This window comes from Heterocephalus glaber, unplaced genomic scaffold, assembly GCF_053883595.1.
Source record: "Heterocephalus glaber isolate CG9 unplaced genomic scaffold, H.glaber_assembly_v1.0 deba00000347, whole genome shotgun sequence".
Lineage (NCBI taxonomy): Eukaryota > Metazoa > Chordata > Mammalia > Rodentia > Bathyergidae > Heterocephalus > Heterocephalus glaber.
The window spans coordinates 24,577,120-24,649,208 of record NW_028258143.1 but is presented as its reverse complement, the minus strand read 5'-3'; positions in this window follow the sequence as shown (position 1 = coordinate 24,649,208).

Below are 72,089 nucleotides of genomic sequence, written 5' to 3'. Positions count from 1 at the left end.
ATTAGTATAATTCAGATATACATAATCCATTTGTCATATGGAATTTGTTTCTGTACAAGATATATCTTAATTCTTACTTTTTCTCATTTGCCTCCTCCCCTTTTAACTTTTCTTCTCATCTTATTTTCACAAGTTTTACTTCTATTTAATCTTTCTTTTCTCATTTTTTCCCTTTTCCCCTTCTCTTTTCCCACTCTCCCCTCCCTAATGCCCCTTTCATTTGAACTTTGTCTTTCTATTTCACATTATCTATTATATTTATTATTATATTATATTTTTGGCCCTTTTTTATACTTCCAATAATGTTGGTAACAACTTAAATGCCCATCAACTGATGAATGAATAAAGAAGACACATTTTTTATACAATGGATGAGTACTCAGGCATAAAGAGCAATATACTTGAGACACTTATAGCTAAATGGATGCACCTAGAGACCATAATGTAAAGTGAAATAAATGAGACATGCACGTGTAAATATCTCATTGTTTCTCTGGTGTGAGAAACTGTAGTTGAGTATTTTATTCTTTATCTCATTTAGATATCTGTTTAGATTTTAACATTTAATGCAGTTGTTAACATCATTATGCTTAAGTCTAACATTTTATTGTTGGTGCTATGTTTGTGCTTTCTGCTTCTCCTGTTTTCTTGTCTTGATTATGTGAATATGTTTTGGTATTGCACTTTACTTTCCATAGTAGGTTTGTCTACATTACTTTGTTATTATTTCAGAGATTGATTAGAGACATATCCTTCTACAACCTAATTAGTTTAATATTTTAGTACTTCAAACACATTAGATAATAGAATTCCCTAGGGAATGTTGATTCTGTTGTATAGTAGACAGTAAGTCCAGGTAAATATAGACTGAAAGTTTTACTCCATGTCCTGTGAACTACAGTCCAAATCTCATTTTATATGTTAAAGCCTTTGCTATGCTATTTTGGGTCTCCCATTTCTATACACAGTAGGATTACTAAGAGTTACATTCCAGTTCATTTGTCAAAGACTTTCTTATGATGCTTATACATGCATAGGTCTGGTGTGAACCTGGGGTTTGAATAGGTTCACAAAAAGAATTATAAAGTCCCTTTCTACCATAGACTCCACTAGAGTATCCTGATTACAAGGGTTCCTTTGGATCTCTCTGAGAAGTTACAGCATCCAAGTTATAGAGCTCCCCTCTTGGGTTTCACCATGGAATTGACAAATAGGAAGGAAAGAAAACAAATGCCAGTAATCTAGCCTCTTTGGAGGCATAGGAGTTCCTTTGCTTGGATTCTCTGCTTAGAAATACAGAATTTCAATTGGGGTTTCAGTGGCCAGTGTGGCTACTGCTATATATCTTGTCACTGGCATCTCCCTCCAGGCAAATCTGCAAGAGAAAATAAAGTGAGATTGACACTCACACGCAGGTAGTTTTTGTGAATTTTAACCCTTCTGACAAATTTACTTACAGTGGTCATCATGTAGTTGATTTTTTTTTCTTTTTTGTCTAAGTTTTTACCAGGAGATACAGTTTGAAGAGTTCATAGTTTGCTGAAAGAAAAATAATTCTGTTTTCTTTTTCTCTGGTGAGAAGGAGAGTTATGATGAAACACAAGCTGTGGAATAGGGTGCATCATATGTTATTTTTTGTATAAGTCCTTGGTTACCTTTATTTCTCTTATACATAGACCATGAAATCAGAGGCATTATAGACTAATATTTGGTCATAAGATTGAAATCATGTCGGGGCAGAGTCCAGTGAAAGCCCAGTAGGAACACCAGTGACCAGACTGGGGGTAACTGCTCACCTCCGGCCACACATGGTCACCCAGGCTCAAGAAATTCTGACCGCTGCCCATTTCCATTACTGTAGAACTATCTAAAGCCTCCAAGGGAACTGAAAATGTCAACCTGTCTCAAGCTGCCTGATAATAACAGGAAGTGGGTCAGTTCCTGGTCCTCTCTTGCTTTCATGGAGATGGAACAGAGTTGGAGAAAATAAATACAAATTCATTATTAAAATTTAATGCATCACATGATGAATACATTAAACTGTACTGTATAGGAAAATTGATTATTTTTTGTGAACTGACATATTAAAACCTAGATAAACTGAATATTATAGGGATCTATAGGAAATCTTTCTACTTGAACTTTATTTGTAAATTTTACTATTATGATATCACATATTTTAATTGGTTTTAAACTTATTTCAAACAATACACATGAGAAATGAAAGGAAATGTTTTAAGTGGGGTTTTCATTGATAGGAACTCTGGCTTTGCAATGTCATCCTAATTTTAAATCTTTAAATGATGCAAGAAATATGTAATGTAATTTCAGAGATACCAGGTTTAGGATGAAACTCTTGAAATCAAGAGATACAATATGTATAAATGCTTAACGTTGAAATAAAAAGCAACAACCTGTGTAAACCTTGTTTTAAACATCATTCAAAATAAAATAAAAACTTTACCTCTATGCTAGATTTATTAATCAGATTGAACACAAGATACTATTTTCAAATCAGATAACTATGTTTCTAGTACAGGAGGCTCAATAAATGGCATTAGATGCCCTTGCTATAGTTAGGGTGCAGTGTCAGCTGTTTGGGACAGGACCCACAGTGTAAGAACAATACCATTTCACCAAGGAACCAGTAGGAAAGCACTATAGTTGAAAATGGTTTGTAGCCACATTATAACCAGATTATTGATTTATTACAATAATTATAAAAATATTAATGTGACAATACAAGCACCGAACAGAATGATAATATTTATCTCCATATATTATATTTTTGATGTATAAAAGTGTTTTTTAATATATAAGAAAATAAGATGATTGGTGTAAGAATTAACAATGTCCAAAATATATCATTTATGAAATAACGAAGAAATATATTGGTCCATGAATGCTTCAGTTTGCAAACAATTTGGTTCCCAGACAAAAGCATTCAGCAAAATTGTGCTTCCATTTGAAAACTCCACACTGGGTGACACACACTACCATAGCCATCTTCCCCCACAGACACCAAAGCAGCCATCTTCCACCAAATCATAAAACAAATTAAGATCATAAATCCAGGTGCCACTGTACATAAATGATTACAAGATACATTATGTTCCATTTAAGAAAAGTCAAATATACAAAGATGCACACCGGTCTTACATTTAATTCTTCAATCCATTGTGCTTTGGTATTTGTAACAGGTGGAAGGCAGTGTCAAGTTTCATTCCTGTAATTTCTTGCCCACATACATTTATATTTTTAAAATTATTTTAAAAATTTAAAAAAATGTTTATCCATAAGGAAAGATACCTAGTTATTGGGGTAAGGTAATAAAAAGATTAGAAGTTCAATGTAAATCTTTCAAAATATTTTCCATTGATTGTATGTATTGTCTATTTAATACTTTAATAAAATATTTCAATATTGAAAGCACAATTAAAAATGGCATTAACAGGATATTTAATGTAAAATCCACTTAAGTTTATTGTGATATGTGATGTGGCAAAGAGTAAAAATAAAGGCTAAATAAAATTTAAAGCAACATAATTCATAGCCAATTTTGTTAAAGCTTTCCTTAGGAAGGTAAAGCCACCAAACAATCTTTATATTTCTTCACCTCCTCCTTCCAAATTTATCTGAAAATTTCCAGAGTCTTCCTTAGGGGGACTTCTGTAGGGTTTCAGAAGTATCCATTAACCTACGTACAACCCAGATGTAAGTACATGGCTTCCAAATTCCAGGCATTTCGAACATTCAATTTTCCCCTCACTTTCCTAAGCTCAGAATGACAACTTATGCCTCCGGTATGGCCATGCTGCCCTAGAATGGAGAGGGGATTTTCAGGGCTTAGAAGGCCAAGGCTTTTGCATCAGGGAGACTTCCACTGAGCATTTCCATCTTCCCATCTAGTTCAGGGGATTCCGACAGACACCAACACTGTCCTTCCTGAAGCCGCAAAAAGTATAAAGCATATGCCTCTTGTACATTTTCAAAATGTCAGTTTATTTTCCTCTACATTATAGTACAGCCTTCGTTTGTTTCACAGACACACACACACACATGCACACACACACACACACATATATATATCATATACACAGGCAAATATATATTCACATGCATGTATTATATACTCAAATTGTAATACCAGTCAATTCTGGTCTCCTAAAGAACTATTGCTGAAATAGGTTGTTAGAAGGAGTATGACAGACACAGCTGATTGCCTATAAAATATCCATCTTCTCTTTTCCCTCACTAAGATAACCTTCTGGTAAAAGCACATGTTCCTCTAGTTCTTCCATCTGGCAGCTAACTGTGGACAGTACCATTCCTTGGTTTGTTTAGAGCTCCAGGAAAATATTATTTGGGGTTTCTTTCCATATAAATAGTTTGATTTAAAACATACAATAGAGACTTTGGCTTCTAATGAGATGCTAGAGACCTACTTTTTCTTATCCTTCTTAGTAAATACAAATGAAAGCTGGGAAATTATATATAAAACAAACAGCATATGAAAGATGGAATAAAGATAACAATCTGTAGAGGAACTTCCAGAGCTGATGAATGACACAGTAGGAAGTTCCCCAGGTTATCTTCTTGCTTCACAGATGCCATACTACCTACTGGAGTAGCCAGCAGCCTAGAAATCAAGAAAACAGACAGAAAAAAGTTCCCACCAAAATTTTCTTAGTTATAGTGCCAGTAAAGGGCACCCTAGTAGGACAGAAACAATTTAGAAATATCCCAGTCAAATACCACACAAAAAAACGGTGCCCTACTCTCAACACCAGCAGGAAAGACTGACTGGAGAGCCTAGGCTCTGCCCTTGCTCTGAGGAAACAAGGAGTCACACTCAGTCTGTATGGGGAGTCAGCAGAATCATCAACAGGGAGCACACAGTAGCTCCCCTTTTCATAAGTGTAATGGATGCTATGGATTCTGTGTGCAAACTCTAGACTTCATTCCCATCTCCAGGTATGGTGAAACCCCTTTCCATGATATTCTGAGAAATGTCAGAGGAGTTCTACTAGAGTGCTCAACCTTCTAGGAATGCATAGCAGACATAAAGCCACCTCTTCCATGAGACCAGTGGAGGCATAATGGGGAGAAATAATGAACTCCCTGCTTTTTTCCAGAGTAGTATAGTGTCAACTTAGATGAGAACTTGGTCAAAATAAGAATCATAAAGAAATCCATTGTTTAGAAAACTGTTGGTATTATTAATGTAGTCCAGTGAGGCCCCAAGATATAAAATCAACACAACAAAGCCAATTGCATTTCTAAGTACTAGCAATGAATACAGTATCTCCAATAAAAACTTGAAAATGCAATATCATTCACAATCACTCAAAAAAGAAAAGAATTGAAGAGAATAGAAAGGAAAGAAACAAAAGGAAGGAAGGAAAGGAAAAAACTCTGGAAGATAAAAGAAGAAAAGCAAAGAAAATAACAAAAACAAAAAAGGAAAGAAATAGAGATTTGAATCTATCAAAATATTATTTTATGCCTTGTAGGTTGAAAACCATAAAATGCTGGTACAGAAAAAAAGTATCTAAAATCAATATATGTCATGGAGATATGACATAAACTAAAGAACTCAACATAATAGAAATGTTAATTCTCTGCAATTTAACTTATAATACAATTCATATCAAAATCTAAGCAAGATATGGTTTGTGTAGATAAAGACCATTTTTTCCTACAATTTTATGGAAAGTCAAAGCAACTTGAATAGCCAAAATTCACAAAAAAAATCAGAATAAAATATCCTGGATATCCATATCAAAAATTAAACTTCAATCCAAATTTCAAATGCTATGTAATAATTAATACAAAATGGATCCTAGATCTAAATGTCAAATGTAAAAGTATAAAAGTTTTACAAAAAAGTATGGGAAAGAGTTCCTAGATACAACTTCAAAAGCACAATCCATTAAATAAAAATGTACTTAAAGACTTTATCTTTATGAAAATTACTAATTTAATGCGATTAGAAAGTGGGAAAAATGTAGAGAGAGTTCATTGAAGACTTTTATGATGTTTAATTTTATGTGTCAGTTTGCCTGCTATAAGGGATTCCAGTGTAGCTGGTAAAATATTATTTTCTAGTGTGTCTGTGAGGATGTTATTGGAGAAATGACCATTTAAATCAGTAGTGTAAATAAAGAAACTGTGGCGTATCAGTGTGCACAGACAACATCCAATCTCTGGAGGGCATCAGTAGGATAAAATATGAGAGAAAAGATGATTCAATCTCCCGGTATGGACCAGATATATTCTTCTACCCATGGGTGTACGAACTCCTGGAGAGTGGACCTCAGGATTCTGGAATTTATAACATTGAATCACCAAGGTACTCAGACCATCAGCCTTCGATGGAGTCAGCTAATCAATAAATTAGACTGACTTTTTTAATAGTATTGACAGAGTTAAAATTGTTCTATATTGAGTCTCTGTCACGGTTTTTAATCTGAAATGTCCTCCTGGATTCTCATGTGTTTTGAAGGTGATCACTATAGTTGACTTGCTGTTCAGAAGTGGAGCCTGGTTGGAGTGGGTCACTAGGGGCATGACCTGGAAGGGTGTTGTTCTTTTCCCAGGCTCCTTCTCTTTCTGGTTACTGGGTGCCATGAATTGAGAGCCCTTTTTCCTGAATTGAAGCCAATAAACCATGGGCTAAATCTATGAGACGAATAAACCTCTCCATCTTCAAGTTTCAGGTGTTGGGTATTTTATCCCTACAATGAGATAGTGACCATGACAATCTCTGTAGAGGTTTCACGGAGTAAAGAGAAATCTAAATTAATTAAACTTCACATTGTTTTAACAATTCATTGATTCATTAGCTGTCATTATATATTTTTTCAATTTTCGGTACTGGAAATCGAACTCAGGACCTTACTCTTGCGAGGCAGGCACCTGAACCACTGAGCTAATTCCCCAGCCCTATTTTTTTCAATTTTCAAAGTAACTATTTATAGGGCTATAAATATTGTTTAAGCAATATCTTGAACACTTATAATTCATACAAATCTGAAGTGAGACAATATTCTAATCCTTGAGTTTGCGAGAAAAGAGCAGAGATGAAATAAAGTAAATAGACAGTGAGAAGAAATGGGGAGGAAGATGAAAAAAGAGGATCTGAAAGACAAGAGACAGAATAGTGGACACAGGGTGCAGTTCTAACCTCACCTGGGGCATCTCTAATAGATCTTGCACACTATGATGCCTGGCTACACCAACACAAGAGATGCCCTCATTTAGTACCTGAGGCAGCACAATGCAGATGAAGCAATGGTGGTTATTTTCCACATTTTTTAGAAAGTGCTCATTTTTCATTGTGCCCAACTATAATAGGCCTTCCAAGAGACAAGAAGGAAAGTGGAAAAAAGATGAATAAGAAATGAAGCTAATGAAAAATGAATGAATCCGTGAAATTTAATTTTCTTTTCTTTTTTGTTTTGTTTGTTTATTTGTCTTATGAGATAGGGCCTCCCTATGTAGTTCAGTGTATCCTTGAGTCTGTAACACACCCAGCCTCCTGAGCACTCCCTCAGCCTCCCCAGCATTGGGATTACAAGTAAGTGCCACCACACCCAGCTCTAAATTTTCTACATACTAAAATGAATGCCAGAAAAAACAAAGCAGTAATTAGAAGAAAACAGGAAAAACAGAAGAATCAAGAAGAAATTAATAAAAATTATTTTACTGAAGAGATTGTTGGAAAGGGTAGAAGAAAAATATAGACACAAAATTTCTGAAATTTTTAGTAGCTTAGAGACTTTTAAAGCATGAAAATTACTTATAACTTCACAGATAAAATTAATTCCTGAAGATAAGAAGACTGAATCTTTTTTGGAAGAAAAACAAGTGAAATGGGTATGTAAATTTGATAATATAATTAAAGAAAGAAACAAAGTAATTTGACAGAACCTGTTTCTAATCTTTTGAACATTTAACTTTGAAATAAATTGAAATTTATGGAAGACCGCAAAACTATTACCTCTGTCCCCTACAGAATTTCATCTAAATTTGCATCTCCCATAACAACCCTATGTTTATGAAAACTGTGAAATTAACACTGATATATACTCTTTTTTTTTTTTTTTTTTTTTGGTACTGGGGATCGAACTCTGGACCTTGCGCTTGCGAGGCAGGTGCTGGAACCACTGAGCTAAATCCCCAGCCCCAAACACTGATACATACTCTTAACAATTTAAATTTCACAAGACTTTCTACTAATGTGGTTTATTTTCATGCAATTAATGCTTTTACACACATTTGTATGCAATATTTATATGGAAAAAAACTCACTAAATTAAGTCTTCATGAATCCTTTTTCAGCATTAATATGTGACATTTAATTGATCTTTGACTGTTTTCAAAGGCATCTTCAGGATTTTTGTTTGTTTGTTTTATTTAACTACTTTGTTAGGGCATTTTTAAATTCATACAAAATTGAGAGAAAAGTACAGAGATATCTCCTGTTCCCACACATGCCCAGTACTTTTCACCAAAGTGGTACATTTGGTTCAACTGATAAATCTACTTTGACATCACTATTCCACAGAACTCTATATTTCTCACTAGAGCTCATTCTTGTGTTGTTGATTCTCTCTGGATAAATGTATAATGGCTTGTATCTACCATTATAGTATCACATAGAACCATTTCAGGGCCCAGAATCCTCTCTGCTCTCTTTATTCATCCCTTCTCCAATTTCTAACTTTGGAAGACATTGATCTGTTTACTGTCTTCATAAATTTATCATTTTCATAATGTCAAATAGCAGAAATAGTACAATATATAGCATTTTCAGATCAGTGTCTTTCTCTCACCAAATTCGCATTTAAGATTCTTCCATATCTTTTCATAGTTCCATAGCTCATTTATTCTTAGCGCTGAATAATACACATTTTGTTGATATGTCACAGGTGACCTGATCATTTCCATTCGATATTTTTTTTTTATTTCCAAGTTTTGTATTAGTGAATAAAGCTGCTATAAACACTTCTGTGCAGGTTTTTTTGTGAAAATGTAAGTTTTCATCTCATCTGGTAAAATACCAAGAAGCATGATTCCTGAGTTGTATGTCTTTCCTCCCAGATATAGATGATCATTTGCATTTATTTTTAATCTATTTGCAAGTAATAACCAAATAAATCGAAGTGCATAATGATTTTTTGATTCTACTCTAGTGATTCAGTGTTTGTTTACTTAGAACTTATTTCTATGTGCTGAGAAACTTGGCTCCCATATCTGAAATTTATTTCAGATATAATAGGCATGTGAAGCATTTTCAAACTTTCTAAGTCATATCACTTTGAAAATAAAGGAAATAATTCAAAAATTATGCACAGGTTTTTTGTGTGTGTTTTTTTTTGCCTTGAATCTTCAAACATTTTTTTTGTTTTTGGTACAGGGAATTGAACTTGGGACTTTGTGTTTATGAGGGTGACCACAGCACCACTGGGCTCACTGGCCCCCTTTTACCTTTAACCTTAAGAAATATAGTGAAAATATTGTTTTCTAAAGTGTTATGGTCAGCTTTTTCTTTATTTATCTCCTTTAGGATAAGCTATACATTTGCAAAACTGTTGGATTCATTTGTCACAGTTAACCTTTCATTCTGGAATTCAACAAATCCTCATTTTACAAAGTGGTATATAGTAAAGTTTATCTTTTATAATACTCAGCTCCGTGGATTTCCAAATGCAGATTATGTATCTGCCTTTATGGTATCTGAAAAACTGTCCAGTTACACTAAAATCTGATCTATGGACTTAGAGTTTCTTGTAGTATATTCTTATTATTTTTTTACTGTCTTGAGGGATTAGTAATGGTATCTCTTCTTTTATTTTGGATATTTGAAATCTGTATTTTTTTCTTGATCATTCTGGGTAGAGGTTCATACTTAGTATGGATTCTTTCAAGGAATCTGTTCTTTATTTCATCCAATTTATCTATTCATATGTTTGTATTTTTATTGTGTTCTTATTTTTTTATTTACCCCCTGGTTTGAGTTTTACTTGCTCTTTTTCTTTTTTACTAAGGCAAAACTTATTTTGTTAAAATTATTTTTCTTTTCAAATACAATAATTTTAGCCATGAGCAAAAAACCCCCAAAATCTACAGCTAGGCCAATAACAGTCAAGATTTCAGAAATCCAACGCAAGAACACAGTATTAAAAGCTGTTAGAGAAAAGAAACAAATCACCTATAAAGGAAAGCCCATCAGATTCACAGCAGATTTCTCAACACAAACCCTCAAGTCAAGAAGAGTCTGGAGTGAAGCATTTCAAGCTCTAAAAGAAAATAACCTCCAACCCAGATTGATGTACCCTGCAAAACCATCTTTCAAAATTGAAGGAGAAATAAGATACTTCCATGACAAAGAACACCTGAGGAAAGTCATGACGACCAAACCAGCATTCCATAATGTTTTGAAGGAAATTCTAGAAAGAGATAATAAGGACTACAACTCCATGAACCCCACAGAATGAATCTACCAGGGAAGGCAAGCAATTAAACAGAGAGCAAAAAAAGGAGCCCATAATTTAATCCTATTCTTTTTCCTCTAAGTGCTCCTTTACCTGAAGCTTCAAAAGTTTAATATTTTGTATTTTATTTTAATTAATTCAAACTAGATTTTAATTTCTCTTAGGATTTCTTCTTTGACCTGTGAATATTCCACAATGTGTAATTTAACTTACAACTCTTTGGGTATTTTCCAAATATATGTATATTATTGATTGCTATTTATTTTAGTTACTAAGCAAAAATTGATTATATTATGTAATCCTTTATATTTATTAAGGTTAGGGTTTCTACTAAATTCTAAGGCTATTGTTACTTTTTCTTTTCATTTCCAGAGCAAGGTTTTTGATTTATAGATAAAAGAGAAAAGATTGATCAGGACTATTATCCAGTAACAACTGCCATGAGAGAACATCAAACTTCTCAGTGATATTTTTTTTGAGTGCCTCCTAAGAAAAGCCTATGAAAGGGCTAGACTTCTCTATGTCTGAGATCTCCATGTGAGTCCACCATTGGCTTTAGTATTTCATTAAAAATTTCTAATATAATCTTACCAGTTCATATGGTGTGTGGCAGCACCTGCACTTGTAGGAAATACTCATGTCCTGTAGTTCCCCATAACAGCTGGTCTGGAGATTTCATGTGTGTTGTTTGGCCCCAACCTCAGTTTTCTGATGGATCACAGTGCAAATCAGTAACTCACTGACTTACACCTTTTCTGGATTTTTTTCTTTTTATGACAGTAAGAGTAGAATTGTTTTTTACATGCCTCTTCTCAAGTAAATCTTGAAAATCACAAAATAAATTGCAGAACCTTAGCATGCTGTTCTCTAAGTGCAAACATAAATAAATGTGAAACTTTACTCAGCATGTTTATTTTTAGAGTTAATGTATTTGTATTGGAATTCTGAATTATTTTATGAAAATTCTATATGAAATGAAGAAATATTGGTGGTGGCCAAGACTTTCACTATGAGGAAAATATATAGATATTTGTAAAAAACCAAAGAAAGAAAAAAACTTTCTATTGAATCTGGTTTATAAATATAAATATACACCCAACTATTTACATTTTCATAAATATAAGTAGATTTTTCTTCTAATTCTTGTATGATACATTCTAAATGCAGTCATCTAATTTATTTATATGTAAGCTCCATTCATCTTTAAAATAATTTAAGTATTTTAAGTATTACAACATAGCTTATTTCAAGTATGAGAGAAGAAAATAAAACATCAGCTTGAAGCAGGTTGTTTTTTCAGAAAATATGACTAGGGTTCTTTCAGTGTCATGGTGCCAAAGTGCAGAGCCTGAGCGCTAGTCTGTGGGTGGAGTGCTACCCATCACCTTCTGTGACTTCTACCAGCTGTGGCCGGCACAGGAGTGACCCGGGGAGACCCAGAAGCCACTCAATGACTTGTGTTCATTGATCTTACTTCCTACACAAAATCTTTATTGAGAGGAGAAGACTGGTTATTCCTAGAGATACAAATGAAAATAACACTGAGATTCCACCTCACCCCAGAAAGAATGGTTGCTATCATGAAATCAACCAATAACAAATGCTGGCTGGGCTGGGGGAAAGAGGAACACTGCTCCAATGCTGGTGGGAGTGTAGCCTGGGCCAACCACTGTGAAAATCAGTATGGAAATAGCTCAAAGAACTAGGATTGGAAGTCTTATTTCACCCAGCTATTCCCCTGCTGGGTATCTTCCCCATAGAATTAAAAGTATCATACCACAGTGATATATGTGCACCAATGTTCATAGCAGCACAATCTGTAATAGCTAAAATGTGGAAGCAGCCCACATGCCCATCAACTGGAGACTGGATCAAGAAAATGTGGGGTTTTTTTTATAAAATGGAATACTACTGACCCATAAAAAATGAGAAATTAGAGACATTTATAGCTAAATGGATGCACTTTGAGGCAACACTCTTAAATGAAATAAATAGGACACACATGTGTAAATACTGAATAGTTTCTCTAGTGTGAGAAACTGAAAGTGTAAATAAGGGCTAAAAGGTATAATAGATAATGGGAAATAGGAAGAAAAGGGGCAAAGGGGAAGGGGAAGAGGAAGGGGTAGAGGAAAGGAAAGAAGGGAATGGAATTAATATGAGAAAATGGAAAAATGTAAACAAAGCCTTTGTAAATTGGGAGGGATGGAGGGTTTGAACGGAGGGCAGGGGAATGGGGAAAAAATAAGAACCAATAAAGATTATGTAAATGTACAAATTTCCAATGATGAAATGTCATTATATTGTATACCTAACATGTATCAATAAAATTAATTTTTTTGTATTAAATTATTTTATTGGTACATTGTAGGTATACAACACAATTACATTTCTCATTGGGAGTTGTACCTTTACATAATGCATCCTGGTTCTTATTTTTTCCCCATTCCTAGCCCTCCCTTCACGCCCTCCACCCTTCCCTATTTACAAAGACTTTATTTCCATTTTTTTCCATTTCTCATCATTTTTCCTTTCCCTTCTTTCCTTTCCCCTGCCCCTCCCACTACCCCTACCCTTTTGGACCTTTTCTTCAAAGGTGCAAATTTCCAATGATGAATGTCATTATATTGTATACCTAAAATGTACCAATGATTAGAATGAGTAATCGATAATGTAAAATAAAATTAATTTTTTAAAAAGAAAACATGACTAAAAGAAAAATATGCTATAATTAGAAAAATCATTTTGGACCTACTTAACTAATACTTAAAAAAGAATTATGATGTATACCAAACTATTTAGAGAAGTCATTGGGAAATAGAACAGTTGCATCATCTCAAAATGTTACCCCTCAGATTACTTCAAGCTGTACTTAAAAAAGACCTGCATACCTCTAAAATGGATCCTTCTGGTGTTCACTAGATAAGGTAAACAATCAAACTTTGAAACACCATTTTTAGGACAATCGAAAATAATATTCCTCCAAATACAATACAGTGATTCCTTGTTTTGCCAACTTAATTTGTTGTTTGGTTTTGGGGGAAATAGGTGTATTTGTGTTTGTTTGGGGAAGATGGCCACAGTCATGTTTGTCACTTGATGTGAAGTTTTTCAACAGAAGCAAAATTTTGCCAACTGCTTTTGTTTGAGAAGTGAGTTGTTAGCAAACAGAAGCATTCTTGAACTGAGGTTTTACTGCATAACAAGAGTGGGCTTTAATCACCTGTATTTCTTTCTAGCAAAAAATATTCAAAATGAAATTTCTCATTAATAAATACTAGGGCAAATCCAGAATGTGCTGTCTTACACAAAATAATGAATTCAGACTTTAAAAAAAAATCATGAGAAGGAATGTAGAATGTCTTCTAGATTTAAAGGGGTTAAAATAGAAAATAAACACATCATAAGTTGTACTTGAATGATGAAAAAGACAAATAAATACAATTTTAAAACTATATTTGGTTGACCAACTTTTAAAAAGACCATGAATGTCACTTCAAAGATAACTGAAGAGATTCAAATGTAAATTTATAAGTGGTAACAGAGAATTGAATTGGAATGGTAGAAGATAGGAAGTTGTCCCTATTCTAAGAAAACATATGCTGAAGGATATGAAATAAAATATGATGCCTCACATTGCTTACCAAAAAAGAAAATAAAAGAAAAAGCAGCACACATACATGGGTACATGTATACACAGGTACACGTGTGCATGTCTGTGGGAACTGTAATGGATAGGAGATTAAACAAGATAACAGCTTAATGTTATTGAATACATTTTAAGGGTAAATAGTGACTCATTATTCTACACTTGGAACATTCTATAGAGATAAACATTTTCCAAAAATTTGAGAGGATAAAAATCTGCAAAACATGCATCAGTGAAATTAAAATGACAAGAAAACTGGTTAAATTTCAAATAAACATAGCATTTTTTCAAAAAGGAAGTGATCATGGATTCCCAAAAGTAGATGAAAAGTGGCATGATTGTTTATATATGTCCTAGATGTTTGGATGTTTCTTATTTTGTAGCATTTACATTCCATCCAGGCATATGTGTAGAAAACAGAATGGTTTATGATCAATATATTCTCTATTCCTATCTGTCCTCAAAGTCATGCCTGTCTCCAAAATCAATTTCTCTTAAGTATTTTGTTTTAATTTTCCTTGTATTATTTTTATTGTAATCTCCCAGAATGTTAAATCATGTTGTTCTCCTAAATGCACCAGATGAATGCATAAATCAGAAGCTATTAAAATATTCTTAATTCCTTATGGATTACAATAATTATCAGCACAATTTTTAAAAGGTGATTATTTTTTGCTTTCCATGATATGGAACTAGAGGACTCAAAGATACAAGATGCACTGAGTTAAAAAAGCAAAAATAGCAATATAAAACCTGTCAATATCCTGTAAAATTACCCCAGAGACTACAATGAGAACACTGCGAGTGACTTCTTAGAGTAGGCACTCAATAAAAATGCTTACTGATTCACTGGTAAACAGAAAAGCACAAACTTCACATGTTTATAAAAACTAATGAAAATATTAATCCTAAAAATAAATTTTCAATCTTTCAGTTATGAATCAATTTTCCCACATTCTCCCTGCTCTAGCCAAACTCTGTTATACAAATGATCAAACACTCTATCCTCAAAAACCTCAAGTTGGCCTGGGTTACTGAGTCTAACTCTAACCTGTGAGTATGATTAGGAATTATCAACTCTGTATTTATTCATTAAGAATTGAGTCTATGTTTTCCCAATTGCTACATGCTGTGGTAGGGTGCTTCTTCTCCATATCTGGTATCTGGGATTTTGTGGAAAATTTTCAAAAATACAAAAATTTTGACTTCATACAAAACAAACTGAATTAGCCACTCTGGTGGTGAGGCCCAGGAATCAATGTTTTAATAAGTCATTCATGAAATTCTTGTGTACAATAAATATTCAACAACTAAAAAAAAAAAAATTCAACATCCCAGTATTAGAGTAAAGGAGTCTCCTTTCTATATTCACATTTAAGAAAATGGCCAATTGTAACTTTAAGGAAAGACAGTTCCTCCTTGTTCAGCAAGGAGTCTACATCAGGAGTCCCGTTTTAAGTGCAATTTTCCACTGCACTTCAGTACAGTCAAGTATTTATTGACTGAAGGCTTCATGCCTGGCTGACCCTTCCCCATGGCCACTTAATGAAGTTATGAACACATATCCATGTTGTTTAAATTTCCTGTGGAATCAAAGTGTCATTCTGGCCTTGATGGTCTGTGAAGATTTTTTCTCTGGAGACTGGGTCCCCATCTGAATTAGGCCATTTATAGAAGATGGCACATGATGTTGGCTGCCTAAAATTTTCCCACTATTCAGTTTTCCAATTCTGGGCCACATCCAGCAACCCAAACTCATCAACTGTCCCTACTTGCTATACAACTGAAAGAGGTGACTCTGTCCAATCTACTCCTTATGTAAATAAACTTGAGATTTGATTAAATATTGAGTGAGAAAGGGTATCCAGAGCTGCAAATTTCCAAGGAATATGCCCATTCTCCACTCTTAACTTCGGATGCCCCTCTAGTCTTTAACCTGTTAATACCTATTTCTTTATTTCTCTGTTGCCTTGTCCTCTCTAGATTATACATAATATGATTTTAAATATTTATTTCAGTATAAATATGTATATGTGTATGTACAGATAAGTACATTCATGAACTGAAAAATGTATTTCATTTTTAACTGAATTCATGCATATAGTAATCAATATTTTCTGGGAAAACAGAATAAATAGAATATTTCTATAGAGTGGGAAAGGAGAAGAGAATTGTTGGTATAGTTTGTATGAATTTAAATGCCTGCTAACTGAGAGGAACAATAGGACAAGTTCCAGTCCAAAAGTCTTCTGGCCTGTGACCCAAGAGGCACTGATGCTTCAGTTCAAGTCTGAAGTCAGAATAAACTTCTGTCCCAGCTCAAGGTAGTCATGTAGAAGGAGTTCCCTCTTACTCAGCATTTTTCTTCTTTTCAGGCCTCCAAATGTTTGGATGAAACCTACCAACACTGGATGCAGGGGAAAGGGGTCCTGTGTTATGCAATCTACACATCCAAATGCTCACCTTACCCAGTCACACTGACCTGACACCAGTCAAACTGACATAGTATGGTAGCCATCACAGCACATAATCAGATATAATTAATCTTTGTATTGGAAAATTCACTAAGACTAGCATTATTTTTCTTTACAGAAAATCTTCATAGCAGATATTACCATTTAAACTACAAATTGTGTTCCTTTCAGGGAAAAATACACATCTCCTTTTCGTGTTCCAGACTAAGATGCTTATTTTACATTATTGAAATTTGAAAATTATATCCTGCAAATATGTTAGTAGACAAACAAACCAGAGATCATTTTAAACAGTAAATGAGCAGGATAATAGTAACTAATTGGTTTTTCTCTCCCCCCCAAATAACACGTTTTACATTCATAATGAGCTATGCAATTTCTATAACTTCATTTTTTTGACCAAGAAATAAAATATTCTATCATCTTCAGGTGTTTCTCTGTGGGTTTTTTTTTTGTTTTGCCAACTTTATTTTTATATCTACTGTATACACAAAAGTATATTTTTATGTTAAAATTAAAAATATAATCCTCTTTAAATCAATATCTAGAACAACTCACAAAAAAATTTACATTCATTGCGAATGTACCTTCACATTTATGGATATGGCAATTGAGATGATTTTGTCCTAAAACTCTCATCTTCATTACAAAACCTTTGTAACTGCAGTTTCCTCTGTATTCCAAGCTCATATTTTTATTGTTAGAACTCTCATTGCTTTGAAAGAAGAGGTGTAAGAAATTAAAGATTTCTCTAGTGTGGAGAATGGAGCTTGGGTTTCTTTTCAGCATTTAACAATACAAACATGAAAGAGAAGTAACACAGCTAACTTTTAGCTGTAAGTATTGCTAGGGAAAAACTTCAACACATAATAGGAGCTAAGTACTTTCAGGTACTTTAGCCCCCAGGTGCACAATAAACTGCTCCTCATCTGGGTACTTTCTCTTGGCTTTTACAATTTACAAAAAGAGGAGGGAAAGAAGGATGGTGTCTTCATAAACATGAAGCAGAACTGCACTCAGGCAAGTTTGGTTCCTGCCTTATGATTGCATCCGCCAGCGTGGAATGTAATTTGTGCCCATCTATAGGCTCCTGTCTGGCTCGCTGGTCCTCTCTAAGACCAGGGCCTAGGCCTCTGCAACTGGATATTCAGGACAGCTCCACTGGCACTTCTGTCACACACGCAATACTGCAGCTCCTGGATGTGTTACAGCCCCGAGACTTGCGCTGGAGTTCCAGAATTCCCTGCCAGACCGAAGAAGTAAAATCAAACGTTTCAAGCAGCTACCCTAAATATGAATATGCTATATTTGCTAAATAAGACACAAATAATGTAAAATTGAGTTAATGCATGGACTTTATATATATGTAGTTGATGAGAGACATGAGAAAGAAAACAATGTCAAAGAAAGGCTAACAATAAAAGATGAATCAGATAACAAAATGATAGATGCATACAAAAAAGCAGGAGTAACAAATTAAATATCAGAGAAAATGACATTTAAGATTAAAATCAATAAAGACAGAAGAGATATAATGTTAACAATATGGTAGTCAGAAAACTTATCTCCCAGACAATGCACCATGGAAATTTATTGTATCAGTTTTTAGAATTAAAAGCAATTGCCTACAAATACCATCAGTAAATGAGGGTTTGGTAAAGGCATTAACGATTTTTAGAAAGTAAGGCCAGATTCTAGGTCAGATGCCTCACAGCAACAAGTAGGCAAAGGTTACATCAAACCACAAGGCAAGACTTTTCTAGATAATTGTCCTGTACCTGTTGTAATTGTTAGACCTCTGCTGATGAAAACTGGGCTCTAGAAATTGTGTTCCAGCTGTTGGAGAAGAAACGAATGCATTTGTTAATTTATCTAGAGATCTGAATACTCAAAATGTAGATATGTGCTGGTTTGAACCCTAAGTGTTCCCCAATGCCCCATGTGTTGAATGTTTGGTCTCTAGAGTGTGATGCAGCTGGGAGGAAGAGTGAGATCCCTAGGGTGTTCTATAGAAGATATTGGGATAGGGGCCTGGCCTCTCTCATTTTTCTCTCCAGTAGCAATGAGGTGAGCAGCTCTCTTCCATTGCGTATCACCCCCATGCTGTTCAGCCCTACCACAGGCCCGCAGTGACAAGGCTATGAGCTCAAACCTTTGAGGCCTGAGTCAAAATAAATTTTCCTTCTTTTTGCTTATTTCACGTGTATTGTGACAGTGATGGAAAGTTCATACAAGGTGCCACATTATCCTTCTTTTGGTATATATTAAACATTTTACATGGAAGTTAACTTTTAAACTACCAAGGAGTAAAAAGTTAAGAGAAACACAATAGTTTAAAAGGGGAATAAAGGAGAAAAAGTTAAAACAATGGACAGAAACCATACAAGTGTACAATGAGCATAAAATCATAGTATATGTCCCGAGGTAAATGCCAAATAGTTTCTTTGGTGTGAAAAGCTAAAAGCTTAAATAAGGATCAAAATCTATAATTGATGTTGTGAAATAGGAAGAAAAGGTCTAAAGTAGTAGGGAAATGGGAGGGGTAGGGGAAAGGAAAGAAGGGAAAAGAAAAAAAATATGAGAAAAAAATGGAAACAAAGTCTTTATAAATAGGGAGGGGTGGAGGGAGTGAAGGGAGGGCAGGGGAATGGAGAAAAAATAAGAAAAAAGATACATCATGTAAAGGTACAAGATCCCAATGATGAATGTAACTGTATTTTATACCTAAAATGTACCAATAAACTTAATGGAAAACAAAACATAGCATATGAGTAACTATAATAAATAAGTGGTTTAAATATTTTAGCTAAAACGTAAATTATTAAGAGAACATAAAATATCAAAGTATGCCTTGTCTGAAAGACCCAGATTCTAATGACAAACAACAGTTTGAAGTAAGAGATAGAACATAATAGGTCATTAAGATTGCCTACTAAGATTCTGTTGGTATTTACTTAATATTTTATGTTTAGTAGTGTTTGTTTTATGAATATAGATACTCTAGTATTTGGGCAATAAATATTTATAAGCATTATTTCTTCTTGTTAGATCATTCCCTTAACTAGTATGCAATGACCTTCTGTCTCTTTTTATCAGTTTTAGCTTGAAGTTTATATTTTCTGAGATTAAAATTGCTACCCTTGCTTGTTTTGGGGGTCCTAGTTCATTGAATATGTTTTTCCATCCTTTGAGTTTTGGTCTATGACTATCTTTTCATATTAGATGAGTTTCTTGAATCTAACAGATTGTCGGATTCTGTTTTTTTTCTTATTGTTGTTGCTTGATCCAGTCTGCCAAAGCGTGTCTTTTAATTAGAGAATTGAGGCCATTAACTTTGAGAGCAATTGCTGAGAGGTGCTGATTAATTACCATCATTGTGTACTTCCTCTGTTGATGAAACCTGTTTTTCTTTTTCTGTCATTTTTAAAATTATTGTTTATCATTTGATCTTTCTTGGTGTTTTCATTCCATCTGGGTTTTGGGATTTATTGGTTTTATTATTTTTGTCTAGAATATTCTTGAGCATTTTCTGGAGTGCTGGCTTAGTATTCATAAATCTCTTGACTGATTCTCTTCATGAAATGTCCCTATTTTCCCATTCTATTTTGAAGGGAAGTTTTGCCAAATATGATAAGCTAGGTTATTATTTATTATTATGATGATGATTATTATATATTTACTTGCTGTTAGGGTTTGCAATACTTCACTCCAAGCTCTTCTGGCCTTTTTCATCATAGTTTGCAGATTATGATACTCCACATAGAAAACTCAAAGAACTCCTTCAAAAAAACCTCGTATAATTAATAAACAATTTCAGTATTGTAGTAGGATGCAAAATGAACACACAATAATCAATGGTATTTGTGTGAACTAATAATGAAATCAATGAGAAGGAAATTATGAAAACAATACCATTCACATTAACATCAAGAAAAATTAACCTAGTCAAAGAAGTCAAAGACCTCCACAATGAAAACTCTGAAAAAGGAGATTGCTCTGAAAAAGAAGATTGAAGATGACATCAGCAAAAGGAATGATGTCCCCTGATACTAGACATGCAGAACCAATATTATCAAAATAGCCATAATCCCCAAAATACAGATTCAATCAATTCTAATCTACACATCAACAACATTCCCCAAAGAACTAGACAAAACAATCTTAAAATTCATATGGAATTAGAAATGACTCAGAATAGTGAAGATAAACGTGGGCAACAAGATCAAAGCAGGAGGTATCACAATGCCTGACTTCAAGATATACTACAAATAGTAATAAAAATGGCATGGTACTGGCACAAAAGCAGACATGTAGACCAAAGAACAGAGCATTCAGAAATGTCCCTAGACACATTTAGTAATTTGATCTTCGACAAAAGGGCTAAAAACATATGTTGCAGGAAATAAAGCCTATTCAACAAATGATGTTGGAAAATTACTGATCTATTTGCAGAAGATTGAAGCTAAACTCATATCTCTGATCGCATACTAAACTAAAATCAAAATAGAGCAAAGATCTGAACATTAAAATGGAAACAATGAACATACTGTAAAATAAAATAGATAAACACTTGAAATCATAGGTTTAGGCAAGGACTTTATGAACAGAACTCCAAATCCAACAAAAAACAACAGCAAGAAATAACAAATGGGATTATACCAAATTAAAATGTTTCTATTACAGCAAAGGAATCAATTAATAGAGTGAAGAGCAACCTGCAGAATAAGAAATAAAATTGTCAGCTATTCTTCAAAGGACTAATATCTAGAATATATGAAGAACTTAAAAGGTTAGATCACCTAAAATGGCCCAATCAAGAAATGGGCAAGTGAAACAAACAGGAACTTCACAGAAGAGGAAGTATAAATGGTCAAGAAACACTTGAAAAAATATTCAACATCTCCGGCCCTTAGACAAATACGAATTAAAACAAAGCTAAAATCCCTTTTATACCAGGAAGAATGGCAGTCATCAGGAAGTCAAAGAATAACAAATGCTGGTGTGGCTGCGGTGAAAAACGGAACCCTCTGACATTATTAGTGGGAATGTAAACTAGAGCAACCATTATGGAAATTACTATGGAGATTTCTTAAAAAATTAAACTTAGAATTTCCATATGGACAGTTATTCCCCTTCTAGGTGTCTTCCTAAAGGGGCTGAAGAGATCATATTGCAGTGATACATGCACATGAATGTTTATTGCAGTACAACTCATAATAGCTAAATCCTAGAAGCAGGTTGTATGCTCCTCAACAGATGAATGGATAAAGAAATTGTGGTATCTTTACATAATGGTGTACTACTCAGATATGAAGAAGAATTAATTGAAGATATTTGTAGGAAAATAGATGCAACTGGAAATATAATGTTAAATGAAATAAATCATGCACACAAGCTTAAATACTATATTATATCTCTCATTTGAGCAAGTTAAAGTACTCAAATGAGCCAAATAAAAGAGGGCTAGCTGGAAACAAGAGGATAGATCTCTTACAAATGAGAAGGATTCCAGGAGACTTATAGGGAGGGGAGTAGAAGGAGAAGGGGAAGTAAGAGGAATTGAAATATGTCATGTACAGGGACCAAATACTTACAATGAATATAAACATTATTTCTAATAAACAAGAATAATAATAGGAATGCAAATCAGTGAAGGAGATATAGAGATGGGGGTGGAGAAGGTGGATGGGAAGGAGAAGGAAATTTGAAAAAGAAACAAGCTATGTTGTGTTCATGTATCAACTCCCTAAGATGAATGTAAACTTCATGTACTGCAAACATGTATGAGTAGGATAAAAATAAAAATAAAAAAAGAACATTACAGGTCAAAATTTCTAGACAAAAGCAAGGATTGCCACATTGAACTATTCTTCCAGAAGACCTCTTCAGAATACCTCAGGCTCACTTAAATATTAATTTTACCTATAAAATCTATTTTATGAAAATAGGAGAAAATAATAAATAAAATACTAGGGTATGTTTTCCAAATAATCTATTATGTTCAGGAGTAAAATAATAGTTTAACATTGACAAATATAAAAACGAACAAAAGTGAAAATGTGTCTTAAATTATGTTGAAATCCTAATTCCTAAAATTCAGCAACTATTACCAAGAAAATCTTGACAAATAGATGAAAGTGTAAGAATGTACATAAAAACAATGAGATTCTTTCTTAAAAATTAATGCTAATGATTTTACAATATGTAAAAGCATTAAATCTTTTGCAATAAAACTAGAAAATGTTACAAGTTCCAAGTGAAATACACAATGAAGATAAAGGAAGTTAAAGGAAATATAAAAGAAAAAAAACCCTAATTAAAATTAAAATAGGAGACAGGGGAAGAAATGACTTGTATTATGACTTTATATTATAAAATATAAATATCTCCAGAGCAAAATCTCTAGAAAAAAGAAAAATACAAATTTTTATGCAAAATACATATTTGCAATACGTGTAAAAAGTCAACTTATAATATTTTTTAAAAAATGACAAATTTACAAAAAGAATAACTGAAATGGGAAATATCTGAATACATATTAATATCCATTGGGAAATAGTTATTTGTATTAACTTATTTAACCTCTCATTCCCAAAATTAGCTATTTTCTTTTTATGGCTTTTATTTTGTGTTTGGAATGTTTTAAAAAGAAAAATTTTAAGACATTCAATCCAATAATATGAAGTAGAAATACTAACAAAATTGTGCTTTGCTTCCATAGATTCAACAAATTGCCATGTTAACCTTATAATGCACTTAAAAATGATATAAACATGCTCAAGCCTTGAGAGGGTTCAGCATCACTCTCCTCTTCCAATCGCTTATCTCGAGTATCCGCAGAAGTAAATTTGTTTACTAAATTGGTGTCTTAAGGCTCTAAAAGAACATTTATTCTGATAAAGTAAGGTAACAAAGAATAACTTTAGTTTTGGGGGATGAGTGTGTATGTATGATGAGACAGAATGGATTTGCTGTGTAGTCCTTGCTTTCCATTCTGCATTTACAAACTGAAAATTTAAGTCAAAACTTAAAATGGTCTTCTAAAATACCACAGAAGTTAAGCACTGACAGCTTATTTCTCAAATTTCAGAGAATGGGGCAAGTAAAATATTTAGGGAAAACACATAAAGTATTTAGGGGAAAATGGAACAAAACATGTCCAGCAAGGCTGAGTAGATTGCAACAGTATTGCAGGGCTAGGTAATCACAGTAGCACATCTCTCAGTTGAATTTGTAGGTGAAAAGAGTCAGGTGGGAGGAAAGATACCTAAATACAATGTAGTAGAGATGAGATTTAAATCTCCTCATTGTTATATGAATAAATACCTTTGCTTTTATGCTTCCTAGGGAAACAATATACAGTAGTTTTTAAATATGTTTTATAAAGAAATATAATATTGAGAGTCAGGTCTCTTAGTAGCATACAGCCAACTTAAGGTAAACAATAAAATCAAACAGGCCAGCAAAATGTGAGGCAGCTTTTGATAAAATGATTAGCAGACAAGGAAAGAACATTTGTGATAAACATCAAATGAAGATTCGTGGCTGAAAAAGTCAGCTGCAAGGTTGGTGGCCCAGACAGAACTGACCTGAAAGGATTTGCGTAGATGGGGAGCCATCTGTGTCAGCAAGAAGATGGTGGCTGGTGTTCAGCTTTTTACAGTTTTGTTTGTTTTTTGGTTTTAGTGCTAAGTATCACACATGCAATTATTAGGTAGGTCCTTTTGTAATCCCAAAGTTTTGCCAAATTGCAAGGTGAAATTTTTGTCTATATTAATATTGTCCCTGAAGTCTCTAAGCATGTCAAAAGAATACTGTATAGATATTTGTGTTGAATTTTATACTGACATAATTTGCACACGGATAAATACATTTATTTTTATTTGAATAACTCAATGAGTTCTGACAAATATTTAAAGTACCATAAATGTCATCATCACAACACATTCCTGTGTTGTCTTTGGCAGTCAAGTTTCTTGCTTCAGCCCTGGGGCCTCTCATCATTGATTAGCGTGCTATCTGGGGCTTTGCATTCTTACAGACAGTACAGGCAGGGAATCATCTGCTTTGCAACACTTTTCATCTGGCTTCTTTCTCTATCTGTACATGTGAAATTATCCTTAGTTTTACATATATATTTCTCTTTATATATAGTTTTATAGTTCTCATATCTATCTAAAAAATTTTATATAGCCAAAGACAAAACATCTCTTCTATGTTTTACTTTAGACTTTTCAGTTTTATATTTATAACATATTTTTGATTCATTTTGCATTGAATATTATCTACAGTGTGAGGAGGTGATAAGACTTTTATTCTATTTTTATTGTGTGATATTCGTGATTCTAATTGTTGGCTGGATTTAGGGATTCTGCAAAGTGGATTGATCGTAGAGATGCTATACTCATCATTGCATTAATCCACTGATGTTCACAGTGTAGTGTTCACCTTAGGAGGTGAAGTCCAGCTATAATCTGTTTCCTCAGCTGCCATGAAGTGAGAAATTTTTCTCCACCACACCCTCTTGCTGTGTTTCTACCTTGTCGTCAGCTGCTTATGATCTGACACTGTGAGCCATAATCAATCTCTCTTCCTTTAATTTGTGGGAGTCAGGTATTTTGGTCACAGCAACGAAAAGCAAAATCAATATGACTATTAAATTATTTCAGTAAAATTGGCTTAAAAGACTACTGTTCTCTTTTGGGTATGCAATATGGAATTAGCTCAGCACCTCTAACAAAAATCAATTGAACATATTTGTATGGATTTTATATATGGGCTTTCTAGTTGATTCTTTCTATCCACATGTCTGTTCTTAAACCAATACCACAATGTCTTCATAAATGTACTTCTGTGTTATATCTTGAAATAAGGCAATGTGTATTTTTAAACTATATTGATATTCAAACATTTTCTTTCCTAATATCTTTCCTTTTCCATAGAAATACTAGAATCAGTTTATACACTTCTCTACAATGATCTAGTTGGATTTTTATTGATGTATTAGTCAGCTTTATCATCAGTGAAACACAATATGCAACATCCATAACTTGAGGAGAGATTTAATGTACCTCACAATTTCAGGGGATTCAGAACATGGTCAGCTGGTCCTAAATTAGGAACATCATGGCACAAGGCCTTGGTGAAGCAAAGCTTTTCAGTTCATGTTGGCAGAAAGCAGATTAGCAGGGGCAGTGCCTGTAAGAAAGGAGCCAGCAATCAATTATTATACTCAAAGCTCCAGTTCCATGACCCACTCAGGCACAACAGGAAGTGTGTCCACAGTTCCCCAGGTAAATCCCCAAGCCCATTAGATTGACAATACCAACTTTAACAGTCACAGATGGGACTGTGATTAATCTCCCAATATCTGGATGTGGTATATCTCCCCCCCAGATTTCAGACTTTCACTCTTCATTTATCTATATTTGTAGATTTTTACTTACAAATCTGCAAATTATTTTATTAGCTTTAACTCTAAGATTTTTATTTTCTTTGACATTATTGTAATCAATATATTTCAAAGTGTTCATTGGTATAATATAGAACAGAGTTTTGTGGGGGTTTTTTGCATCACTGTGGAATGGAACCAAGATCTTCACACTGAACTACATCTCTACTCCCTTTTAAAAATGTTTTAGGGAAACATAAGATTTTGGTATGCTGTACAGATGGGGATGGAACATGAGATCTTCCTGCCTCAGTCTTCCAGAGAGCTGGGATTACAGGCATGCACTACCATGCCTGGATAGGCTTGGCTGCTTTACAAGTTTCCCTTTACAATGGTAAGAATATTCATTTTTGTTCCACTTTTCTGGGTACATATAACATAAATGTAAGTTGAATTTTGTCAGTTATTTTCTGTATACATAGAAATAATCGTCTTTTTTTCTATTGATATGATGAATGACCTTCTATTTTGGCATATTGATAAAATCTATTCATAATACAAATCTCAAGTTTTATTCTTTTTTATAAATTGCTATATCATATTTGCTTATTATTCATTAAGTATATTGATGAGTATAAGTCTATGAAAGGAGCTCAATTTTAGCTATTTCTTGCATTGCATTTGTGTGGTTATTAGGATGACTCTAGCATCATAAAATGCATAGGAAAATATAGCCTCTTTTATTTTTCTGAAGAATAGATATGAAATTGATATTATATCTTTTTAAATACATAGGTAGACCTCATCAGCTAAGTCATTTCATCTAAGGTTTCTTGGTGGGAAATTTGTAAACTACAAATTGAACATTTTCTATGAATATAATTTTGTTCATTAAATCAAATTCTTTTGGAGGAAGTTATAAAAGTTTGTAGTTTTCAAAGATTTTTATTCCCTGAAAAAAATTTCACCATTATTATCAAATTTATTTGGAAAATATATCCCACATGTTTTATCCTTAACGTAAATGTGCTCAGGTCTATGTGTTGCCCTCTTTTATTTATTATAATTCAGTAATAGTGGCTATACATTTTTTTCTATTTTTTATCAGTCTACCTAGAGGTTTTCATTTTTTTATCTTTTCAAAGAAACAAGTTTTTGTTTCGATTTCTGTATTGTTTTTCTGTTTCTATTTTATTTATTTTCTACTCTAATCTTAACTTTTTAATATTTTACCTCGATTTCATTTTAATTACTCTTCCTATTTAAGATTAAAGATTAAATTATTTCTTTGAAAACTCTTCTCTTTTGGTATCAACATTTTATATTTCTAATATTTATAATCAAGAAATACAGTGATTGGGCCTGGGATTTATCTCAGTGGTTCCTCCACCTGCCTCGCAAGTGCAAGGACCCAAGTTCGATCCTCAGTACAAAAAAAAAAAAAAAAAAAAAAGAATATGGTGATTTAAAATTTTAAAAAATTGTAGCGAAACACAAATTGATGTTAATCTCACAAAAATATATCTTCTCACTGTGACTATACCTCTTCCAGTGTTCCTGGCACTTTTTGAAGCAGTTCTGGGAGTCCTCTTTGATGAATATCTTTAGTTACACTGCCTTTACTGCCTCAATGGCCTGAACCAATTCCAGACATTTTCTTTCATGATCATTTTGACATTGGGAAAGGGCCATTTTGATTTGAGGAATAAGCTGGATGATGATATATCATAATGTTTTATTTGACAGAAATTGCTGTAGGTACTTGATTAATGAGGTGAATGTTTAAATTTAAAAATTACAGTAAAAGACATATTGCTATTAATTTCTCCAAAAATACTATAGTCAAAATATCTTTTTTGCTTGGGACCCTCTTAGTCCATTCTTTTTGGCAGTATGTCTTTTACTGCAATGTTGTGGTTATTTTTAATTTAAAAATTCACTAGATTTTTTTATCACCCTTTATATCTAAATATTACTTAATTTGTATCCTGTGCATTTTGTTATGTTATATTTTCATATGTACTTAATTTAACATATTATATAATTTCTTTTTTAATTTCCTTTGTGATCTTTAGGATCTATACAAATAAATGTATTAAATTGTATGTATTTTCAATGTTTCAAGAGTAGTATTTTGTTCATGATATCTAGTTCAGTTGTTTTGGTACAAAAGCACAATTTCTATGATATTGATCTTTTCAAATTTATTCAGGTTTGCATTATTACTTGGTGTTACCATACGTCATGATGGGTACACAATGTACACACTATAGAATATCTATTCTGCTCCTGAGTGAAATGCTTCGGAAGTGTCAGGTGGGTCATGGGGCTTGTTCAGATTTTCTGCATACTTGATCTTCAACCTATTATTAAATATTGAAAGAAATTATTGAACTCTATAATTATATCTGGGAATTTGTCAATTTAGTTTATCATTTCTTTCAACTTCTGCTTCACATATTTTGAAACTCTGCTTAAGGAGTTTTTATTGTCCTATTGCTAAGTCTTCTGGAATATACAACATTATTATTAAACAGTCTTTCAGTGTAGTTGTTGTAATATTTTTTATTGGATTTCTACTTTGTCTTACATTTGCATAGTTTATTACCTTTTCATTATAATTTGCCTGGTGTATCCTTTCCTGTCTTCTTATTTTTATGTACATTTGTATACTTCGAAGTAAAATCTTTGTAGACAATATATCACTGGCTTTTGGTTTTCAAATACAATCTGAATCTCTGTAGTTTATTTGTGAAAGGTGGATTCCTGGTTTACTCTGCTTTGCTCAAGACCTGTAGATCCATAATATTTTCTTGAGAACACTAGTTTTCCCTCTGCCTCGCCTATCCTTGTGTACATGCACTGATGCCTTGCCCCGGCACTAGCCTCCTTTTGCTTATTATTTTGTGCAAGGTGTACCTAGGTCTTTACATCCCAGTCTCAGGCTTAGAGAGGACTTGTGTGCCTGGGCCGCAGGATTGGGGACTTCTCAGAATTTCTTCTTTATTTCAGCCAGTCAGCCCTGTGTTTGGGAACAGGAATGATTTTGGACTGGAGGACTTTCCTGCCCCTCACTCAGTAGTATTAGATTTCCTCTTGTGTCATGCAGAATGGTATACTGCATAGGACTTCTCGTTCCCCCCATCCCATCCTAGGTACAGACAGCATGATCCACTCCTTACCCCTATGAACCTTTTTCCTGGCCATGGGGATGAGAGAGCTGACTGTCTCTCCCTCATCAGCATAAACTTTGCTTAACATAAAAGAAAATGTTGCAAAATGGAAGGGATTTGAGTTGTCTGTATCAACAATTGGAACTCTCTCTGTTCCTCAAATTTTATCCTGACTATCCAGGGGAAGCCTATGGAAAATAGCTCATGGATAACCACAAATGCCTCTTAGGTTTGGGGCTGGTAGTTATTTTACAATGTTGTACTAGATCATACTCAGCCTACAAGAAATCATTTAAATTGTTGCTGTTTGTGTCTAATTTATTTTTATAGTGGTCACGCCTTTCTCTTGTGCTCTGGTGCCAAAGAAAAAGTTGGTATCCTATCTCTCTTCATAGATATCCATCATTCCTTAGAATTCAGTTCAGTTGTTTGCCTTCCAAACTCAACTCTTTAATATACTTTTTCAAAGTACGATCTTTTTCATAGCTGGATTAGGAACATCCTCTGTGACTTTCTACATTCTAAAAATGTGAGAGTATATATGTACATATTTTAATGTCAGTTTTAGATAATAGAACATGTAAACTTTTAATATTTAAATACAGGTGACATTATTTGTCCACATTTTGTTTGAGGTTAGTTACTGGCATTTTTGTGATATTAGAGGAAGAATATGACTGCCATTTTTTGAGGTAAAAGATTGAACCTGCTCATCTACATGAAATGTCTTTCAAATACTCATTATTTCCATAATATGCAAATAATAAGTAATATTTTAAAGACATCTCTGATGATCCTGATTGTCATATAATTTCTTGAGGGAAATAATTTTCTGATGTGACTGTTTTAAACTTTTTATTATGTTAAAAATCATGAAATGACATATATCCACTTAACAAATTTTAAGTAAATAATAAAGAATTATTATCTGGAAGCACAATGTTGTACAGCTGATGTGTAGAAATTTTTGCATGACTGAAACTCTGTGACCCTTGAACAACATTTCTCCATTCCCCTGGAACATTCATTCTCCTCTCTCTTTCTGTGATTTTTGCTTATTGTAGATACTTCATATTAGTCTAACCATGGAGGATTTGTCTCTCTGTAAGAAAAGTCAATTTGTTTGGGACAGAGTAGGGATGAAAAAAATCCAAACTTTTAAAGAATTGAACTTGATAGTATCAAAATGTATTATAAGTGTAGGTTCCAATGGTGAAAATGATGTAATCACCTGCTTTGTATTGCTGTTTCTTCTAAATATGCTACTTCTAAATATGTTAGGGGGAGTGGGATGTGGCAGAAGAGAAGCAAGATTTGGCATCCTTGACACAATTTAAATTGTTCCTCAACTACCACATGATATTGGCTCAATTATTTACTCTCAGAATCCAAGGGTTTTTTTAAAAAAAAAAATTTCTATAAAGTCAGCGCTAATACCTAATTGCCAGGTTAATGAAGTGTAGTGAAATTAACACATGCAAACCACCAAATATAATTCTAAACAGGCAGAAAGTATCAACTACATTTAGACATTTCAGTCTTTTAACAGCATTCAATGGTCCTTTGTCATACTTTGTCCTTCTGCTTGATTTTTAACCAAGAAAAATCCAGCACAGGTTCACCTCTGCATTACTGGAGGTCATCAGATGACTTTTTCTTTCATGAAGGCCTGTATCAATTACTGTCAATGTAATTAGAGTGGCAATGACTCATTTACTGCCTTGTGACATTTCTTCTCTTGTTGTCTTGCCCTGCTAATCAGAAGCTTGATATTCAAATTACTTTGTGAAATATTTCTTTACCTACTGTTTGTAAGCATTTTGAAAGTTCACACTGCCTCTAAGATTGTGTCTTTCCAAAAAAAGTTTTGGCAAATACAGTAAAATGAAAATTCATTACTGTTATGTTTTTGAAAATAGTTTATAAAAACATATAACAATTAAGATATTTAGAGTCTCCAAATCTATGGAGGACAATTCGTCTCTATGCTTAAAGATCCCACTAAACTATGTTTCTATATATGAGAAATATAGTTTAATGTATATCTTAGTTACTTTCTCATTCCTGGCACAAAATTCCCGATGCCCACAAGTTAAAATAAAGGGAGAAAAGTTTATTTTAGCTCACAGATGATAGAAGTTTCAGTCCATAATTGGCTGGCTCAAAGGTAGTGTGGCATGGTACCAGGGGATGGCAAAGGAGAAACATTGTTTTTGCAAAATTTAACACTTTCCTGCTGGTATTGAAATATTTAGAAGGAATTTCAACATACAATGTCTTTTTAAATATCTGATAAATGGAATAATATACTGAAAATAAAGTTAAGACTTTCCACTGAGAAACCACAGATGACTTTTAAAGTTGGAAAATTTCACGGACTTAATAGTATTTATTGTTCCAACCTACCTTCCTCTCTCCCATTTTTCTATATTTGATAGCATGATTGCAATTTTTATTTCATTTTTTGTAAATTAGTCTCTATCTTGTTGGTGGAACAAAATATCCTGCAGCTGAAAATTAAAGGAGGAGAGGTTTATTTTGGCTCCATTTCAGAGAGTTCAGTCTGTGATGGGCTGGCTCCAAGGTTGAAAGTGGATGTAGGAAGAGCCTGCTGGAAGAAAACTGCTCATAACAGCTAGAAACCAGAGAAAGGGAGAAAGGATGAGAGAGAGAGACATACTTCTAAAGGAATACCTTACATCCAAGGACCTACCTATTCCAACCAGTTCCCACTTCCTAACAGCACAGAAAGCTGTGAACTCATCAATGAATTAATTCACTGATTAGTATATTGTACCTATGGGTCCAATCACCTTCTAAAAGCCCACCCCTCAACACAAGAGACTTTTAGAGAGCATTTTAGATCTAAATCATAACATTTTTAATTTTAGTCATTATTCATTGAAAATTTTTATTCATTCCATAATTCTACATATATTTATTCATTTCTTTGTCTGGACCTGCATCATGTTCTTCTCTATAGTGTATACTGACTGCTTCTGTATGGACTATAATCTGAGTAAATATAAACACAAACACAAACATTTAACCTTTGAAATCTTTTCTATAGATAAGCTTTTAGGCAAAATATATATAATTCTATTAAATCCACATAATTCTATTAAAATCTCAAAAAAGTCCCAATTCAGATGAGAATTAATTATGGAAACAAAGACAAATAAAAACAGTTAAGTTTTCCTAGAGCTTATCAGATCAAATATTTTAAACTCAAGATTCTGTATCCCAAACTTTCTAAGAAATATTTGAGACTTCTACAATTTCTCTTCTATATTTTATAAACCCCTTTTTAATAATCATATATATTATCCATTGCATTATTTACTAAAAATATCGTATATGTTGCAAAGGATTATTGTTATATCTGTTTTCTGATAGCTACATTCCTGTAATTTTGGAAGGAATAAAAATTAAAACTTAAAAACTAAGAAAAATGCTAAAATATTTCTACATATAAAAACAAGATGTAGCATAAAAGAAACTGATATTGATATTTAATATTCACTCCAATCATTGATCATGTAATTTCTTGCCACTTTTTACTAAAATATTTTATGTGGGCTAATAGTGGCAATGATGTTAGTCTAGTACCTCCATTCTAAATAATAGATCAAATTCTTATCAACTCTACACATCATTTTCTTACAGAAACAAATTCATTTGAAGTTGATATATAGGCAAGACAGCAAAAAGATGAAATAGGAAAGGGGATTTCCAAAAGCTATTTACTTTTCTAGTCAGACTGAATCCTGGCCATTAATTTAAATTGTGTTTTAATACAAGTGAATTATGATTAATTCAAACATATGCAGAGAGAGTGAATATGTATTTGCCCTCCTCAAGCCTACCTACAAAAAATTTCAAGCCCGAGGCAGGAGAATCGTTCTTTCAATCTGGAACTATGGATGTATTTGAAGTCATCATTTAACTTTTGTTTAATATGCAGACTGGATCAGCCATCAAGTGTTGTCTATTGTGTTTGACCAATAGTAGAGTGAATTATCTCTGTAACTTTTGTTTGCCTGAGTATAAATTTATAGGATAGGGATTTTCTAGTTTCACTAAAAAACAATATTGCCATTGTGGATAATCATACTTCTGTTCCTGTAAGGCCAGCTAATGAACCCCCTTGCATATTTTCATTGACTCTATTCCTCTGGTGAACCTTAACCAATACTCTGTGTGCTCCAAAATAGTTAAACTCCTCTGATGCACGGCAGCTGGTCCTTTTCCTCATAAGAAATTCTCAAACTTTCTTTTAGTTATATACAATGCTTCTGCATTTAATATCTACTTTTTAAAAAAAAATAAAGGACAGATTCTTCTTCCACTGAAAAGAATAAGCGTACCTGCCAGCTAGAAACCAACATTATAGAAGAAAGCAGATAGTGCTATATCTGTGTTTTATTTTTCCCCATTATTTTACTGACAGCTAAGTTTAGAGAATTCATGAACTATGATATTTCCTAGCAATAATGAGCACTAGAGATATTCTAACATCCACCCTTCTCTAATAATTTTGTCTCTGATATTACTTTCAGTATAAACCATCTTATTATTAAATATCTTACTTTAAAAATATTATGATATGATGTGAAGTGATTGAAAACACTTTTGAAAGTCTCTATTTTTTTCTTTTCATTTAATTATAAAATTGAGATAAAGTACTACTTACCTCATATGTTAAGTCAGTTGAATTTTATTAAATTTTAAAGCATTTGGAATAAGACTTTTTCCTTAGAGTCACATATTTGTTCAAAAAAATTCAATAATATTTAATATATACACATTATTTTAATTGTTGCATAAAAGCCATTTATACAATTCTAAAGTTCTTAATAAAAAGAAAAATTTGTATCTTTTTGTATAAAATTATTATATGCAATTCACATATTATTACTACCTGTGATCCTTTTCCTAAGAGCAGCAATTGTCAAGACAGAAGTTTAATATAAAATGCTATTTTGCTTCAGAGTCTAAATCTTAAGTTAAAATATGATTTGGACTTTGACAAACAAAAACTGGTTTAGTTTTAAAATTATTTTTATGGTTTTTTGTGTTCTTTTTTAAAATCCTGAAAATGAAATATTTTTTGTTGATATCTGTAGCTCCTAGAAAAATATATAAATATGAATAATGATATTCTTATTTTAAACAAAACAGATATAATTCTCTATGTCCACACTTAGCCCAGGTTTTTATAGTGCACAAGTCGTCCGGAGGATTAAAAAAAAACCTGGGTGAAATGAATGAGTCTAGTGTATCTTTCAGTTATCTTGAGGCAAGTTTGTAAACTTAATATCAACTTTGCACTCATCTTTTAAAAATATTTAATATTACCAATCTTAGCATCTTTAACCACTGAAATCCAATGGATGTTAAAGAGAAATGTAAAAGTGATGATAAAAATAATCAAAAACAATAGAATGATCAAAATGACTTCAAGTAACAAACTGTATTACCAGCCATGTGTGGCAACAAATGGGTACATTTTGTGGACAGAATGAAACTAAGTATCAGGATAATTGAAAAAATATTTGGATAAATGAAATGTAGATGGATCCCAGTTTAATGACCTCAGTACATGTATATTTTGAATATAATTCCTGACCCTTCAGTTCAGACATTACTGCCGGCTCCACTCTCATTAGCAGCTATCTGTGTATTCCTACCCTCTCACTGGTAGTAATCTCTGAGTAGAGCTCCAAAGCAAACAGTCTTTGTGTAGTGCTACAGTCTTTTCCTTTGGTCACATGATGGTTCTTGAATATTATTAGAGCCTGGAGACTCTTATGTAACAGGCTATGTAAATTGTTTGTAATATAATTTGAAATTTCAGCATGAATTTATTTAAAATGAAACTGTGTGACCCAGTTTACCTGTGAGTTTTAAACTGGGTACCACACTATATATATTTTTTAAAGCCATCTCCTTATTCCCACCTCTTCTTCTTTTTTTAATTCATTACGTTTTTTGGTACATTTTAGGGATATAATACGATGACATTCATTATTGGGTATTTGTACCTTTACATGATATATCTTGGTTCTCATATTTTCCCCCTTCCCCTGCCCTCCCTTCACCCCCTCCACCCCTCCCTATTTACAAAGACTTTGTTTCCATTAATTCCTTTTCTTATAGTTTTTCCTTTCCCTTCTTTCCTATCCCTTACCCATCCAAGTTCCCCTTCCCCTGACCTTTCCTTTCTATTTCACATTATCTTATTATACATTTTGATCCTCATTTACACTTTCAATTTCTCACACCAGAGAAATTATTCTGTATTTACACATGAGAATTTTAAAAATCACACCACAGCGATATATGTGCAGCCATGTTCATAGCAGCACAGTTTGTACTAACTAAATCTTTGAAACAGCCCAATTGCCCATCAACTGGAGACTGGATAAAGAAGATGTGGTTTTCTTTTTTTTTTAATATAAAAAAGTACTACTCAGCCATAAAGAATGAGAAACTAGAAACATTTATAGCTAAGTGGATGCACATTGAGCCCATACTCTTAAGTGAAACAAATAGGACACACATGTGTAAATCCCTGCTCTTCATTTGCTTACTCTGCACTAGCAATACGTTGCAGGTAAAGTTCAAGGAAGTAAGGACTAATGCCAACTTCAGACTCATTTAATTATTTGAATATCCAAAAAATAGTATAAAATGTTTCTTTCACTAGAAAATGGGAGCCATCCTTCATATAGTCAGGCTCCTCAAGAAAAGAGGTGATTTCAAGTAAAACTCTTTAGAATGCTGGAAAGGCAACCCAGAGAGAGATTAAACATGAGGATTTCTCCTCTGGCAAATGTGAGGGGTAAATTTTGTCTCTGATAGATGATTTGAACTTCTATCAAATATGATATCTTGGGGTAGAGATTTAGCTCAGTGGCCCTGTGCCTGCCTTGCAAGTGCAAAGTCCTGAGTTTGATCCCCAGCACTGAAAAAAAATGCTATTTCACATTATCAATTATACATTTTGATCCTTATTTACACTTTGTTTCTCACACTAGAGAAACTATTCAGTACTTACACTTGTGTCCTGTTTATTTCACTTAAGAGTGTGGCCTCAATGTGCATCCATTTAGCTATAAATGTCTCTAGTTTCTCATTCTTTATGGCTATTACTCCATTTTATTAAAAAAACACATCTTCTTTATTCAGTCTCCAGTTGATGGGCAATTAGGTTGCTTTCAAGTTTTAGCTATTAAAAACTGTGCCACTGTAAATGTGGCTGCACATATGTCACTGTGGTATGATTCCTTTAATTTTTTTTGGGGGGGGGGATAGGAAGAAAAGGTCCAAAGGGGAAGGGGAAGTGAGAGGGGTAGGGGAAAGGAAAGAAGGGAATAGAATAAATATGAGAAGAGCAAAAATTGGAAGCAAAGTCTTTGTAAATAGGGAGGGGGTGGTGGGCTGAAGCGAGGGCAGGGGAAGGGGAAAAACATAAGAACCAAGATATATCATGTAAAGGTACAAATCCCCAATGATGAATGTCATCATATTGTACACCTAAAATGTACCGATAAAATTAATGAATAAAAAAATTCTATCTCGATCTAGTCTTGGATTTACTGAATTGCTCTTAACTGAGTTTGAAACTGAATCTGTTACATGATCAAGGAATACTAAAGCTTTCAGCAAGAAATGCAGATAATACAAAATTGGAGAGGGTCAAGGTTTCCCTAAGAAACCTTAAAACAGGACAGAGGCGTTTCATCTTAGCAAGTGGGGAACGTGATGCCATGTGGCAACTCAGGCAAATAAGAAGACAAAAATTAGGAAGGCAATCAGTCATTGAAGAGAATTGTGTAATAAACAATCTATGTGGTAAAATTTGGAGTAATATAGTTTATGTAGCAAAGAAAATAAAGCTAGTCATTACTGTAGCCTCACTGAAGTATGACAAAAATGCATCCACATATAAAATTCATTTTAATACAGCGTATCATAATGTATACATCAGATATACTTAGTTGTATACTTTTTATTTTGATGAAATAGAGATTTACTGTCAACTGAAGCTTTATCCTTTTTCTGAATCTCATTGTGCTGAAAGTAATAATTTTTTTAATCCAGAAAGTATTGTTATCTGAGAAGATATTGTAGTCTAATCCCCATCTCACAGTTTCAATAAATTCAGACAAGTTATAGCTAAGACATCCTAAAGAATTCTGTCAGAAGCAGGCAAAGGAGCTACCAAATATGCATTTATTTATGTTTTCAGTGTGTTCAAAGGAAGCTGCAAGGGAGCAAGGATTTTGTTGTTCAAGTAATGGTAAGTGAAGGCCATGGTCAATAGAGTGAGAAGAGGACACGGTTAGTGGCAAGGAATCAGAGATTGATTATAATCCACAGAAGTGGGCATTTTTCAATCAATAATGGTGACTGCATAAGGGAACAAGATTTGAGCGAGCCCAGTGGGCCTGTGAGAACACTAGGACTTAGTCACAAATAAACTAAATATAATTAAATGCAGAATGATTGCTGGAGAGATTTTCCAGCTTCAACTGTCACAGAGATGGCTGTATCAATGGCTAAGCTACCAGAAAAATAGAGAAGAAACAATGGCTGTGGGATATTTTAGCTTTCCATGGGACAAATCAGGAGTAACAATTAGATCAGAAACATCTTGTGAAGTCAGTATATCAAACTGTTAAGAAAGATGAGGACAGAGCCCACACAACAAAACCAAACTACCAAGCTACAGTCTGTTAATTATTAATAGGAAAACAATAATGTCTTTTGTGTGCCACTTGAGCTATGATCTGCTCCCATATTTACCCCCATATCAAGTTCTTTGTCAAAGAACCTCTTCTCTGGTCTGTGGCCAAGACAATGAGACTTCCTCTTCTCCAAGTACCAGTCTAGAGGTGTGATACAGAACAATAGGCAGCCAGAATATCTCACCCCCTCCCCACCTCTATATTGGCTGAGCTCTCTTCCTCGTAACAGTAGGCAAGAGGATCAGGGTTCTCTCCCCAACTCCTATGCCTTAACTTATCAACAAAAGCTTGATCCAAACACAGAAGATCAAATATACTGGACATTCATTACTTCTACTTTAGGTTTCATGGAGAGCAAGGAGGTTCCAAAGGAGGGCCAAATCAAGAAGGTCAAGGGTCACCATCCCTATTCAAAGTCCCTCTCATAGAATATATGTGTCCATGTGAAAAGTGGTGCACTGTCCTCAATCTGAGCTCCAATGTATGGCACAGCTCTTCTGCCCCGTGGATCAGAAAGACTGTAGAAAAGAGATGCCTTCAGCTCACTTTCAGGGAAGTGACTTTATGTGGAACAGGCAAGTAATGCATGAGAAAATAGGCAAATTACAGGAGGCTGGTAGTAAAATGATAGTAATAGCAACAAGCAAAGCATTAGATTCACTAGAAGTATAGCAGAGAACTAGGAGAAAAGGCAAGAAGTGCCTTCTTGAGATGAGAGCAAGCTACAGAGACAGGCAAAGCCTGCTCATACAAAGTAGCCTACTTCAAATTGGATCAGATTGTGAAGCAATCTATGCTCACAGCAAGTTGTCAAAAAATAACTGAAACAATCAGCTGGCAATTAGTAACAGCTGGATGTGATGCCAAGTGGCAGACCAACTCAAAGCTTAAGAGAGTTCAGTAAGCCACCATCCCAAAGAGGCCACAGTCACCTCTGATGGTTGGACAGACTGCAATGCTGAAACAATGCTTTCTGAGAAATGACACACTCTGGGGAAACAGGCTTCACTGACCAGCCAAGCCACTAAACAAAGAGCAACAAGTCTTGGGCAGGGTTATGGACAGGAGGGAAATGTGATTTTTAGAGTATCTACAATCCGTTATCCAAAATGTCCTGTTTTCAATAAAAAATAAAGATATAATAGAATAGGAAAATATAACCCATACCAAAAATAACAAATACATGTAATAGTGTTCCTCTGAGTGTTCCCAAATGCCAAGACTTAGCAGACAAAAATGTCAATGACATTATGCCTATATTCAAAGAACTAAAGGAAACTATCTTCAAATAATTAAACCATGTGAGTGACAATGTCTCATAGAATAAAGAATAGTAACAAATCTAAATAAATAAATAACAAAGGAGCCAAGTGAAAATTCTGGAGTTAAAAATACAATAACCAAAATTATAATTCACCAGAGGTGTACCAACAATAATCTAAGGTGATGAAAGAATAAACCTGTAAGTTGGAAGATGCATAGATAGAGATGATCCAATCTAAAGAATAGAAAGAAAAATAAACAAAATTGAAGATTGTCTCAGAGAAATGCAAAATGCCATGAAGTGCAAGAATGTATGCATAGTGGAATTTTCAGAAGGAAGGAGAAAGCCAAAACCCCACAAACATATATTTGAAGAACTAATGCCTGAAACCACTGAAATATTATGAGAATCATTAATCTGCATATGCAAGAAGCTTAATTAACTTTAAAGAAGTTAAGTACAAAGATCTGCTCCTAAACATACTCTTGTCAACATGGTGAAGCCCAAAATGAGAAAATTTTGAATACAGTGACAGAAAAGTCAGCCATCATGTGCATTAGAACCTCAATAAAATGAAAAGTTTTCTCATTATAGTTATATACAATTTCCAATTTAAAATGTAAATAAGTAATTGGAATAATCAGGTATTTAAAATAATAAAGCAATACAACATAAAATTTATGTGATAAGGAGTGCAAAGTTGTTTGAAAGCAGCCACTCAGGTTTTAAATAAATTTTAAATATTTCCACATAACTTCAATATATAAACCACAGATCTTTTATAAACACAGAGCTTTTATGCTTGATTTGTGTAGAAAATATAAAATGGTAGCAAAAACCATCTCACTGTAATGAAAGATAGTAAAGAATCACTAAATATCATATGTATAACCGTATAGAAAATATCAGTGGGAAGGTAGCCATTCGGGAGAAATGTAGCAAAGTTTTGAAGCAAAAGCTGAGGTTTTGTGAAGTGCTGGGCTACACACCCCAGGGAGGTCATGGATCCATCCTACATATCCTGAAGTATGTGCTGCTGTTTAATCCAAGATTAAACACAGTCTCCTACTGGAAATTCCAAGGTCTCCTGGCTCATCTACTAGCACAAAGTTCATCATTCTGCAGGCTGGCACATTCACAACTCTCAGGCAGACTTCTAGCCTCTCACTGTACAATGGAAGCAAACATATAAGCTTCAGGTATATTTGAAGGTAGCCAATGAAACAAAAAATTCAAACGTAAAGAACACAAGACTTTTGCCAGAGTATAGGCACAAAATTGGAGGAACAGATGAGTTTAACTTATATCATGGTACTATTACTACAGTGTCATATAATATTTTATATAATGTTGTAATTTGAGACATGACATTATGTATTCTTCAATACCTAACACAAGGAGCAAAATCTGTGTCAAAACAGAAGCAAAAGAAACAGACTTCAGTGAACACACACTAACAAATAGTTGGGAGTGAAAAAAGAGAAGGAGGTAGATTATTAGAGAAAAAGAAAGAGGTTTAAATATCAGGAGTTATATCAATAAGGAAATTTAAAGATTGAGACAATAGAGAAGACACAGAGAAAGAATTACTGTGTGGTAAAAATAGTTATAGAGTGGTTATCATAACTTAGATGTAACATTAATTTACATGTTACTATAAGGATTTCCCCAATTGGAAAGAGCTGTTATCCTTCAGATGAAAAGGTTGAATGCCAGTGATGGTATAATCTTTTTCAAAATGTAACCACATGTAGATATAATGTTAAAAAATAGAACACAATAAAATAATATCTTAAAAGTTTCTCAGATGACAGAGGAATAAAAATTCATTATAATAGACTTCATTAACATGGAAAACTAAAGTTCACAAGAAATAAAATCTATGAGTAATTACTAAAATTTATGAATAAAATATAAAAGTGTAAAGTAGTAATAAGAATTAACTAAAAGTGTCTAGCTTAATTGCCAAACAGAAGATGGCCTACAGAATTCTGAGGAAATAAAAAACTAGATCATGGGTGACTAGAGGAACAGGTGTGCTTTGGGAAGCAAAAGGACAAGCACTCAGAATTGGAGGAGGCAAACAAAATCAGACACAGAGTTCTCCCAAAGGAGAACCACACCAGATTGGTGGTAGTATTGTGTGTTTGCAAAGGGAAGTAGGCTACCGCTGCACTACTACACCGCTTACACCCCATGCCATTTCGGATGTGGCTCTAGCATTCTGAGGGAAGGAGCCTGTGTTGCAGCAGTGCCCAGACCCCTGGGATAAGCTCCTAACCCATTCTGGATACCCTCTAGGAGACAAAACTCAGCTAGTGAGATATTCCCAGATTAGGACACCAGAAAAATTGAAAGACAATGAGTCACCTAGAGAATAGACTGAGGTAGCACTGGTGGGCTCTTTTTTTTTTTCCCTTAAATTCTTTTATTGGTACATTTTAGGTAAACAACATATTTACATTTATCATTGGGTGCTTGTACCTGTATGTGATGTATCTTCATTCTTATTTTTTTCCCCATTACCTGTGCACCCTTCACCACATCTACTCTTCCCTGTTTATATAGACTTTGTTTCCATTTTTTCTTTTCTCATAATTTTTCCTTTCCCTCCTTTCCTTTCCCCTTCCCCTCCCACCACCCCTACCCCTTTGGACCTTTTCTTCCTATTTCAAATTATCAATTATTCATTTAAATCATTTTAATTCTTATTTACACTTTCAGTTTCTCACACTAGAGAAACTCTTCGGTATTTACACATGTATGCTATATATTTCACTTATGAATATGGCCTCAATATGCATCCATTTAGCTATAAATGTCTCTAGTTTAACATTCTTCATGGCTGAGTAGTACTCTATTTTATAAAAAAAAAATCTTCTTTGTCCAGTTTCCAGTTGATGGGCACTTGGGCTCTTTAATAAGTAAGGAACAAAATCTCAACAATGATTCAGGACCTGGGCAGGCCATTGGGAAAGCTGTGCTTCAGGGAGCTGCAGACTACAGCCACTGAGACTGTGGTCAGAAAAGTAGCTTGCACATCATTAGAGCAGACATTCACCCATTGTGCTCTCCCCAGCTTCAGAGAGTCCCATGTGTGCATGATACTCTGCCTGCTGCCCATTCTGTCACTTACAAGGGAGGATCTTCCACTACAAGCCAACAAGCCAAAACCTGTTAAGCACAGTGAGTTCTGGGCACTGCACTGTTCACAGGTGAGAAGTGATGTATTCTGGAATGCACAGGAGAGAGAGACAGCTTAGCCAGGGGATATGAACCTCTGTACTAATCTAGAACCTTATAAAGTGTAGGCAAAGAAGCCTCTGTGGATTATCATGGAGGGAAAGGAGTGGAGGTCTAGAAAGCTCTTTCAGAAATCAATGAAATACTGGCTTGCAGCCCAGGAATACTGCATGCTCCTCCCCCCAACCCACTTGAAACTGTCTGATCATAAGCCAAAGGCAAAATCTTCCAGCTAGCCAAGTCCACAGGGGCAAAACCGAACCTAAATGGAGCATAGCCCAGTGAGGGGAGTGGGCTCAGAAGTGCTTCTGGGTGCCTAAAGACTTTCACTCACTCTCAAGTAAGGGAGCAGGCTCATTGAGGTACAGCAGTGGGCTGAGGACTGAGAAATGAGAGGCGAAGAGGCACCTGTGGACACAGTGATGCTCTGCATAGAACAGAGGTGGGGGAAAGAGCCAGAGCCAGAAGACAGTCCAGAACCACATCGAGTCAAAGATTTTCCATTTGTGGACATTAGGATGAGAGATCACTGGTTGAATTCAGACTACATTTTAAATGAGACTGAGATGACCCTTTAATTTTTTTTGTAACTTATGTAGGTTTTCTTTTCTCTTCTCTCTTCTTCTTTTCTGTCTTCTCTCTTCCTTTTCTCCATATATATACATTTCAAATTACTTATATATACTCCATATATAAATATACTCTCCATCAGCCCTCTACTCTAGTTATAAAAATATTATCAACAAAGTTTCATCTTTTCTCTTTCTTTCATTTACTGTTATCTCTTTTTTCTCCTTCTTGTCTTCTCATCTATTCCCTTCCTCTTCCTACTCCTTTTTCTTTCTCATCCTCTACATCTCAGCATATCTGTTAGTAGCAATATATCACGGTATTTATGGGTCATTGAGAAAAGGGTGAAATTGTTAAAACAAGTTTTAATGTACATGATTGAAATATAGTTGCATTTTATATGTTTATATAACTGGTAGAGTTCTGTCCTTAGAACATAGCAACCAGGTCTAGTCATATGCTGAGTAGATTGAAGAGGTATATAAATATCAAAACATACCAAAGTCAATATCACTTCACTGGGAAGCAAACACTAAGTAAATATATTTGCATACTAGCCACAGAGTTTTTCCACTCCAATTGGCATTCAACACACACACACATATAGACACACATAAACACAAACAATAGAAACATAAGTAAATAAAGTAACAAGTTATACCCAAAAATTATTTTTTTGAAGCAAAACATTTATTGGTACATTTTAGAGATATATAATGGATAACATTCATCTCAGGGAATTTGTACCTGTACAGGGTATATCTTACTTCTTCTTTTTTTTCCCATTCCTCTCCCCTACCTTCAACCTCTCTTCCTCTCCTTATTTACAAAAGCTTTGTTTCCATTTATTCTTTGTATTCTCTTTTTTCTTGTCTCTTCTTTCTTTTCCTGCTCCCTTCTTCCTTGTTCCTTCTTATTTGAACTTTTCCCCCATATTTCTCAATGTCCATTACATGTTTTGCTCCGTATTTACACTTTGGGTTTATTATACCAGAGAAACAATGCAGTATTTAAACATATGGGTCTGATTTATCTCACTTAAGAGTATGGTCTGAATGCGCAACAGTTTAGCTAGAAATGTCTGAAGCTTTTCATTTTTTGTGTCAGAGTAGTACTTCATTGTATAAAGAAACCACATCTTTATCCATTCATCAGTTGATGGCATTTGGGCTGTTCCTCATACAAAGGATTAATATATAGACTATATAAAGAACTGAAAAATATCAGATACCCCCAAATTTAAATGCCCAATCCAAAAATGGTCATCTGAAATGAATAGACACTTCTCAGTTGAAGAACCACAAAGACCAAATAAATATATGAAAAATGTTCAGTAGCACTGGTCATTTCAGAGATGCAAATTAACGCAATGCTGAGATTCCATCTCACTCCAGAAAGAATGAGTTTTATCAAGAAATCAACCAATACAAATGCTGTGGGGCTGTGAGGAAAAGGGAACCCTTCTTTACTGTTGGCAGAAGTGTAGACTAGTGCAACACTGTGGAAATCAGTATGGAGATTCCTCAAAGAACTAAAACTAGAGGTTCCATTTGACCCAACCATTTCCCCTCTGGGTACCTTGTTAAAAGAAGGAAAAGCATCATATTACAGTGATATATGCAAACCATGTTTACAGTGGCACAATTTGTAATACCTCCAAAAATTACTCTCCAAAAGTTGACCCATGGGCACTAATGGGGAAGAGTACATAAAAAAGAAGATAAATTCCTGAAATGTATGAAAGGATAAAAGAAGAAATAAAAAACCCTGATCACTAAGATATTCAACCAGCTGAAAGATGATATACCTAAACAGATAAGAGACATAACTGATAAAATGGCCAATGACATCAAAGAAAACATAAATAATAAATTGGATGAGTCAACCAAGTTGAAACAAGAGATAAATGATCATTTTAGTAGAGAATTAGAGACTGTGAAAAGATATAAAACAGAAATCCAGTACATAAAAATTGTATTGATAGTATAAGCAGCAGAAAGTGCCAATACAAAGAAAGAGTGTCAGAACTAGAAGAAAAGGTGGATGTGGGTAACTAGATACTCAAAGATACCTGAAGAAAATGAGACCATCAATAAGTCAAAGAAAACCATGTGAGGATCTATAGATGTTAAAGAAAAATTAGAAGATAACAGATGAGGAAAAATTAATTTACCAAAATCATACCAGAACAATTTTCAGTTTTGGGTATAAAATCCAACTTGTCGGTAAATGAGACATATGAAACCCCAAATGGCCATGATTTGACAATATTTTCTTCACAACACATCATAGTTAAAATTCGTGAGTCCATTTCAAAGATAGAATTCTAAAAGCTGTTAGAGGAAAGCAACAAATAACTTACAAAGGCAAACTTATCAGACTTAACACTGATTTCTCAACATAAATGTTAAAACCAGGAGATCTTGTATTGAAGATTTTCAAGCTTTAAAAGGAAACAACTTGCAACCCAGATTAATTCATCCTGCAAAACTATCTGGTAAAGAAAAGGCATTCCATGACAAAGAGCACCTTAAGAAATTCATGTTCATCAAATCAGCACTACAAAAATTAATCGAAGAAATCCTAGACAGAAACAATGAAGTGAAAACATGAAAGACCCTAAAGGAATAAATACATCAAGCAACATGAGCAGTTAAGTGAAAGGGAAAAGCTAAGGAATCAGCAACAAGAAAATAATGCAATGACAGGAATCACTGAATACCTTTCAGTAATAACTCTCAATGTAAATGGTCTTAAATACCCAGTCAGAAAAACACAAATTGACAGATTGAATAAAAAATCTAGAGCCAACTGTACCTTGTCTATGAGAAACACACCTCATTAGTAAAAAAACACATAAACTGAAAATCAACATGTATAAGGCAATAACCCACTCAACAAGAAGCCAAAAGCAAGGAGGAGGAGCTATCTTATTTTCCAAGAAAGTACACTTCAAAGCAAAATTGATCGGAGGAGAACAAAAATTATTACATGCTTGTAAAGGGGATAATTCAATAGGAAGAGATAACAATTGTAAATATACATGCATTAAATGGTGGCATATGAAAGTTCATCAGACAAATATTATTAGACATAAGACATCAGATAAACATCAACACAATCATAGTGGGTGTGAGGAGAAAATGAAGTACTCCCCTACCAGGTACACAGACAACATCATTTCTTAGAGGAAAAAAGTGTAACTTAATAAAATAGAATTTAACTTATTTGGGTGGCTGATGACATTTCAAAGAGATAGAAATTTAGGGGCCAGGGATTTAGCTCAGTGGTTCTGCTGCTTGCCTTACAAGTGCAAGGTCCCGAGTTTGATCCTCAGTAACAAAAAAAAAAAAAAAGAAAGAAATAGAAATTTAACTTTTAAAAAGGAGAACTTAGTTCAACCTGTCAGGCATCCTCATTTGTCCCTTACTTCCTAATCTCCCTTACACACATTTGAACTGAGACCTCTGTATTGAACCCCAAATATCCCTGGCCCAGGGCTGATTCTTGGATTCATGGCCTGGGTATACTATCACTGGAAGCAGTACATCTTTACTTTAAATTTTCTTGTGGCTGGTTATTTTTTTTTCTTTTTGCTACAGGTCTTCATTGACCTAACAATGCGGAATTTAAATACCCTACTATCACAAAGAGTTCAAACACAAAAGATTAACAAAATAAACAAGTTGAACCATGCCTTTGAACAAATAGACATAACTAATATCTACAGATTGTTCCACCCAACAATAACAGAACATACATTTTATCAGCAGCACACAAAAAATTCTCTATCTTGGACCATAAATATTGTTTATATAAAAGAAATTAAATATTCTCAGCCATATTATCAGGAAATAGCACAATGAAACTAGACAGCAATGGCATAAGAAATCAAAGAAATCATCACACACATGAATATTAAATAATAACAATAGTTTACAGAACAAATCAAGGAAGAGATTAAAATTTCCTAGAATAAAATTATAATATCAGCACAACATACAAGAACTTATGAGACACAAAGTGGTGGTAAGGCAAATTCTTTAGCTGTGATGATCTCAGAGTAGGCCTAAATAAATAACCTAAATTTGAACCTCACAGTCCTAGGAAAGTGAGAGTATTCCAAATCCAAAACTGGAACAAGTAAAGAAATTATAAAGATCAGAGTAGAAATTAATGAAAGTGAGATTGCTGGGGATTTAGCTCAGTGGCACCACACCTACCTGTCAAGTGCAAGGTCCTGAGCTTGATCCCCGGTTCTGCAACAACAACAACAACAACAAATTGGGCCAGGGATTTAGCTCAGTGGTTCCAGCACCTCCCTAGTTCCATCCCTGGTATCAACAAAACAAAACAAAACAAAACAAAATAAAAAAAGTGAGACTAAAATCACAATACAAAGAATCACTGTGTCAAACAGTTGTTTCTTTGAAGGAGAGACAACATTTGTTTTATTACTTTTCTTATTTGGGGGACAAAATACTCCCAAATTAAAAGAGAAAAGGTTTGTTTTAGCTCACAGTTTTTAGAGATTTCATAGTCAGCTGGCTCCAAGGCAGGGTGATATGGCAGAGGACTATGCCAAAGGAGAAACAATCTATAATGTGGCAAGCAGGAAGCAAGAGCAGTGAGCCTCCCTTTCTCTCTTACTCTACCCAGGGTACAAGCCTTTTTTCGGTGACACTTGCACCCAGGATGGAGCTTCTCTTTCTTCAGTAAATCCACTTATTCACATCCAGAACTATGTTAATTCCAATCAGTGGACTAATATAGTCCCACACAGCTTTCTTCCCAGTATCTCACACCCTAGATCCAGCCAGCTCTGAAAAGCCCCATCTATGACCACATTAGGTTTTGGTGGGACATCTAAATGCAAGCCATAGAAACATGCTTAGGAAAACATACCAGTAGAAAGAAAGAAAAGACCAATATCAATGCAAGTAGAAATGAAAATGACAAAATCATGATGGACACCACTGAAATCCACCCAAATTGTTGTGGCTACTTTAAAAATCATTATTCCAATAATTTGAGAATTTAGAAGAAATGGACACATTCCCAGATTTATGAATTATCAAAGTTGACCCAAGAAGATATAAAATGCCTGAACAGTCCAATAACTGGCAATGAAATGAAGCAATAATAGAAGTTTACCACGAAAGAAAAACCCATGACTGAATGGATTCAAAAGTGAATTTTACAAGAATGTCAGGGAAGAATTAATTTCAATTAATGCCTCAAAATCTTCCATGAAATTGAAAGTTATGAAACAATGGCAAATTCATTCCTTGAAATGAGCATTATCCTGATATCAAAATTGGACAAGAAACCAAAAAAAAATTACAGAACAATTTCCTGAATGTACATATAGGCAAAAATCCTTAATAAGATACTAGTAAACAGAATAGGGCAAATCATTCTGAAGATCATACATCATGACTAAGTTGGTTTTATCAGGTGTGGAAGATGCATGAATCAATAAATGTAGTACAACATATAAACCAAAGTAAGGATAGAAATCACGTTCCTCTCAATTAATGCAGAAAATACCTTTGACAAAACCCAACATCCATTCTCCATGAAAAGTTTGATGAAAATTGGCATACAAACATCTCTCTTTAAATTCATAAAAGACATTTATGAAAGTCCCCTGCCAACATCACACTAAATGGAGAAATGCTGAAAGCATTCCCACTAAAATCAGGAATAAAATAATGTACACTCTCACCACTCCTGTTCAATATAGTGTTCAGAACTTTAGCCAGAGCAATTAGGCAAGAGAAAGAAATAAAAGGGATTTGAATAGGAAAGGAAGAAATCAAATATCCTTATTTGCATATGGCATCCATAAACGTCCACCAGAAGACCCTTAGAATTTATAAACAAATTCAGCAAAGTGGCACAATATAAAACATTCACACAAAATCAATAGTATTCTTGTAATCCAAGAATAAATCCACTGAGAAAGATATCAGAAAAACAATCATATATTCACAATTGCTCCAACAAAATTGAATATTTAGGAATTAACATAACCAAGGAAATGAAAAGCTCTTGCAGACATAGACAAGGCAAAGAGTTTCTGAACCAAATCCCAATTGCACAAGAAATAATAGTAAGAATAAACAAATGATATTGTATTAAATGTTTAAAAATCTGTGTAGTAATGGAATCAAGTAAAAGAGTGAAGAGACAACCTACAGACCAGGACAAAATATTTATCAGCTACCCTCAGACAAAGGACTAACATCTGTAATATATTAAGAACTCAAAAAATTATACTCTGCACAAAAGATCCAATCAAAAAAGGGACAACTGAAATGACCATAAACTTCACTGAAGGATAAATTCAAATGGCCAATAAATAAAGAAAAAAATGCATCTTTGACCATTAGACAAATACAAATCAGAACACACTGAGATTGCACCTTACTCTAAAAAGTATAGCTCAAAAACCAAGGACTCAAAAAACAACAAATGCTAGCAAGAATATGGGAAAGGAGGAAATGAACACTTCTACATTGTTCTTGGGAATGTAAACTACTTCAACCACTTTGGAAATCAGCATGGAGATTGGTCAATAACCTAAAAATAGAAATTTGATTTGACACAACTATACTTCTTTTGGGTATCTTCTAAAAAAAGCTAGAAACATCATACTACAATGATGCATGAATATCTATGTTTATAGCAACACACTTCACAATGGGTACATCATAGAAGTGGCCTATGTATCTGCCAACAAGTGACCAGGTAAATGAAATGTGCTTTGAATATATAAAATAATACTACACAGCTATAAAGATGGATACATTTGAGTTATTTTTTAGGAAAATGAACGGACATTGAGAACATACCACTAATTAAAATAAGTTAAGCACAAAAAAATTGAATTTTGCATATTTTCTCCAATATAAGAGAACTGCAATATAATTAGTGTAAAAATCAAAATTAAAAAGCTATGTTAAAAAGCAGCAAGGTAGAGGTAGACTCTGTAGAGATGGGAGGTGATCTGGTGAAACAAGGGAAGAGAAGAGGGAGCAAAGAAGCAAAAATATTCAAGATGTGATACATTTGTGGATCCATCCAAAAGTTGAATGTCAATCACTATGTATCACAACTATATACTAATAAATTTAATTTTAAAAATAAATGAATTAAAGGAAAAATGATCAAAAGTGAAATTCTGAGTAAAAATAATTTTGAACATGTACTCCAACTTAAGTGTGACATCCATGTTTGTTCAAAATGCCATTGCAATAAATAGTGCAATTCTGTTACAAATATACTTTCTGAAAAGAATACTTGAGGATGTACTTCTGTTACCCAAAAGTAGCAACCATGACAATGAGCTGTGTGGGCTCTCATGTTAGAATTAAGGGTAGAAACAACAGGATTGCCACTGCCAATAATTCTGGAAAAGCATCTCAATCCAGAGCCCTCCATAGCAGTATTTTTTTCAGAATGAAAATGGAATTAATTCAATAGTACAGATAAATAATCAGTGTTGTAAGGTACTCATGAGATAGAGAATAAAACAAATCAAAGAGAAAATTATATATTTAAGGGAAACTACCATAGGAATAAGAGGAAAGTACAAGAAATTTGTCATTCAAAGTATAACCCCACGGTGTTATATTCTGAGTACTGAATGAAGTGAAAGGAAGCTCGAAAATCCTTGAAAACTTTTCGATACAGTGATTATGACAGAGGTTATTTATTTCATTTGTAGAAAAGTTAACTTAATCATAGCAATCTACTTGTCTGTTTTATAAACACTATATAACAGTAGAATAAGTCAAAGCTTAATGATTTTCTTCTGTTAAAATGTAGAACACATAATTATGATTAGAAGTGCAAATAGAATAATACAATTTTTAAATTTTTTTTCCTTAAATTCTTTCATGGGTACATTTTAGATATACAGTACGTTTATATTTATCACTGGGTACCTGTACCTGTACATGATGTATCTTGGTTCTTATTATTTCCCCATTACTTGTCCACCATTCATCCCCTCCTCCATTCCTTATTTACAAAGGCTTTGTTTGCATTTTTTCCTTTTATCATAGATTTTCCTTTCCCTTCTTTCCTTTCCCCTTCCCCTTCCATTTCCCCTACCACTCTGTACCTTTTCTTCCTATTTCAAGTTATCAATTATTCATTTTAATCCTTATTTACACTTTCAGTTTTCCACACAGGAAAAACTATTCGTTACTTACACATGTGTGTTCTACTTACTTCACTTAAGAGTATGGCCTCAATGTGCATCCATTTAGCTATAAATGTCTCTACTTTGTCATTCTTAGTGGTTTAGTAGTACACCATTTTATAAAAAATACTTCTTTATCCAGTATCCAGTTGATGGGCACTTGGGCTGTTTCCAAGCTTTAGCTATTACAAACTGTGCTGCTATAAACATGGGTGGACATATATGGCTATTGTATGATTCTTTTAATTCTTTTGGGAAGATAAACAGCAGGGGGATACCTGGGTCAAATGGGACCTCTAGGCTTAGTTCTTTGAGGTATCTCCATACTAACTTTCACAGTAGTTGCACCAATTTGCATCCCCACCAACAATGGAGAAGAGTTCCTTTATCCCTATAACCCGGCCAACATTTTTATTGGTTGATTTCTGGATAGCAGCCATTCTTTGTGGGGTGAGGTGGAATCTCAGTGTTGTTTTCATCTGCATCTCTCAAATGACCAGTGAGGTTGAACATTTTTTCTTATGTTTATTTGCTGCTTTTGCTTCTTTGTCTGAGAAATGTCAGTTCATTTCAGATGCCCATTTTTGAATTGGGTCTTTAAATTTGGGGGTGTCTTATTTTTTTCAGTTCTTTAAATATTCTAGGTAGTAGTCCTTTGTCTGAAGTACAGCTACTAAAATTGTTTTTGCAGATTGCAAGTTGTCTCTTAGCTCTGTTGGTGGTTTCTCTTGGAGTGCAGAAGCTTTTTAGTAAGATGAGATCCCAGTTGTTTACTCTTTGTGCTAGATTCCATGCTACTGAGGTTTTGTTCATAAAGTCTATTCCTATGCCAGTGTCTTCAAGAGTTCCATCTAACTTATCTTCCAGCAAGTGTAGTGTTTCTGTTTTAATATTTAGATCTTTAATCCTCTTCAATCTTAGGTTAGTGCATATTGATAGATATGAGTTTAGTTTTAATGTTTGGCAGTTTAAAATCCAGTTTTAACAACAGCATTTATTAAATAGGTTATCTTTACTCCAGTGAGGGTGGTTGGCTCCTTTGTCAAAAATGAGGTGGCCAAGTATGTCTGGACTTGTTTCTGCCTGCATCTTCTAATCTATTCCATTGATCCTCAGACTGTTTCTTTGCCAGTACCATGCTATTTTTATCACTGTAGCTTTGTAGTATAGTTTCAAGTTGGTGATTGTGATACCTCCTGCCATGTCTCTGTTGCCTAGAATTGCTTCTGCTCTTCTAGGTCTCTTCAGGCTCCAAATCAATTTTTGGATTGTTTTCTCTTGTTCTATGAATATATTATTGGAATTTCAATCAGCATTGCATTAAATCTATATAGCAGTTTTGGAAGTATGGCCATATTCACTATATTGGTTCTTCTTTCCCAGGAACAAGGGATGTCTTTCCATTTCCTTATATCCTCTTCAATCTTTTTTCAACTGCTATAGTTTTCATTGTAGAGGTCTTTTGCTATCTTTCTTAGATTGATTCCTACATATTTCATTTTTTTAGATGCTATTTTAAAAGGAATTGTTTCCCTAATTTCTCTCTCAGTGAGTATATTATTTGTTTACAAGAAGGCTATTTTTTTTTTGAGTGTTGACCTTATATCCAGCTACTCTACTGAATCTGTCAATTAAGTCTAGAAGTGTTTTGGCAGAGTTTTTTGGGTCTTGTATGTAAAGTATCATATAGTCACTGAATAATGACAATTCAACTTCTTCCTTTCCCATCTTCATTCCTTTTATTTCTTTCTCTTTTCTAATTGCTGTGGTTAATATTTCCAGAACTATATTGAACAGAAGTGGTGATAGTGGGCATGCTTGTCTTGTTCCTGATTTTAGCATGAAAGTTTTTAGTTTTTTACCATTTAGTTTGATGTTGGCTGTTGGTTTTTCACAGATAACCTTAATCAGGTTGAGATAAAGACCTTCTATTCCAATTTTCTGTAGGGTTTCTATTGTGAATGGGTGTTAGATTATGTCAAATACTTTTTCTGCATCTATTGAGATGATCATGTTTTTTGTCCTTGCTTCTGTTAATATAGTGTATTACACTTATTGATTTACATATGTTGATATATCCTTGCATCCCTGGGATAAATCTGACTTGGTGAGGGTGCATGATCTTCTTGATGACCCTCTGTATTCGGTTTGCCAGTATCTTGTTGAGGATTTTTGCATCTATGTTCATTAGGGAGATTGACCTGTAATTCTCTTTTTTGGTTGGGTCTTTCCCTGGTTTTGGAATCAAAGTAACACTTGCTTCCAGTTGATTTGGAAGTACTGCTTTCCTTTCAAATTGATTGATGAGTTTACAGAGTAATGATAGAAATGATGATAGTTCTTCTCTAAATGTCTTGTAGAATTCAGCAGTGAAGCCATTAGGACCTGAGCTTTTCTTTGTTGGTAAATTTTTAATTATGTTTTCAATTTCACTCGTTGTATTTGGGGTTTTTAGAATTTTTATATCTTCTTCATTTAACTTTGGCAATTCATACGTATCTGGGAATCTGTCCATTTCTTCTGTGTTTTTCATTTTATTAGAGTACAGGTTCACAAAGTACATATTGATGATCCTCTGATTTCTGCTGGATCTGTTGTGACTTCACCTTTTTGATGGATTTGAGCCTTTTCTTTCCTTTTTTTGATAAGGCTGGCTAAAGGTTTATTGATTTTTTTTTTTTTTTTTGAAAAACCAACTCTTTGATTCATGGATTTTTTGTATCATTCTCTTACTCTGCATTGCATTGATTTCTGCTCTGATCTTTAAAATTTCCTGCCTTGGACAAGCTTTGGGTTTGTCATGCTCTGCTTTTTCTATGAGGTTGAGGTTCAGTATTAGGTTATTTGAGCTCTCTCTGTTTTCCTAATGTGGGCATTCACTGCTATGAATTTCCCTTGTAAGACTGCTTTCATTGTGTCCCATAGATTCCTGTATGTTGTACTGGTATTATCATTTGCTTGTAGAAACTGTTTAACTTCTTCTTTAATTTCCTCTGTGACTCATTGGTTGTTCAGAAGAGTGTTATTCAATTTCCATGTGTTTGTGGGGGTTTTGCAGTTTCTTATGCTATTTATCTCCAATTTTATTGCACCATGGCCTAATGATATATAGGAGGTAACTTCATTTCTTTTGGATTTAAATATGTCCTATGAGCTACCATGTGCTTTATTTTAGAGAATGACTGTGTACAGCCAAAAAGAATGTATATTCTGATTTTGTGGTGTGGAACACTCTGTAAACATCTATTAAGTACATTTCAATAGCTTGTTTCAATTCTCCAATTTCATTGTTAATTTTTTGTCTAGATGATCTGTCTATTTGTGATAGTGGGGTATTGAGTTTTCCCCACTACAGTTGTATTAGGGCTCATGTGGTTTTTCATATCCACTAATATTTATTTTGCATAGTTGGGGGTATTTTATTAGGTGCATATATATTTATGATTGTCACCTCTTCCTCCTGGATTATTCCCTTCACAAGGTTGTAGTGACCATCTTTGTCTCTCTTATTTAGTTTTGGTTTGAAATCTATTTTGTCTGCAAATAAGATTGCTACCCCTGCTTTTTTTCTGAGTTCCTGTGGTGTGGAGAACTATTTTCTATCCTTTTACTTTCAGTTTATTAATTTTTTTCTGAGTTAGGTGTGTTTCTTGTGTACAGCATGTTGTTGGATTTTGCTTCTTAATCCATTCTGCCAGTCTGTTTCTTTTGATTAGTCAATTGAGGATATTAACATTGATGATTATAATTGATAGATACCAACTCATCCTTGTCATGATATTTTATTTTTGTTGGCTCTTTTATTTCTTATATTCCCCATTTCCCTTCAGTTTCTTACCTTGCCTGGTAGCTTTCCTCTGTTGGGCCTCATGGAGTTATGACCCTCATTGTTTTTTTCTATGATGTTGTTTAGATTTGCTTGGAGTGCTGGTTTGTTGTTGATTAAATTTCTCAGGTGTTCTTTGTCATGAATGTATTTAATTTCCCCACTGATTTTGAAAGATAATTTTGCAGGATACAACAGTCTAAGTTGGAAGTCATTTTCTTTTAGGGCTTGACATATTTCACTTCAGGCTCTCCTTCATTTGAGGGTTTTTGTTGAGAAGTCTGCTGTGATCCTGATGGGCTTTCTTTGGTATGTAGTTTCTTTTCTCTAACTGCTTGTAGGATTTTGTTCTTCCATTGGGTTTCTGGGATCTTCACTATTATATGTCTAGGTGTAGATTTTTTTTGATCATGGCTAGTTGGAGTTCTATATGCCTCAATTATCTGTATGTCCAATTCTATACCTCTTTCTAGGAAGTTTTCTACTATTACTTCCCTGAACAGTTTTTATTTTTTATATCATTTGTACTTTCTCCTGCTCTTTTGTGGACTCCTATCAGTCTTGTGTTATTCTTCTTTGCATCATCTAGCAGTTGCTGGATTTATTTTCCATGGTTCCTTACTATTTTTAAGAAATCTCTGTTTTCATGGTTACTAACTGCACTCTTGTCTTCTACAAATGGTATTCTATCTTCAAGTTCACTAAATCTGCTATGAATATTTTCAATGGAATTTTTAATCTCCTGGATATCTGTTTGAACCTGTTTTGTGGATTTCATTTCTTTCCTATGTTGGGTGATCATGGTTTCAATTTCTTATGCTGGACATTCATGGCTTCTAACACGGTTCTGAGCTCATCTATTTTTTATCTGTTTCTGTTCTAGAGCCTCTAATCATGTATTTCAGTCTGCTCACCATCTCTGTGTTTATCTGGGAAATTATTTCTGTTTTGAATATTGGTAGAGCATCATTCATCTGTTTTGTTATTTCCTGTGCTATCAGTTCAGTGTGTCCAGGTGGTTGATTATCAGACTTTTCCACCTCATTTCCCCCAAAATTTACCCTTGGTGGGGTGGAAGTCTGAGTTTGTGCCTTGCTTAAATGTCTTTTCGCTCTCTTTTTTTTTTTTTTTGGTGTTGTCCTTGGTTTGATTCCTGGGTTGATACTTCAAAATTGCTTATTGTAAGTGTCTTTGTTGCTTGTAATTAGAACCCTTATAGAATGATTGCTTCTCAGAAGTGTCTTCCAGACATGGCTGGTCTTTAGGTTTTGAATCTCTAATGACTCTGAGGCCATCTCATTTTCATTATATCAGGAAGGACAACTGATTAGATCAGAACAACACCTTACCCCAAGTGATACAATCAGCAACACCATAGCATCAAGCACAGCTTAGAAAATGACAATTTGTGGTAGTTATTAATCTGTTACCTTTAACTGAGTGACTTAAATCAAAATTGAGGACCAGCCTAACATATGATGATAGTGAATAAAGTCTTCAACACAGCAACTTTACCCTTCAGGATGGGGAGTTAGAAGGAGTTGGGGAGGGAGGGATAGATAGGTAGAAGGATAGGGAAAGGTTAGCAGCAAGGCCAGAGGACACAGGAAGATCATGCAAATGGTAAGAAACTGTTGAAGACAAGAGGAAAAGACAGAATGAAAAAACAAAGATAAGAACAGAACAACCTAACAACAATAGGGAGACTAGAAACTTTATTTACTTTCCTTTAAAACTAATGACAATCAAGAGAAGGAAAAAGAAAAATAGAGAAGAAATCCAAATTAGGGCTAGAACAGGAACAAAAATGGAGATGAAAAACAATGTGGGACAGTGAGTGAATGAGAGAGGGAGGAAAAGAAAAGAGAAAAGAAAAAAAGAAGAAGATAAAAGAAAAATTTGAAAAGAGTAGAAAAAATAAAAATTAAAAATAAGAGCAAAAAAATTAATTTTGAAAATAACAAATAAAAAATAAAAATGAAGGACCTCCTTCAGGGTATGTCTCTGCTGTCACAATAGACAATGTGGACAGCAGTGTGCAGATATAAGTCAATAAGTCTCAGCAACCCAGTAGCAGATCCATGCGATTTAGGCAGATTTCTGGCTGCAAGTCCCAAGGTAAGCTCCCTGTCCTCTTGCAGGGTTGAACTTTGCCAGGTTCTAAGTTCCAGCTGCCCTTCCCCTGAAGATAGCCCAGGTTCCGATGGAAGGTGATAATGCCTCCAAATTATCAAGTATGGTGGTCCAGTGTGCCTTTATTGCAGAGATTCTCTTCACTTTTCCAGTGGGCTTCAGTTTTCATCAAGGAGCCTGAGAGAGTCCCTATTTCTGTTGTTTACTTCTGCTCTATCTTCTGGAGCTCAGGACAGTGGTCTTTATGACCCTCTGTGCTTCTGTAGTGTGGAACCAGGTAGCAGTATAATCAGGAGGCCAGAGGTGGGGGTGGGGTGGGGTGCTGCAGGCTCCTGCTTGGCTAAACTGGTTGCTGGAAGATGGGGCACAGGTGGGATGGAACCTGCCTCCACATGGCCAAGCTCCTCACCATCTGCTCTCTGGTCCTAGAGTGATACAATTTTTAAAATGTAGGTGGCAAATGTCAAATGGAAAAAATACAATTTGAGTGATTTTAAATCATTCAAACTGTTCATATACTAATTTATAAACAAAGAAATTTAGATATAGTATAAAAATAAAGAAAATAGTAAATATAGGCTTGAATATTTCAATTGAAATCCTCAAAATATTCTTTTTGGTTCAAAGCACTTATCTTGTCATTCTTGTCAAGATAAGGCTAATGACTCTTGTCTTGTTTTATTATAACAAGTTTTTAAAAATGTAAATATTCACTGTATTTTTGGACTATGGTATGACATCTGTCTAGGTGTCCCCCCTAAGCCTCATGTGGTCCATAGGTGGGACTTTTCAGAGGTGGCTGAATCTAGAGTGTGTGGTGCTTGGATTAATTGTGTGATGCTGGGATCAAGGGTGTGTGATTACTAAATTAGTCCTCTGATAGGTTTGGGATAGCTCTGGGTAGGATTAAGGGTGCCCCACTTTGGGTGTGAGTGCTACGTGCCCTAAGGGTAGGTAGCCTGGATAAAATATGAGAGACAGAAAGTGGGCTAGTGTGATCACTGATTGCTTGCTTCCAGATCACTGGCTTCTGCCTGATCTGCTTTGCCAGGGACTGTTTATCCTTGCAATGTCTTTCTGCCAAACCACCTTGCTTTTGAGCCAGCCAACTATGGACTGAAACCTCTATGAACTGTGAGCTACAATAAACCTTTCCTCCTTTAACTTTGGTGTTGAATATTTCATGTCAGCAATGAGAAAAGTAACTTAAAATGATCCATTTTTCATGGCTGAGTAGTACTCCATTTATAAAAATTTAAAAAAAAATGATCCACTCCTTGCTTATGTGTACAGTCTCTACACACACACACTCACAGAGGTTCATCTGGGTGTGCGTGTGCATGTTATATTATAAAGGTAGCCAAAAGAAAAACATAAGATAGAGATATATCTACAAATTTGGAAACTTAGAAAAAGAAGGACATAAATCCATTTTAGTCATTTGTCTTTCAAATTTCATAAGACAATTTATGTCATTGTTAGTTACTGAATAAAGAAAATAAAGACACAAACAACATTATTATTTCAGCTAATGAACGCTGTCTCTATGCCCAAAATGATGCCAGGCTTTATCAGGAAAACTTGTTGAGTCCCATCAGAAAGACACCATCTGAACACATCCTGTCTTTGTAACTTTTCTTGTCACTGAGATACAATACCCAAAACAACTCTCTGGAGAACAGATTTATTTGTCTCACTTGTGAGGTTTTAGCCCTGGTCAACTGGCTCCAAGGCAGGCTGGCATGGCAGGGCAGCATAGCAGTTGAGGAAGAGCTCTTGGGATCGCAGTAGGAAGCAGAGAGAGAGAGAGAGAGAGAGAGAGAGAGAGAGAGAGAGAGAGAGAGAGAGAGAGACCAAAGGAAAAAGGAAGGAGATAGACCCTTCCAGGTCACTCCCTCAGTGGCTCAGGTCCTTTGACCAGAATTCAACTCTCAATAGCACATTTAGCTATAAACTCATAAATGGACTAATCTAATCTGACAAATCATGCACCCATGATCCAATCAGCTTCCAAAAGCCCCATTTATGATCACATGAGGCTTTGGGGGTTGCATCTAGGTATATACCATAACATTTCCTTTGAAAAAACTGAGAAAAAAATATAAACAAATCTACCCCTGATGAGAGGGCTGAGGCTGAGCACTCTGAGGGGTTGTGGTGGGAAAGCTCCTGGGCACACACATAGGTAAGATGATTAGAGGAAAGCTGCTTGCACTGTGTTTGCCCTATGACCTTGTCAGAGTCCTCTTTTGCCACTCCAGAAATGTCATTTGCCAGTTCTTGATGAGAAATGGAAAAAAAAGAACTTAGAACTTTGTATAACAATTTGATAATTTTACATTTATTGAATGGAATAAATAAACATTTCATGTGTAACTGCTATGCTTTTTATTTCATTTTTCTTGTGCTATATTGCACTGAAGCATTGGTCTATGGTAGATTGGCAGTGAAACTTTGTCTGCTCACATAGGCAACTTGAAAAATACAGGTCTGCAACATGGAGCCTCCATGAGTCTGGGATCTATTTCAAGTTCAAGTCAGTAGTATCTAGTGCAATGGCCACCATGTATTTGTGACTTGGGTAGTGTTTTGAGTGAGTGAAGGGATTAAGGGATGCCTTAAACATGATAAAATTAATAAATATCTATTGAGTCTTCAAATATATAAATCAACAGTCTCAAGAATTTTACTGGAAGGACAGATAGACACCTGAAGAGCTGGCTGGCTTTTATTATGAGTGCTTTATTTCACTTATTCTTTACTGCATAAATGTAAGCCAGAATATTTCAAATGGGAAAGAGTATTCCTCTGGCTGCTGAACTGAGAAAGTATTTCAGCTGGAGTGGCAGAAGTAAGAAAACAATGGGAGGGAAAGTAATTTTTTGTCTGTGACATACTTTTTAGAGAAGGGAGTAATGAATGCATATAAAACAATGGTAATTGATATACAACTTAACCATGGCCCTAAAAATGTATAAAAAATCTAAAAATTATAATTTTCATCTTAAATTCTTTGTTCTATTTACACATAAGTGGCACTCATTAAAGTGCCAGAATTGTATATACATATGTGTTTTACCCTAGTATCCATATCATACAATTTTGCAAATACAGAGTAACCAATGGAATTCTGTAGTACTCAGCATCACATGGGCAATATATGTGCTTGTTCTTTTATTATTTACTATGATTAGTAACTTCAAAAATGATAACTTTCTTCAAGATCAGTTGTGGACAAATTTACAAAAGAAAGGATCAGTATTCAATGCTCTCTAGTTTAGTATAAGACATGACAACATCACCTGTAATGGTTTTGGATTTTTATACCACAGGAAGATTTCCCTCTTCATTACAATTATTAAGGCAGGACATTCAAGGATCCCTTTATTTGCTCAGAATCCTTCATAAAAGGGAAGAAGGAAATAGTACAGCCCATTGATTTGTTGCCTGCTAGTATTTCTGGCCTTACAATTTTGGCAAAATTGTATCCTATGCCCACTGTTTGTAGAATTCATTTACATTAAAAAATACACCTACAAATGCACCTGTTTTTGAGCCTATTTTTAACCATCACTAACAACAAGAACAAAAAGAATAATTACAAAGTGCACTAAACACCATATAAAATAGAATGACAATTATCTTGTGATGATGGATTACAAACCATTGGAAACAGACCTCAAACAATGTCAATTGGAATATGTGGAATATGGGACTCTTTAAGGCTCATTCCAATCTTCCATTTTACCCTCTTTATATTTTATGACCCTCAGAAAAAAAATCATCACCCTAAGAATTATTGTTTAATACATATGTACAACATGAAAAATGTTAATTCTTCTAGGAGATCTTCCCTTAGGCCTTTAATTTGATTTTGAAATGGATGAAGTGAATCACAGTATTTCATTATCAAACCTCCCTAGGAAGGCATTTTGACTTGCCTAGTAAATTGTGAATGTCATGTTGATTTTCTCTTTATTATTCCAGTAAAGATTTTATTAACTCCTTGTGAAATTTGAGAATGGGGAGGTGGGTGTTAAACTATAAAGTGTCATGTTAAACTTCAAAGTGTCTCTCTTTAATTTCCTCTCTTCTCAGTGTTGAGGAGAAAGAAAGAATTAATGTATTCCATCTACTGTGGAGGGTTTGGTTATTTACCTCACATTCTATGATTACAGAATAGTCACATGCTAATACTGCCAAATAATTAAAAATTTGTTTTTCCATACTTGAGTATTATTCATGCTTAACTTCTAAAACTACTGTCATTATACATCTGATCATTCCTTGTAAACAATGCATGATATTGGGCAAGGAATTTTTATTTATCACTGAAAGATTCAAGAGAACAAGAACCTTGACATCCTAACAAAGTTGAAACTATAAGGTATAATGAGCACAAGACCAATTAAAGGACTCCTAGACAAAAATCACTGCAAAGGTCAGTACTTAGCTGTGGATGAATTTAAGATGGAGCAACTCTTACCAAGGAGCAATAAAGGAGCATGACCAGGCACAGGGAAGAGCACAGCACAAGCTGAGTTCCATGGATTCCTCTCAGGAGGGCTGCATGTGTCTATCCTTCTCTAGCACAAAATATAGGAGGGTGGAAAACTGGAGAAGCATCACAGGTTCCAGATCAAAGTTCAACTGGATTCTCATAGAATAATCCAATAATACTGACTTCTGAAACTATTAACTGAAATTTGATTCTAAACTGATAACTACAGATGTAGTGGTTGTTGTTTTTGTTGTTCTTTTTGTAGTATTAGGATAAGCATTTTTAATATTTATTTTTTGAGACAGAGTCTCTCTACATAGCTTAAGCTGGCCTTGATTTCACTATGTAGCAAAGCCTGGCCTTGAACTTGCTGCAGTCCTCCTCCCTTACCCTGCTGAATGCTGGGATTAGAGGTGTGTGTCAACCTGCACAGCTGTACATTTTTTAAAACATTGTTTTGTTAAAATATGTACTACTTTTTGGTTCAATCACATCCTATTGCTTTTATACCTCATAAGCTTACATGTTTTCCTTATATTTTCCTTGGAGACATTAGAATTTTCAAACTTGAAGAAAGAAATGCTTACATGTAGATGAATAAATGGCATTTTCCTCATATTCCTGATACATAGTCAGTACTACAGCTAACTTTAAAATCCTAGCATAGGTGACTTCCTGATGGATACAGAGATGGAAACTAGCCTGTCACTATCATGACTAGAAAATTGAATAATAATTCATGACACAATAATTTCAGACATTTGTTTACAGCCACAAACACAATGATCTTTTAAAAAAGCAAATAAATGAAATAAATATAATTACTCCAGTTTATTAGGAGTAGTTTCTAGCCACTGAAAAAGGAAGAAGGGATCAGGATGTCAAGGATCATTCTGTCAAGAATTTCCAAGGAAAAATAGTACTGGAAAGAGTGCCGCCCAGAGAAAACACTGGAGAGAGTCACAGAGATTATGTCCTTCACACCTATAAAAACAATCTGAGGTAGTCATGAGATGCTTTTCAGGCAGAAATACCACCAAAGATAAGCATGGACTCAGGGAATTTTTGTGTTCCAATAAGTCAGACTTGAAAGATCTCAATTTATTTTCTTCTGAATGTATATGTGTGTGTATTTTCAGAATATGTATTATATTTTCATTTACATGTATATATATTCAACAATATATAAAAATACCTCATATTAATGTGGGATTCACAGCAAAAATTTAAAGTTAGTTGACCATTCAAAAATTTGGTAACTATACAGTCTTTTCAAGAGATGCAGGAAAAGCATTTGATAAAATACAAAACTAATATGTCATAGTGAACATTCACAAATGAAAAATAGATATAAATCTCCTCCATCTGTAGAAAATATCTATGGGAACTCATTAGCAAACAACCTTTAAGGTAAAAGGCTCAGTGCTTCTGTTGCCCTAATATTGAGAACAAGGCAGAAATATTCACTCTCACCATTTTGCAAAGAGGTTCACCCTGATGCAATAAGAAAAGAACTGAATGATATTAAGAATGGAAAGCAAGAAATAAAAATACAATCATTTGCAATGACATTAAATAAGTGAAAAATTCTTGGTAACGCAAAAAAATAAAAATGTTAGTGTATTTAACAGTGTTGGAGTATATATACCAAGTCATTACAAATATTACTCCTTTTCTATGTGCTAACAAAAAGCAATAGAAAAATAAAATTTAAATCAATAGAATTTGCAAACTTGTTAAATTCATGAGGGAAATTTAGAGATATATTTAACACAATATATCAGATCTTTATTCAAAAATTACACATAATTACTAAGATAAATTAAAAGAGACTTGAATATAGTGAGAGAGAAAGAGCATGATATGGATTAAAGGCTTCAATATCATTAAGCAGTTCATTTTCCTCTATAAAATTCCAACTCGAACACCATAGGATATTTTGCAGAGAATTACCAAAAGAACAACAAAATTGAAAGATTTATACATTCTGATTTCAATATTTATTATGCAACCACAATAACCAAAGGAATACAGTATTGTCATAGAAACTGACAAATACATAGATCATTAGAGCACAGTGAAGGATCTGAAAATGATCCACACTTTTATGAAAAATTTGCTTTCAATCAGGAGTGTAAAGCAGTTACAGAGGAATCAAAGTCTTTCTCAGCCCATAATGCTGGGATAACTACAAATTTTGCCTTGTTGTATTCAGACAACATGTACAAATTAAATTCTAATTTTATGATAGGCCTAAGAGTAAAAGTTAAAATAATAAAATATAGAGAAAATAATACTCTTTTTAACCGTGAAGTAGAAAAATATGTCTTTAACAGGAAATACAAGATCAACCCCCCAAAATAAAATCCATTTCATCAAAATTAAAAGTGTAGGGCCAGGGATTTAGCTCAGTGGTTCTGGGCACTTGCCTCACAAGTGCAAGGTCCTGATTTTGATCCCCAGTAACAAAAAATAAAAAATAAAAGTGTCTTTGTTAAAAGACAAAAGGAAGTAGATGAAAACACAAACTTCAGACCAAAAAAATAATTTTGACAGATATATCTGACAAAGGAATTCTCTACATTCTGAAGAAAAAAATCCTAACAATAACACAGTAACAGCAATAAAGACACAAACTTGACAAAAATCTGCGAACAACTTGAACAAAAAATTTCAAAAAAATCTATGAAGGATCAATAGGCAAAGAAAACACTCAAAATCATTGGTTACGAGAGAAATTAAAAACAAATATCACAATATGGCACTACTACATATCATTAGAATGGTTTATAAGTCTAATGCCAAAATTGCTGGTTATTTTGTGGAGCAATTTTGACTTTCCTATGTTACTGGTGCCAAGTGTAAAACAGCACAATCACTGTGAAAATCAGTCTAGGAGTTTCTCGGAGAACTAAAAAATACATCTACTTTATGGGACAGAAATTCCATCCTAGCTGCTTTTCCAAGAAAATTAAAACCCAGATAGATAAAAAAGAACTATGAAAATGATTATATCTGCTTCATCCACAATAGCCTCAACAAGGTTAAACAAAGCTGGGCTCCAGATAAAACAGTGAAACAGGTTTTATTCAGTACCCATAGAGGAGAAAGAACTGTGTTCCTTTCCATTCACATAGAGGTGGCAGTGTTTTATAGGAAGACTGAGGCAGGTGAGAAAGGAAGAGAGGCTGGAGTAGAAAATCAAGGTATTTTGGTCAGTGCAATTGTGATCAGGCTGGCTGTATCACTAGCTGAAAATTACCAAATTTAAGATGCTCCTCCCACAGAGCTAGGAAGACAGAGTCTGTGTCCTTCCTAATGATTACATTTCAAAGGAATTGCTTTCCTATTTTTTAGAAATGTTTCTGTAGTGGGATGAGTGTATGTGTGTGTGTGTGTGTGTGTGTGTGTGTGTGTGTGTGTGTGTGTCTGTGTGTTGTATGTTTCACAGGGAAAGAAGAAGGAACTACAGCTGTAAGTTCAGTAAATGCTCTAAGAATGGGAACTCATTGTCCCATTGTCTTATGTCTGCTGAAGCAAACAGTAATTTCACTTGGCTACATTGAGTTTTTTTCAAGTATTGTTTTCTTATTTTTTTTAGTACTTTAGTGTGTTTTCATAGCAAACTTACAGGAACAGCATCGAAGTGAGATAACATTAAAAATATGTAGCACAAATCAGAAAAGTAGAGGAATTGTTGGAATTCACTATGTGATAGAAATACTATAGACACAACTTAGTTGCCCTCAATAAAAAATTTACTTTTTAAAAATGATCTAAATGATTGCATTGTATAGGAAACAATTAACAAATTTATTTGTATTATAAAGTTAAACCATTGAAACCTTTTGACTTCCATTAAAACTACATATGTATTTAGACATCCTATATTTTAATTAAAAACTTACACACAGCTGGGAATTTAGCTTGGTGGCACAGGGCCTGCATGGCAAGTGTGAGATCCTGAGTTCAATCCCTGTTACAAAAACAAAACAAAAAAAAACCCCTCACATACAAAGGAAAACACCATTACATCATCTAGCAGCTGCTGGATTGATTTCTCATGGTCCCTTACTGTTTTTAAGAAATTTTTCTTTTCCTGGTCACTGATTGCAATCTTATCTTCTATATCTGAAATTCTGTCCTCACATTGGCTCATTCTGCTGCACAGACTTTCAATGGAGTTTTTAATCTCCTGAAGATCTGTTTGCATCTGTTTTATGGATTCATTTGTTTCCTCTGTTGGGATTCCATCATGTTCCTCAGCTCTATTTTTTTTATCTGTTTCCGCTCTAGATTTATTAATCATGTCTTGCACTATGTGTACAATCTCCGTTGTTATCTGAGAAATTATTTCTGATTTCATTTTTCCTAGATCCTCTTTCATTGCTAGTTTAGGGAGTCCAGGTGTTTGAGCATCAAATTGTTCCATCTTGTTTCCCTCTGGGGCTGCCTTAGGTGATCTGGAAGTCTGGTTTTGAGACTTTTCATTTCAACAGATGCAGTGCTGTGCCTTTGTTGAAGCATCTTTTTGCTCACCCAGTGGTCTTAAATTCTCAGCAAGCCACTGAAAGGCCTTTTCTCTGCTGCTCACCACTGCACCAATTCCTGGGTTCAGAGTGGGGGCCTTCTGGATCTCTGAGCTGACCTGTTGTCTGGGTGGGCTCCTGGCTAGGGCCTGTGTACACTTGGGATGGTAACTAGGTGTGGCACTTGCTAGGACCTGCCCCCCTATGTAGCTGTTGCCTGGGAGTGGCTTTGGCTGGGGTCAGTGTAGCCCATTCCCTGGTGTCTGAGCAGGCCTCTGGCTAGGGTCTCTGTGTACGTACCGATGGTATCAGAGCAAGCTACTGGCTGTTGCTTGTGCACCTGTGCAGCTCTTTCCCAGGCAGGCCCTTGACTTGGGCCTGTGTGCCCAAGTGGCTGGGAGTGGGGCCCTGGCTGGATCTGCCTGCAGCTGCACCACTCTGGTCCTTACCACTGCTTGGCAGGTTTTGTGAACACTTACCACAAAACAGTGGTAACAGCAGGCTTCTTGAAAACACCATGAATATTTGAGGTTTTGGGGGTTTTCCAACTTTCAATTCTTAAGTATCCTTTGATTATCAGGTAAAAAAGCTGAAAACCAAGACCAGACCAGGCCACAACAAGCCTTTATTGCAGGGATGATCTGCCTGGCTGTCTCTGAACAAAAGAGAGACAAAAGCAATATGACCAGAATGAGGAGCGCTTCTTAGAGGAGCTAGGGTAGGGTTAAGTGAGGTAGTGGCTAGGGACTGGAGGAGCCTGTGATGTCACCAGTTTCTAGGAGGAGAGCAAGCATTATGTTACTCTTTTGGGCAGAATAGGGGCATGTTGGGAAGAAGGAAGCTATTATATACATCAGCCACCATAAATTGGAGGAAAATCTATCATTCCAGCCTCTTGTTTTATGGTTGTTGGGTGAAGGTCTCTTTTTCTGGAGCTGCTTCAAACTGACAAAGGGGTGAAGGTTAGGGCTAAACCTGGATCTGATGGGGGCAATGGTAAGTGACGCTTTTTCCCTCTGCCACAGTGGCTGTTACCCCACCATGATGAGCTCTGTGACTGTCTGGTTGGTAAATGCCGTCATGCGTTCCTGCAAGAAATTTTGAAAAAAGCAAAACAAGCATGGCTAAAAGCAGAGGATCAGGCAGATAATACAGAGGATTCCCAAGAGCAGTAATTGCCAGGGGAGCCATGAGCTCCAGGAACCAAATGTATCCCACCATTGATTAGCACCTTGGGGGACATATCTGGCCCATTGAGTCTTAAGTCTTTCCCTCATTTGACATGTAACTTTTCTCATTATTTACATAGGTCTTACAGAGACAGCTGGATGTTTAGGGGCTCATCTGTTAGAGAAGTAAGAGACTGTTATAGACGTAAGAGAGATCATAGCTCATGATCTAAGTGCCCATGTGTCATGTCCTTGCTCTGAAAGAATGAGTGGAAAAGTGATAAACACAATTTATATATCTTATAATATTTATATATTATAATATATATTATATATAATATATATTATATTATATATATTTATATATTATATATATATATATATTATATATAATATATTATATTATATATATATATATTTATATATTATATAATATATATTATATTATATATATTTATATATAATATATTATATATCTTATAATATTTATATATCTCATAATCTTTATAATCTTTCTTTGGAATATAAAATGTGCATGTAACTGAGTAAATGTCTTTTGGAGGCCAACATACCAATGAGTGCGGTGTTAGTATGAACCTGACTTTTCCTTTAAATTCAAGGCCATGAAAACACACATTTTAAGTTGATAGTTCTGACAAAGCCATGGAATAGTGTGTCAAGGACAGTTTTATTCCTGTATCTCTAAGTTTTGGAGGCCTCCTAAATATATTAAAAATAAAGAGAACTGATAACCTCCACAAGGACACTGGTCAACTTAAGGAGATCAAGTGTAACATAAAAGGCTTGATCTTTTCAGACATGGTAAGTATCCAGGAAATATGAGCACAATGAGAGAAGAGGCATCATAAACAGAGAACAAGGATGTACATTACTTTAAAAGGAATAAATCTTGTATCTGCTCAGTATAGAACTTATCCTGACTGTGGCTGACAAGCAGGTGATTTTTTTCCCCCATACTCTTTTTTTTTTTTTTTTGACCACTACATGATAGTTAATTAGTTATCACAGAATCAGAAAAACACTTATCTAAAAGGAGAGATCTGGAGATCAGTAGTTTCTAGGATTGGACAGCTGTAAAGAGCTTATTTTAATTTCTCTGAAGAGAATCTATACACACTTGTAGCTAATTAATGATTTTCTCCTTCTGTTTATTCCTCAAAGTTTTTTGTTTTTGTTTTTGTTTTTTAAATGACTGTGTCATGAGTAAACCAAAAGTTTTTATGGATGGGCTATGTCTTAATTTCTCTGAAGTCTAGCTTTATTATTCTATCATTATTTTATAGCTATTTTGGTTATTTTTTTTCTGCAGGGTGTTTAAAACCAAGTTAAAGTGATACCTGTGTCAATAAATATGAATCTCTTGCTATCTATCAAGGTCAGTTAAGTCTCCCCAGGCCATTATTTTGGAGCCATGTATAGCCTCTCTGCTCCTCCATCAGTGTCAGCCATCAGGATGGTTGCCTTACTTGACCAAGTTATTTTCAGTGAAAGCATGGGAGATATTTTGTTTTGTTTTGTTCTTTTGGTGACCCTCCTTTGGCACATGGTACATTGTCCTCCGGTGCCCAGCAATCTCCCTGTTCAAGAGACTGTGTGACTTATCAAAGACTTAGGATCCTGTAGAGAAGGTTCCCTCATGTCCTGGATCTTTGTTAACCTTGAGGGGCCAGGGCCAAAATATTGGCTGTCCTCATAGCCCACTTACCTTTCTAGTTTTGGTCTCCAAACTTTAGTTGTTAAACACCCAGAAGAGAAGGTCAATAGCATTAACATTGTAACAAGAGTAATGAACTTAACTGTTACAATTTTACCTGAATTGCAAGCATTTTGGAATTTAAAATATAGAGAACTGTTATTGTTATCAGTCATAATTGTTTTAGTAGTTGAATTTTTGTAGGATATTAACAGAAAAAGAGCCACAAATAATATTTTAACATGACAATTATGATGACTTTACCTTTGTAACACATTTAAATGTCCATCTTGATATAAAATAGCCATTGTTAAACATACTCATTTTTTAAAAACACCAAAAGTTTTCATCTAAATTGTTATCTTTTGATAGGATATCATCTAAAGAAAATATTTTAGCCCAGAAATGTATCTGTTATTATAAATAGTTGGACTGTATGAAAAAGGCAAATACCTGAATCAAAAAGAGGTTATTATCATGAACAACATATTAGAAAACCTGTACAGTCAGAAAGTATAAATACATTTAGTACACCAGAAAAAATAAAACCTTGTGATTATTGTTTTTATAGGATATATAGTCCTTTGAAAATGACCAGTGTAAACATACCATAATAACATATTTAGAATTTATCCCTTTTTTTTGGGTACTGGGAATCGAACTCTGGTCCTTGCACTTGGTGAGGCAGGTGGCAGAACCACTGAGCTAAGACCTCAGCCCTAGAATTTATCCCTTTGATGACAACTGATGTAAATATAGTATAATAATATATTTAAGTAATATTTACTGATATAAGTCTTTTATAAGGCTATGAAAACTATTGGGTCAGCCTGTTGTAAGACTGAAAACAGTTGAGGTTCCCCTAGTGAACCAAGAGTGGAAAATATTTCCATGTGGCAGCTCGTTTGATCACTAAGGGGAGCATGCCCTGAACTTAATAACCTTCATCTATAAACAAAACAGCTGTACAATTGGACAAAAAACAAGATATAAGACAATTTATTAAGCTAGAGTGCACTCAAATGTATTTAACCCAATGGAATTATAATATCACTTTATAATTTTTAGGTTTATAATTATAAATAAGAGTATTCAAAACTTTTTGTAAATCAATTAACAGAGATTTCTTGTAGAATTAGAATCAGAAGGAATGAAAACTCTATTCCAGTAAATCTTTTATAACAAACTAGAAACCAACAAGCAAACATACATATTTCATTGATAAATCACTTCCACACACCTTTTCAACATACCTAAGCCATTTGGTCTTATCCTTCTAACAAGATCAACATACAAAATCCTTTTATATAAAAAATATATCTCTTTTACTTGTAGCTTTTTAAATATTTTTCCTCTGACTCACTATAAACCTTCTATAACAAACTTGTCTTTAGCTGTTAAAATTTTAAAGTGTCCCTTTTTTTGTTTTTTTTTTTCTGTTCTCAGATTTTACATGTTAAGATTTGACTGGTTGTCAACAGTAGTAACCTTGAGATTTTATCAACAAAGAACAGAAAAGAGTAAGTAAACCCTATAATTACAATTCAAGAATTTACAATGCACAAGAAGTGTTTTAAGCACACCAATTAAACATCAAAACAAATAGAAACAAATACATTTATCAATTATCTAAAATTTGTAACTTGATTTTTATTGTAAAATCTCTTGAGGACTGGTAAACCACAGTTGTAGTTTCTCTGGCCTTGTATTGGGATAACATAGTGCTCACCTTGGCTTTTAAAGTCAGGAGTGTTTTGTCTCACTACTTTGTTTTATGCTCTTCAGAGCTTTTCTAGTGTTTTTTTTTGTTTTTTTTCTTAAATTCTTTTATTGGTACATTTTAGGTATACAACACAATTACATTTCTCATTGGGAACTTGTACCTTTACATGACGCATCTTGGTTCTTATTTTTTCCCCATTTCTAGCCCTCCCTTCACCCCCCTCCACACTTCCCTATTTACAAAGACTTTATTTCCATTTTTTTCACTTCTCATCATTTTTCCTTTCCCTTCTTTCCTTTCCCCTACCCCTCCCACTACCCCTACCCCTTTGGACCTTCTCTTCCTATTTTGCATTATTGATTATTCATTCTAATCATTGGTACATTTTAGGTATACAATATAATGACATTCATCATTAGAAATTTGCACCTTTACATAATCTCTCTTTCTTCTTATTTTTCACCCTTGCCCAGCACTCCCTTCAACCCCTCCATTCCTCCCTATTTACAAAGATTTTGTTCCAATTTTTTCATTTTCTCATATTAATTCCATTCCGTTCTTTCCTTTCCCTTACCCATCCCACTTCCTTCCTCTTTGCCCCTTTTGTTACTATTTCACATTACCTTTTATACATTTTAGTCCTTATTTACATTTTCAGTTTCTCACACCAGAGAAACTATTTGGTACTTTTTTTTTTTTTTTTTTTGGTACCAGGGATTGAACTGGGGTCCTTGTGCTTGCACAGCAGGCAGTGAAACCACTGAGCTAAATCACCGGCCCATTATTTGGTATTTATACATGTGTGTCCTATTTATTTCACTTAAGAGTATCAACTCAATGTGTGTACACTTAGCTATAAATGTCTCTAATTTCTCATTTCTTATGGCTGAGTAGTACTCCATTTATTAAAAAAACACATTTTTTTATCCAGTCTCCAGTTCATGGGCATGTGGGCTGTTTCCAAGTTTTAGCTATTACAAACTGTGCTGCTATGAACATGGGTGCACATAAATCACTGTGCTGTGATTCCTTTAATTCTTTGGGGAAGATCCCCAACAGTGGAATAGCGGGATCAAATGGGACTTCCAGTCCTAGTTCTTTGAGGTATCTCCATACTGATTTCCACAGTGGTTTCACCAATCTACACTCCTACCAGCAGGGGAGCAGGTTCCTCTTTCCCCACAGCCCCACCAGCATTTGTTATTGGTTGATTTCATGATAGCAGCCATTTTTTATGCAGTGAAGTGGAATCTCAGCATTGTTTTC